Source organism: Triticum urartu, chromosome 6 (genome assembly GCF_003073215.2).
Source record: "Triticum urartu cultivar G1812 chromosome 6, Tu2.1, whole genome shotgun sequence".
NCBI classification, from domain to species: Eukaryota; Viridiplantae; Streptophyta; class Magnoliopsida; order Poales; family Poaceae; genus Triticum; species Triticum urartu.
Window position 1 is genome coordinate 413,752,396 of NC_053027.1, and position 72,089 is coordinate 413,824,484.

Here is a 72,089-nt window from a genome sequence, read left to right on the forward strand (position 1 = left end):
TCAATTCTTTGTTGATCTATCTCATGGGATGCCTTGATGTCCCTGTCACAATCAAGACCCAGGCCATGAAGTACTTGAGACACTGCCTGTGGAGAGGCCCTGATCTGGAGGACCACAGACCTGCCATGGTGGCATGGAGCACTGTGTGTAGACCGAAAAATCAAGGAGGATTGGGTGTCATGGATATCTTCATCCAGAATAAGGCCCTGCTGCTTAAGAATCTGCACAAGTTCTATAACAGACACAATACCCCCTAGGTAAACCTGATTTGGGAATCATATTACAACAATGATACACTGCCTAGTAATAACTGGATTGGATCTTTTTGGTGGAAGGCAAACCTTAAGCTTATTGATAACTATAAGTCTTTGGCCAGATGCAACATAGGTGATGGCAAGAGTGCCTTCCTTTGGACTGATCTGTGGCACTCTACTTGTTTGCAAGACATGTTCCCTCATTTATTCTCTTTTGTGAAGAAGGAGAATGCTACTGTCCACAGCATTCTCCAAGTAGAATATATAGAGGATCTATTCCACCTTCCCCTGACTGTGCAAGCTTTCCAGGAATTTGAGGATATGGAAGATATTTATATTGATCTAAGGGCATCTGATACACTAGATTGCACTGATACTTGGAGCTACATTTGGGGAAATGAACACTTCTCAGTGGCTAAGGCCTATAAAGTCATGATGGGAGTAAAAATTGTGCCACAGCAGTTCAACTGGATCTGGAATTCCTCTTGTCAACCAAAACATAAGGTGTTTTTTTAGAGATTGCTGCATGACAGGCTCAATACCAGAAACCTTTTGAGAAGGAAAACTTTCCATTTTCCCAATTACAATTGTGCTGTCAACAATTGTCCACGGGAAGAAACTCTTCACCATCTTTTCTGGACCTGCCCTTTTGCAGCTCAATGTTGGGACCTGATTTGCCCTTCAAGACAGCCAAATGCTTCAATTCTGGAAGCTTTTCTTGATCTCAAGCAGAAGTTACATGTACCTTTTTTCATGGAGATAATCATCCTTGCTTCCTGGGCTATCTGGATCTCAAGGAACAACTAGATCTTCCAAGCAGTACAACCTAGCATTCAGAGGTGGAAAGCTATTTTCCTGGAAGAGCTAAATCTTCTAAGATTGAGAATTAAGAAGAGGTATGCTGGAGTTTATTGTTCCTGGCTTGACAATCTTGTACTGTAATCCTAGACCATAGCTTTTCTTTTCTTCTTTGCTCTTTGGCTTTTCTGAAGCCTTTTGTATAGTGATACCTTTGTTTTCTCTCTTTTTTAATTAATAAAAATTGCAGTGGGGTTTTGCCCTACCGTGTACAGTCAAAAAAAAGAAGAACATGCAAAGCAAAAAGTCTTGGAAAAACCAAATGAACATTCAACACACTTAACTAGCATGGAAATATCCTAAGTGCAAAACAACATGTGACATAGGGTGCCAAGATGTGATGTGTACTAAAGTGCAAACATGGCATAATAGTAAAACTATCATAGACTGACCATTTCTATGTGGAAAATGTGTGACAATGGTCCAAGTGGTAGGGTTTGCCTATGGTGACATGGTGCAAAAAGAATCACATCAATCGGAGCTACGGTTTAGGAGATATGGCCAGATGAAGTTTGAATTCAAACCTGAATAAATTCAAATTCGAAATTGGCTAAAAGTTTTCAAAGCTGGTTCTCTGGATAAATCTATTTGAGACAAACATTTTGCCGCTAGTTTCGTCGAATTTGGAGTTACGGTTAAAAAGATACGGCTATCCGAAGTTCAGGGACTAATCTGTAAAACTCAAGGACTAAACAGAAAAAGAAATAACTGCAAACAGGCCCCTGGCCACGTGGCGGATCCAGGCTGGCTGGTAGTGTTCACGGCTTTGGCTAAACGGCGAACGGCCACTAAATAACTAAAACAGCTACTGCGGCTAAAAAAACAACTAAAAAACCAAGATCAGTTTAACTAAACCGATCGGTTTACTAAACCGCAGTTAACTGATCTAATACGAGATAAAAAAAGGAACGGGGAAGCGAGTGGTCGTCTTACAGAGGCGACGGCGGCATACAGGGGCGGCGGCGCTGGCGTTGGCTGGTGATGGGGCGGCGACTCTAGCGCTCCTCGGCGACGGGGAAGGAGGCGGCGGGGTCTGGCGCGGCACGGGTGATCCGCTGGTGGGGTCGGCAGGCAGCCGGGTGGTCGGGGTCGTGCTGCGCGGGGCGGGCGTCTCTGTGCTCCGGCAAGGATGCAGGTCGTCAGGACGGCGCCTCCGGCGAGACGTGGGTGGCAAAAACATGTCAAAATGACGCGGGATGGCGAGGCAAGTTGATTGACAGGGAATACGAGGGTTCGGATGTGCTACCGGCAACGAAAATGACGATGAGTAGCTCCGACTCCGGCGAGATCCAACACGACAGTGCGGTGGTTGCGAGGAGCTAGGGACGACGTGGAGTGGTAGAATGGAGAGAGGGGGTCCAGGGCTTCTTATAGGCACGGAGAGAGGGCTCGGGAGCTAGGGATAAGCTCTATCCCTAGAGCTTCGGCCGGCGGGTTCGGCGTGTCCGTGTGCGGGCTCATCCAGCGGAGTCTGCGGAAGGTTAGGGACGACCTGGGGAGTGGGCCCCGCGGGTCAGCGATAGGGGAGAGAGCGAGCGAGGGAGGGAAGAGAGAGGGCGGGCGAACGAGGCGGAGGCCTACGGGCGCTGGGGTCTCGCTCGGGCACGGGATTGGGCTGAATGGCCGGCTGGTTCGCCCCTGGGCCGAACACTGTTTCGGTCCAGGCGGCGCTTTTTTCAGAAAGAAAACTCCAACTGAGTGAAAATAAATAAAAAAATCTACATAGGCACATTATATACCAAAATGTTCAGAAAATAGCAGCAATAAGATGAACTATTTTTCAAGTTCAACTAAATTCCATAAAAATTCATAAAAGTCAAATAGTGCTACTATTGCATTTAAAATCAATAAAAATCATTTTTTAAATAGCAAAATGATTTCAAATTTATTTTCTCCTAATTTTCTATTGAAGGGAATCATTTTACCCTTATTTCCATTTATTTATTTTTAGGAGAAAAATAATTTGAATTAAAACTAAATAATTTCCAAGAGGATTTGAAACTTGGAAATTCAAATAACTTCAAAGTGACTTCAAATTATTCCTTTGAAACATCCAACTCTCTTTCTTAGAATTTGAAGTAGTCATTTTATCTTCCCTCATGAACTCATTAAGTTGCTTAAAGTTTCTAAATTTGAAATTTTTCAAATGGAATTCAAATCATTTTCAACCCCCTTTTTGATATCTTCAAATGGAAGAAATCATATCATCTTCACTCTAGGGTTTTGTGATGAAATAAATTTGAATCCATGGTGATCAAAATGCAAGATGAAAGTTTTGGGAAGTCCTTTTATTCCCTCTCATTCAACTTTCAAAAAGTTTTCAATTTCCAATCATTTTCCACACAATCAATCACACAACAATCATAATAATTTATTTAATATAACATTCCAAAATTTAGAATTTTGGGATGTTACAAACTACCACCCTTAAAATGAATCTCGTCCTCGAGATTCGGAGAGGCTAGAAAGAAGGTTAGGTTTGGGGGGGTCTCCTTGAAAATCCATCAATCAACACATGGTATGGGGTGCTACCACCCATAGAAGCATGGTCATGGTTCCAACAAAACTCATGTACTCCATCATTTGCGTTGATGGTGTCGGTCTTATCATATTCTCCAAGATAACTCCTTCACTTTTGCTCTTCTGGTAAGGGCATGACCTTTTCCTCAAAATCTGGAGTCCTTGCATCAAAATCGAATCCTTCTGAGTCTAGGTCTTCTTTGCTATCAGGCTGTCGCCAATGCTAAACAACTATCAAAAATCTCATGGTGGTCAACAATTCAGGTTCCTCCTGTAGAAAATGGGTCTGGGTTGAATCTCACCGTATAACATACGATTGGCAACAGGTGCCTGTACATGGTTTCCATCATCCTGCCATTCTAAGGTTTTTGGCTTATCGTGTCGACACTCTTCTAGGGTTTTAAGTCTCTCTGATTTTCTATCAACATATGATAGATGATGATAGAAGTCTCCGGTATGGGGGCCAATCCATCCCATACTTGAATCATTACTACACACGCAGATAGTCAATCATGTATTCAAACACTTGGGCATCCTCACAAGCATTGCAGAACTTCTCTTCTCCATGAACTGGGTTCGGATAAATCCATTTGTTTTGCAAGCCAAACAAAATCTCTATCGCTTCTTCACAACTCTCGGGTTTACATAACCTCCTATGGAACATCTGCTGATGAAATCACAGCTTCCTTCAGAATTCTTTTCTTCAACAAGATTGTGCTTGTTCCTTATCAAATCCTGGGTCCTGTGGGTTATGGCCCACTTCAACACTTGTATATCTTTAACTCATCCTTGGAGTTACTATTGTTCCATATTCTAACATTATATCTCCTTTAAATCCAATAGTACTTCATTCCCTCATACTCTTGGGGTAACCCTCATAACTAAAACCAAACTCCAACTCATTTGTCCAAACTCCACGCTATGGAATACATTTCCTTTTCCATTGGTCAAGTGTTCACACAGACAAGTATCGCCAAAAATGCACTGGTTCATCCATAATTCATATTCTCTTCATATCAAATCCTTTATTATATCCTTAATCACTACTCAAAACTCAAATTTCAAAAGTACTCTATTACAAAAGCTGTCATCCACATAGTTTGGTATGGTCAAGCATTACTTCCATCTTTATTCATGTGCCCTACTTGAAGATGCTTCAGTCCCACTAGAATTGTGTGATGTGATCCTTCAAATCATCGATATTTTGCTTCATCGTGGTGTCCATGAGCTTCATCTCCATCATCTCTACATGGACCTCTCTCGGGTATTCCTGAGTGTGACGGAGTCTTGCTTCTAGTATTTCTCCAATTTGACTTATGGCTTCCATAGTAGCTTCACGAACAGAGTCGAAGAATGTTGCTCATGGTACTCGAGAAATGAAAAAGTATTGACCCGTAGTCTTTGGGAAAACTCCCTTCACACGGTGGAGGTACCTCCACATACCAAAGTTCAACTCCCTTCTCCATGAAAGGATAACCCTTGTAAACTACATCTCCTTCAAGATGAATATGCTTCATCATGTCCTTCAGGATTTTTGGGTAATCTTGATCACTAGTCAGGGTCATGATCGTTTCCGGGCCCTTGAGAAAAGACTCGTAAAGGGTTGTCATCTGCAGGTCTAAGATAGAAGGGGTACTCAGGATAATGTATGTATTTCCTTGTGTGAAATGTGGTTATTTTCTGGAAAAGGTTTGGGTCAGCTTTGTCCATGGGTTCAAGGCTTACGTCTGGGTGACATAGTGAGAGAGGCACTCACAATCAACAAACAACTCATAACATTTCATATGAGATTCCAAACACCTCAGCTTTTATTGCTTTACAAACTATTACAATTTCCATTTCATAACTCAACTCAACATCCCCCAAATTAAATGTGTATTCCACATTTATTACATGCTTTATCCCAATATCAAGATCAAGCTTTCCTCGGGTCTGAACATTCTCTGGCAAAATGTCCTACTCCTTTGCAGCATAAACAAATGACTTCAGACAAATCCAGGGGCTTCCTGGTGGTTATCTTGGCTCCTTGGGTTCTTGGCTTCCTTGCTGGGCATTTCCTAGCGTAATGACCTAAATCCTTGCACCTGTAACAAGTGATATGACTCAGGTCCTTTTCTGCAGAAACTGGGTTGTTCTGGGGATACATGCTCTTTCTCTTCCTTGACTTCTTCGTTCCGATCAATTCTTCTATCTCTTGTGGATCAAACTCCACTTCTTCTGTCGGGAAGTCTCCCAGATACTCTTGGTTTTCCTTCATGCAATATTGTGAAAAATGTCCTTCTTCTCCACATGAATAGCAAGCATTAGAGTAAAATCTGTTTAGGCTTTCTCCATCAGGGTCGTCAACATCTTCTTTCATCACTGGTTTTCTTGAACTTTCCCCAAGGACTTCTTTCACGGCTTCCTTCTGCTGCTTGGTAATTTCTTGTACCTTGGGATAAATATGACACTGGGTAGGGTAGTGTGTAGTTCCTTCACACAAGAAACAAGTAACCTTCATGGTTGGGCATTCTTCAGATTGGTGATTTCCTTCGTAATGAGGGCATCCATCCTTGTGTTCTTCATGGGTGTGTCCTATTTCTCTGCATATCTTGCAGGCACAAGGTTTCTTCATCGGGTTATCACCGTGCTTCCGGATAAGACGGGATCCCAACAGAGTCTTCTTCAATTCCTCCCAAGTTTTTGCTCCATTACATCCTTGTATGGCTTGATGCATTTTCCACCAGGTTGCATCACTTTTTGTAAATTACTGAAGAGCATATTGAACCTCATACTTCCTTGCAACCAAATTGCTCCTGAAGTGATTCTCCATGTTTTGAATCCATAGCTCTGCCTCTAACTAAGTGATCGGTCCAGAGAATACAAGTCCATCTTCATTCATCATCTATTGGGTCCATGGGTTTTGGGATGAGATAAGAGGGATAGAGAGAGATACACACAATACACACAATATAGTTTTCAAAATAAGTTTTATTTGTGGCTCTCAGGAAAAACATCAAACAATGACAGCTCACAAACATCGCATCTAACGTGAGTATACAACAAGGGTTTAGTCCTCTAAAGGTCATATAAGTCTTGGAATTCGTTAGTGTCTTCAAATTCTTCAGAGGCTTCGACTGTTGTAGCTTCAATTCTTCTAATGTATGTTGAAGTCCTCTTTTACACTAAAGTGGTCCTCAGTTGTCTGATATCTTGCCTTCTCGGAGGGGTCTCATCAGTTGATCCTTCGTGTGGTCAAAGGGAAAAAGGGTATTGTCTAACTATTTGAGGTAAAATGAAAGATTTGATAAAGCTCGGAAAAGAAGAGAGGTAAAGGATCTTTTTGAAAATAAAGTTTTAGAGAAATACTTTCCTAAGGGCTTTCCAGTTTCTAGGGTTACGTCCGACAATCAACATGTGCTCTGATACCATCTCTGTAGCGACCCGACCTCAAACGGTCAAGCCTCTGTGTATCCGTGCCATCCCTGGATCGGTATACTGGCACACACAATACATCAATGTATATATCAAAGTGCAATCACATGTATAAATATCATAAAACTGATATATACCTCATAAATCTCAGCGGAAACAATTGAACGGGTGTGGAGTCCCATCAACGCCAACGGCAAGTTGAGTGTAGACCGTAACCCTACAACGTAACTCTTACTCGTTGTAGAAAATTCCCGCAACATAAGACGTTGCAGCCCTGTAGGTCAGTACATTCAATGTACTGGCAAGTCACATCATAAGAATAATGATCCTATTTGTACATGCAATTTGGCTGGTGGAAAGCTCTAAGTTTAGTTTTTGCATAAAGCTAGTTTTTCCCTAGAATAAAAGTTATTATTCTACCACTATTGTATAGCATAGGATGAGTTGGTAAACCCAACTCAATCCATTCCCAAAGTTTCATTTACAACCCAACTGTTTAATTAAGAGTGATGAGATCTCCCAGCATTTCCACTACTAGATGCTCAAGTTGTCCGTAACCGGGGACACGGCTAATCGATTAGGTTTTAACACCCTGCAGAGGTTTGCGCACCTTTCCCCATAAGACTCGATCGCCTCCCTTGAAGTTCTCGCACTTCCTGGCGTTTGAGAATAGGATGACTGAGACATAGTCTTTCAAAAATGTTCCCCCTTAACCCACGGATAGGCCGGTACACCTACATCATTCTACATCTCCTAGCCTATCCTGGAAGAGGTCACACTATCTACTCAACTAAGCCAGAGCCCATATTGGCTTGTGGCTACACACGGAAGCTTCTATACATGACAATACGATTGATCTCTTTGAGCCTGGGCGGCCGACCACTAGTGGTGCACCACCATGGATTAACCATGCATGCTCCCACTATACTTCGCCACCATTCAAACCAAATACCACCCAGGTAGTTCATTTACAAGTCTGGGTCCTCGTTACAACTTTGTCACTCATGTCTCACCATGCTCGCTTCCCAAACCACTTCTACATTTAGCGAGGCAAAAAAATAAACTTACACGATGGTGACAAGGATGTATAGATCAGACCTACCTCAGTGAACTACTAGGTAATGGCATAGCCATCTGGCAACAATAAATCCTACCATGAAATCCTACCACAGAAGGACTAAGTGCATAATATAAAACATAGGTCATTGAAGGAATGATCAAATGTGAACTTGCCTGGTAATAGTTGATGAAGATAATATCCCTCTCAGAAATTTACTTGATAGAACTATTCGTCACTCTCCGATGAAAATCTATAAAGTCAAACATTGCACTCACATAAGCAATCATTTCAGAGAACCAAGAAGAACATGCAAAGCAAAAAGTCTTGGAAAAACCAAATGAACATTCAACACACTTAACTAGCATGGAAATATCCTAAGTGCAAAACAACATGTGACATAGGGTGCAAAGATGTGATGTGTACTAAAGTGCATACATGGCATAATAGTAAAACTATCATAGACTGACCATTTTTGTGTGGAAAATGTGTGACAATGGTCCAAGTGGTAGGCTTTGGCTATGGTGACATGGTGCAAAAAGAATCACATCAATCGGATCTACGGTTTAGGACATATGGCCAGTTGAAGTTTGAATTCAAACCTGAAGAAATTAAAATTTGAAATTGGCCAAAAGTTTTCAAAGCTGGTTCTATGGATAAAGTTATTCGAGACGAACATTTTGCCGCTAGTTTCGTCGAATTTGGAGTTACGGTTAAAAAGATACGGCTATCCGAAGTTCAGGGACTAATCTGTAAAACTCAGGGACTAAACAGAAAAAGAAATAACTGCAAACAGGCACCTGGCCACGTGGCGGATCCTGGCTGGCTGGTAGTGTTCGCGGCTTTGGCTAAATGGCGAACGGCCACTAAATAACTAAAACAGCTACTGCGGCTAAAAAACAACTAAAAAAACCAAGATCGGTTTAACTAAACCGATCGGTTTACTAAACTGCAGTTAACCGATCTAATACGAGATAAAAAAAGAACATGGAAGCGAGTGGTCGTCTTACAGAGGCGACGGCGATGTACAGGGGCGGCGGCGCTGGCGTTGGCCGGTGATGGGGCGGCGACTCCGGCGCTCCTCGGCGACGGGGAAGGAGGCGGTGGGGTCCGGCGCGGCATGGGTGATCCGCTGCTGGGGTCGGCAGGCAGCGGGGTGGTCGGGGTCGTGCTGCGTGGGGCGGGCGTCTCTGTGCTCCAGCAAGGACGCAGGTCATCGGGACGGCGCCTCCGGCGAGACCTGGGTGGCAAAAACATGTCAAAATGAAGCAGGATGGCGAGGCAAGTTGATTGACAGGGAATACGAGGGTTCGGATGTGCTACCGGCAATGAAAACGACGACGAGTAGCTCTGACTCCGGTGAGATCCAACACGGCAGTGCGGCGGTTGCGAGGAGCTAGGGACGACTTGGAGTGGCAGAATGGAGAGAGGGGGTCCAGGGATTCTTATAGGCGCGGAGAGAGGGCTCGGGAGCTAGGGATAAGCTCTATCCCTAGAGCTTCGGCCGGCGGGTTCGGTGTGTGAGTGTGCATGCTCATCCAGCGGAGTCTGCGGGAGGTTAGGGACGACCTGGGGAGTGGGTCCCGTGGGTCAATGATAGGGGAGAGAGCGAGCGAGGGAAGAGAGTGGGCGGGTGAACGAGCCGGAGGCCTACGGGCGCCGGGGTCTCGCTCGGGCACGGGATTGGGCCGAATGGCCGGCTGGTTAGCCCCTCGGCCGAACACTGTTTCGGTCCAGGCGGCACTTTTTTCAGAAAGAAAACTCCAACCGAGTGAAAATAAATAAAAAAATCTACATAGGCACATTATATACCAAAATGTTCAGAAAATAGCAGCAATAAGATGAACTATTTTTCAAGTTCAACTAAATTCCATAAAAATTCATAAGAGTCAAATAGTGCTACTGTTGCATTTAAAATCAATAAAAATCATTTTTTCAATAGCAAAATGATTTCAAATTTATTTTCTCCTAATTTTCTATTGAAGGGAATCATTTTACCCTTATTTCCATTTATTTATTTTTAGGAGAAAAATAATTTGAATTAAAACTAAATAATTTCCAAGATGATTTGTAACTTAGAAATTCAAATAACTTCAAAGTGACTTCAAATTATTCCTTTGAAACTTCCAACTCTCTTAGAATTTGAAGAAGTCATTTTATCTTCCCTCATGAACTCATTGAGTTTCTTAAAGTTTCTAAATTTGAAACTTTTCAAATGGAATTCAAATCATTTTCAACCCCCTTTTTTATTTCTTCAAACGGAAGAAATCATATCATCTTCACTCTAGGGTTTTGTGATGAAATAAATTTGAATCCATGGTGATCAAAATGCAAGATGAAAGTTTCGGGAAAGTCCTTTTATTCCCTCTCATTCAACTTTCAAAAAGTTTTCAATTTCCATTCATTTTCACACAATCAATCACACAACAATCAAACAAACAATCATCATAATTTATTTAATATAACATTCCAAAATTTAGAATTTTGGGATGTTACACCCGTTCATTGGAAACTTGGGGACGGCCATAAGGTGTTGTTTTGGAAAGACGGATGGATGAGAGGTACGACAGCCAGGGAGATTGCTCCAAACATCTGGGGCAAGGTTCAAACAAAAACTGTGAGCAAGCGGACAGTGCACGATGGATTGCTCAACCACCACTGGGCCACAGATATCTCAGGTGAGCTCTCCACAAAGGAGCTAGTTCAATTGATCAGGCTCTAGGTGGTTGCTATTACTGCGCAGCTTATTCCCACCTAGCGGGATGAGGCAGTTTGGCCCTGGAACTCCAAGCAGGTGTACACTTCGGCCTCCGCTTACCAAATGCTATTAAAGGGTGCGATCAGTGTGACCTATGTGCGATGGATATGGAAGTGTTGGGCACCTCTGAAAGTGCGTTATATCGACTAGAGGGGGGTGAACAGGCGATTTTTATGAAAGTCTTCAAAACGTGGAAGTGATGAAGACAAACAGTAGAAATAAACCTATTACCCTGCAGCGGAAGGTAGACTACACTAGGCAAGCCATAGTCAAGTATTCAATAGAGTGAAAGAACAATGACAAATAGCTGCAATGTAGTAAGGATCAGGTAGGAAGATATTATGAAGCCAAACAGAACAATCAGTCACTCAGTGAAGATAAAAGATAGTGCAATCATACAATGACTTCACAAGGAGTAACAGTACGTAAAGAGAAGGGAAGGATGAAACCAGTGACTCGTTGAAGACAATGATGTGTTGGACCAGTTCCAGTTGCTGTGACAACTGTACGTCTGGTTAGGGCGGCTAGGTATTTAAACCTGAGGACACACAGTCCCGGACACCCAGTCCTGAACACGCAGCTCAGGACACCCAGTCCTCACCGTATTCCCCTTGAGCTAAGGTCACACAGACCTTGCCCAATCACTCTGGTAAGTCTTCAAGGTAGACTCCCAAACCTTCACAGACTTCGTTCACCGGAGATCCACAATGTCTCTTGGATGCTCAGAACGCGACGCCTAACCGGCTGGAGGATGCACAGTCCTCAAGTGTAATAAGTCTTCAGATCACACAGACAAGAAGACCTAAGTGATGCCTAATTCTCTTTGGCTTTGGGTGGTTAGGGCTTTATCCTCGCAAGGAATTCTCTCTCAAAGGCTTCGAGGTGGGTTGCTCTCAAACGACAAAAGCCGTACTCTGAATCTGAGCAGCCAACCATTTATGGTTGTAGGGGGTGGGCTATTTATAGCCACTAGGCAACCCGACCTGATTTGTCCGAAATGACCCTGGGTCACTAAGGAACTGACACGTGTTCCAATGGTCAGATTTCAAACTCACACGGCAACTTTACTTGGGCTACAAGCAAAGCTGACTTGTCCGACTCTGGACAAGATTCGCTCTCATAGTCTTCACTCGAAGACATAGGTTATGTTTAAGCATCACTTCAGTCATTCTGACTGGTTCTCTTGGACCCCACTTAACAGTACGGTGGTTCCTATGACTCAACACAGAAGAAAAAGAACTACGAAAGATCTAAGTCTTCGAGCTCCATAGGCTTCATGCGGTGTCTTCTCTTGTCATAGTCTTCAATGTGAATATCTTCATATACCACCTTTGACATCAATGTCTTCATACATTTTTAGGGGTCATCTCTAGTAGGAAAACCGAATCAATGAGGGACTTCTACCTGTGTTATCCTGCAATTCTCACAAACACATTACTCCCTCAACTAGGTTTGTCGTCAATACTCCAAAACCAACTAGGGCGGCACTAGATGCACTTACAATCTCCCCCTTTTTGGTGATTGATGACAAACTAGTTGAAGTTTTCAATGGGGAATACAATATGTGAACTTGTAAAGGATAAGGAATTGTCTTCATAAGTTGCAAGGGCTCCCCCTGAAGATGTGCATATAAGTAATTTGCTTTTGGAATGCAAATGCACATGGCAGGTTGTGCTTGTGGAGATCCACTTCAACTTATGATGACAATCCACTATGCATGTGAAGGTATGTGAAGATAATGACATGCATAATGGAAAATGGACATCTGCAAAATGATCTATGTGCGGAATTTATCATCGCATCACAAGGTGGCAAATAAGTAGCAGACAACCATCGAGTTTAAGTGTTACAACTCAAAGAACCAAATGTATCAAAACGAGAGTTGTAAACACAAAGCAAAATATAAAGCACCCGCCCATATGGACCCGCTTGAAGACTATCAAACTCATATGCTTCTCCCCTTTTTGTCAGTAAGGACCAAAAAGGTTCGAAGACATAGAGCATCTACTCATTCCCATGAAGAATAAGAGAAGCCGCAGGGTCGTCAGTGGTGTTCGGCGGTGGAGAAGAACTTGGAGCAGTGTCGACGCGTGATGAAGGAGGTGGCGGTGAAGTAGCATCGTCTTCGTCCTCGATGACTCTGGCATTTCCAGTTGCAGCAGAGGAAGAGAACTCAGAGTCTTCAAGAGATGGAGTTCGTCGCAGCACTGCCCTTCGAGGAGGTGTGGAGTCAAACTTGAAGCGCTCAGAGAAGCCATCCTCTTGAAGATCATCTTCAGAACACATCTGTGTCAGCCCTTTCCATGTTCATCGAGAGGTTTCATGAGCAACAAAGGCATTCTTGGTGGCAAGATTGCGAATGCGATTAACATCCACCAAGAGGCTTTGCATTTGACGCTTCAGCCAGTCATGATGCCTATCCTGTTTCTGATGAAGAGCCACCAGAAGCTCTCGGTCATTGAGAACACGAGTGCGCTTCTTGGATCGTTGGGCAATGGTGCTATCAGTGGCTTCAGTGAGAGCAGGATGCGGTGCACGTGTAGTGCCAGCCAAAGGATACACACGAGTTACTGCTTCAACGCCTTCAACGTTCTGAGAAAAACTTTGATGCTCTGCATTTTGAAGACTTAGAGGTTCCTTGGCAGGCTCAGGATAGATGGCTTCAATAGACATATCCACATTAGGCAGAAAGATCCGATGATTGCAAGCAGATGGCTGATATGAGATAACTGAGTGAAGTTTGATCAGCCTCATTACCCATGGGGCGTAGAACTTCAAGCCAAAAGGATCAGACCCTGATGCAGCAAGTTGGCGAATGAAGAAGTCCTGTGCATTGAAGCATTTTCCATGAAGAATATAGAAGACCAAAGTCTTCATTGCACCTTCCAGCTTGGCATGTGGAGAGTGCCCTTTGATGGGCCAGAGAGTTCGCCTTATGATGTGATAATTAGTCCTTGGCAGATACTCAAGGTCTTCAACGAAGAACTCCTTGGGATATGCAGCATCTTGGGGCAATGGCTTCATCATACTAAGCATCTGACTCATATTAGGTTCAGGCTTCTGAAAGATGCTCTCTACAGCTTCACTGTGAAGTTGACAGCCGATTCGTAGAGATCACCAGGAGTGGGTAGACCAGTAAGCTCAATGATATCAAAGGCTTTGGCTTCGTGATGAACGTTTCCTGTCATCCACTCCAGGACCCAAGTCTTCGGATCTCTGTTATACCCGCGGATGTGAAGTGTGGCATAGAATTGGAGCAGCAACTCTTCATTCCAATGCTCTTGGTCAGTGACGAAAGGCAGCAATCCAACCTATTTGAAGCAATCCAGAGCTTCTTCCAGACAGGGCAGACCAGCTATTGCTTCAATGTCAAGACGCTTGTGTGGGAAGATGCGACCTTGATTGTAAAGAATGCAGGAGTAATAGCTTCGCTGCGGATAGCTCCAGAACCGATCAGATGATATTCTTTCCCTTGAGTAAGGGTTCCTGGAGCTATTGAAGAATGTGTTGTCTGCTCTGAAGCCATTGATATTGAAGGATCCAGGTGCTGATGCAGGACCTGGGAACCTGGGCAATCTTGGGGTTGGCTTCTGTGTCTCAGGCCTGTGCTCAACATGATAGTTGAACTGGGGACCGGCAGCAGACGCAGGAACAGAAGCAGCGGGATCAGTGGCTTCACTGACTTCTGGTGCTTTTGTTGGTAAGGGCTCCACATTTTCTTCAGCCATGACAGCGTCAGTGGCTTCAGTGGTGTTGGTGGTGGCAGCCTCAAGATTTTCAACCTCCACGTGACGAGCTGGAGGGTCGGTCACAATCATGTTCTCCTCGAGAACCGCTTCTTGGTGGGACAGGGGAGTAGCAGCTTGTGGTACTTCTTGTTCATCGGCTGATGCAGCCGGAATGTCTTCAGCAGTTTTAGCTTCAGACATAGAGACTTGAGGCCTTGGACCTTTGCGAAGCCTGCGCAACGCGGGCGACGCCTGTGGAGTTGGTGTTGGCTGGGCCTCAGAGTCTTCTTCCTCTTGTGGGCGATCAGCCCATGAAGCATCCTGTTGGTGCTCGAGCTGAGGAAGAACTGCATCATCTTCAACATGGTCATGGTGACCAATGTCTTCAGTAGCGATGGGATCAGCTGCTGGAATGTCTTCAGCTTCATGAGCCCCTGTGAAAGCAGGCTCATGGACAGTCAGTTGGTGCTCTTGAGGTTCAGCGTCAGGGTGAACCATGGAGATGGGTTCAACAATCAAGGGCTCTGTGGGAGCAGCCCATTCTCTCTTAGTCTTCCTCTTCTTCTTGGAGGGGCAGTAGGAGAGGCTTCAGCATGTTTCCTCTTCCTGGCTTCAGCCTCAGCAGTCCTTGTCTTCTTCAGTTCTGAAGCGGTTGACCTGGCCTTTGGCTTCGGGCCAGTCATGCTAGTTGGGAAGACAATGGGATCTGCTTCCTGCCTTGGTGCGTCGGGTTAAGCCGTAGCGGGCTTCTTTTTCTTCTTTGCAGCCATCCTGGGGTCGATGCCAGAATGCCCAAGAGCCTTGCGCTTCTCAGCCTCATTGTAGGCTTGCACACATCTGTCAGCCAGAACCTTCATGCGCTCACGAGAACCCTGAGCTTCTGCATGTTTCTTGAGAAAGGCTTCCTTGAGCTCGTGCAACATAATCTTGAAGTTCTTCACTTCTTGCACGCTGAGCTTGGCCATATGCTTCTTGAACTGAGATTTTTCAAAGTCAATCTTCTGCTTCAGTTCAACAATGCTTTGGGGGATAGCTAACTCTAAAGCAATGGTGCCATGGAAGGCAACACTGAGGCCAATGGGAAGTTGCAGATCATCGAAGCTGATGTTGGGCGTGTCAAACCACTCATCAATGAAGTTGTGGATGATTGTTACATCAAAGAGAGGCATATTATTGAAGATTTCTGCTTCTTCTTTGCTCTTGATGAGTTGCTCAGGAGCGTCATATGCAAGATCTTCATCACTTGACAGATCAATGGCATCATTGCGCAGAATGGCAGCAGCTGTCAGCTCTTGGTCGGTGTGTGGCAAAGGCATCTTGACCTTCTGGGGCTTGGAGATGCGTGAAAAATCTTCAGACTGCACACTGTCTTCAGGAGGTGCAGTTGCCAGTGGCTTCGCCCGTGTGATTTTTGGTGCAGAGGCCGGCTTTGAAGCTTTTGGTTGCTTCAGCTTCTTTGGCTTCGGCGCTGCAGGCACTTCATCTGATTTAGCATCATCTGCAGGCTCATTCATGGCTGTCCCTTGAACCACGATGTGTGTGATGAGGCCTTCAAGATTGTAGAAGGGCCCAAGAAGATTGGGTTCAGCTTCGCGAGTTCCATCGACAAGGGGAGCAGAGGGACCAGGGTTGAAATCTAAACCCAAAGTCTTCTTGTTCTGCTTCGCTGAGTTCTGGGCAAACTGGAAGTTGCGCTTAAACAGATTGTCGTCACGACACCATAGCAGAGACGACGGGTCAGCATCCGCAGGCTGTGGTCCACGGACCATGCAGGGATAGAAGCCTCGTTCAATGGCTTCATCTCTGGTCCTGGGTTGAAGATTTTTTAGAGGATGTCTCCCCATGGTCGCTTGATGGCATTCTTTTCAGCATATTCCTTGGTCACAAATCTGTACTTGAACCACTGTTCTGCCCAATAACGTCGAATCCATTGGATTCGCGTCTTGCACTGATTGTAATCCTCTTCAGGATCTGTCTTGTACAGCTCTAAGAGGTCATCGGGCAGATCTCTTGATGTTTCTCCACGATGCTTTCTGCCACCCTTCCTTGCTGATTTCTCTGAAGCCATGAACTTTAAACTGAAAGGCTTCAATACGTTCAAAGGCTTCAAAGGCTTTCGCTTGCTGGAAAGACAGGAACTGGCTTCGGGAGAATTTATGTGATACTATAAGAATTCTGCAAATGAATGCAGACTATGAGAACCAAGGGATTCTCCCACGGACATGTACCTGTGACAGCATTAAGGTGCGAGGGAAGGGGAAGAGGTCATATGCATTCTCAGAAGATTTTGAAGATAAATCAGTTTAGAAGACATTGACCTCATCGTGCGAAGACATTCACTCATAGATAAGGAGTTGGTTCCAGATTTGTATGAATCCACGGATCAGTACAAGTGAGGAATCTAACTACTTTGTGAAGCATAAGTGAATATACTAGGCATGTTATGAGATGCAGTATGAAAGAGATCCAACTTGTGTGAATGGAAACTGCTTGTGGTAGAAAGTGATAAAGCTATAGGATCAAAGGGGTCATAAAAAGGAAGTTTTATTTACCACACGAAGAACTGCTAGACGGAGTGGAAGAGGAGGCCGAGTAGTTCAATCTTCCGTGCCCTAAATTGGCGACGGAGGACACCTACGGCGATGGCGGAGAGGACGATGTCCGCGGTCGGCGTGAAGACGGCGTCGGAGAGGTTGCGGCAGCGAAGCGCTTCGTCGCCGGCGTCGTCGAGGGCTAGCGGTGGCGCTAGGGTTCGTGCGAGAGTGGAAGAAGAGATAATGACTGTGGTGAGGCGTGTATTTATAGGTACAGGGGCGGCACTGTGTTCTTACATAGGTGCCCCTGGCGATTCGCATCTAAGGGGTACGTGGCCGTCATGCAGCATATCGGGGGTTGTTCCACGTCCCACGCACGCCTGGATTGTCGGGTGGTCGTTCCCACTTCTTCGGGTTTCAGGTGAAGGAATGAGCATTTAAAATGGATTTAATGTTTGTCTTTGTATCTTCTGCTGATAAGGACGCAGAGAAGACATTCAACAGTTTCAATAGAATGAGTATGATTTGGAGAGATAGAGTTTGAGATAGAAAGCATAGAGAGGTTAGGGTCCGATCACATTCACTTAGTTCAAAAGATTCAACAAGAAGACATAGCTATAAGTGAATGCTGTAGAGGACAGAACACTAGTATATATATATATATATATATAATCAACATAGTGAAGATAATCATGAAGACATGTTGAGAATGAAGCCAATCCAAATGTGAAGACATAGCAAATGTAACGCCATGAGTGAAACACTTCAAACAGAACATTTGGTGGTGGCGTTACCCACCGTATAGGAAGTATTAGACCCAGACACGGCGCACAATTGTCGTGGCGCTCCGAAGTCAAATTCCACATTAATGTATTCACACTTAGAATGTATGTCTTCATTGATTGAAGCTATACTTTACTTCGTGTGTTGCACATCTAAGTCATCAATATGCATAAGTGTTAGGATGTGTGCCTGATCACAGGGCATTTGAGGATTCCAAGATATTTAGCTCACACCGTAACTTGCAAAATCTCTTCTCATCCAAGGGCTTGGTGAAGATATCTGCCAGTTGATCTTCAGTGTTGACGTGTATGATATCAATATCTTCCTTCACAACATGATCTCGGAGAAAGTGATGACGAATTTCAATGTGCTTTGTCTTCGAGTGCTGAACTAGGTTGTTGGCAATCTTGATGGCGCTTTTGTTGTCGCAGTAGAGTGGCACTTTCTTTAGATGAATGCCATAGTCCTTGAGTGTTTGCTTCATCCACAGAAGGTGAGCGCAGCAAGATCCAGCAGCAATGTATTCATATTCAGCAGTGGAGAGATACACGGTTCTGCTTCTTTGAAGACCAACATACAAGTGATCGTCCCAGAAAGTGACATGTGCCTGATGTAGACTTGCGATCCACCTTGTCACCAGCATAATCAGCATCCGAGAATCCAACCAGATCAAACTCTGAGCCCTTTGGATACCATAATCCTAGAGTTGGAGTGTGAGCCAAATATCGAAGAATTCGCTTCACAGCTAAGTGATGCGACTCCTTTGGTGCCGCTTGAAATCGAGCACACATGCAAACACTAAGCATAATATCTGGCCTAGATGCACATAGATAAAGCAAAGGACCAATCATGGAGCGGTATACCTTTTGATCGAACTCTTTACCATTGTCGTCAGGACCCAAATGATGCTTGGCTGGCATTGGCGTCGTGAAGCCTTTGCAGTCTTGCATACCGAACTTCTTCAGGCAATCTTTGAGATACTTCTCTTGAGATATGAAGATGACATTGCATTGCTGTCGTATTTGAAGACCGAGGAAGAACTTCAGCTCTCCCATCATGGACATCTGATATTGCTCTTGCATCATATATCCAAACTCTTCACTGTACTTGTGATTGGTGCAGCCGAAGATAAAGTCATCCACATATATTTGGCACACAAACAGTTCACCATCATATGTCTTCGTGAAGAGAGTGGGGTCTAGGGAACCAGGTATGAAGCCTTTGCTCTTCAGGAAGTATTCGAGTGTGTCATACCAGGCCCGAGGGGCTTGTTTGAGGCCATACAGTGCCTTGTTGAGCTTGTATACCATGTCAGGTTGTTTTGGATCTTCAAAGCCAGGCGGTTGTGCAACATACACTTCTTCTTCAATCTTGCCACTGAGAAAGGCGCTCTTCACATCCAGTTGATATAGAAGTATGTTATGATGATTTGCATAGGCCAGCAGTATGCGTATGGCTTCAAGTCTAGCCACATGAGCAAATGTTTCATCGAAGTCAATGCCTTCCACTTGAGTATATCCTTGAGCAACGAGACGAGCTTTGTTTCTGACAACTTGACCATGCTCATCTTGTTTGTTGCGGTATATCCATTTGGTGCCTATTATGTTGTGCTTTCGAGGATCAGGACGCTTAACCAGTTCCCATACATTATTCAGCTCAAACTGTTGAAGCTCTTCTTGCATAGCTTGAATCCATTCAGGTTCCATGAAGGCTTCTTCAACTTTCTTGGGTTCTGTTATTGAGACGAATGCGAAGTGCCCACAGAAATTTGCCAGCTGAGTTGCCCTTGATCGGGTGAGTGGACCGGGTGCATTGATGTTGTCAATTATTCTCTCAATCTGCACTTCATTGGCAACACGAGGATGTACAGGGCGAAGGTTTTGCTCTTGCTGATCATTGTCATTGTTAGTGGGATTGTCTTTAGGCTGAGCATTGTCTTCAGGTGCGGAGATGATAAGTTCCTCTTCAGCTTGAGCTTCAGTGGGTATGATTTCTCCAGTTCCCATTAGCTTGATTGATTCGCTGGATGGAACATCATCTAGCACATTCGGCAGGTGTTCTCTTTGTGAACCATTAGTCTCATCAAATCGCACATCCACTGTTTCAACCACTTTATAATGAAAGATATTGAAGACTCTGTAGGAGAGAGAATCCTTTCCATATCCAAGCATAAAACCTTCATGTGCTTTTGGTGCAAATTTTGAAGTGTGATGTGGATCCTTGATCCAGCACCTGGCGCCAAATACTCTGAAGTAACTGACATTTGGCTTCTGGCCAGTAAGGAGTTCATATGATGTCTTGTTCAGAAGCTTGTGAAGATAAACACGATTGATTGTATGACATGCAGTATCAATGGCTTCAGGCCAGAATTTTCTTGGAGTCTTGTATTCATCTAGCATCGTTCGGGCCATCTCAATGAGTGTTCTGTTCTTGCGTTCGACAACGCCATTCTGCTGTGGCGTGTATGGAGCTGAGAATTCATGTGTGATGCCCAAGGTATCAAGATATCTATCAAGGCCAGTGTTCTTGAACTCAGTGCCATTGTCACTTCTGATGTGCTTTATCTTGGCGCCATAGTTGTTCATTGCTCGGTTGGCGAAGCGTCTGAAGACATCCTGCACTTCAGTCTTGTAGAGGATTATGTGCACCCAAGTATATCTAAAATAATCATCAACAATGACAAAGCCATAGAGACAAGAAGTAGTAGTGAGAGTTGAGTAATGAGGCGGACCGAAAAGATCCATGTGGAGCAGTTCGAAGGGTCGAGTAGTTGTCATGATTGTCTTCGAGGGATGTTTGGCCCTCGTCATCTTCCCTGCTTCACAGGCACCGCATAAGTGATCTTTCTTGAACTTGACGCCCTCGATGCCTATGACATGCTTCTTCTTTGCAAGGGTGTGGAGGTTCCTCATGCCAGCATGCCCTTGCCTCCGATGCCAGAGCCAGCATTCTGAAGCCTTTGCTAGAAGACATACGGCAAGCTGTGGTCCTGCCGAAAAATCTACCACGTACAAATCATCTTTCTGATACCCTTCAAACACTAGAGACTTGTCAGATTCCATTAGAACAAGGCAACGATATTTTCCAAATATTACGATCATGTTCAAATCGCAAAGCATTGAGCCAGACATTAAGTTGAAGCCAAGGGATTCAACAAGCATGACTTTATCCATGTGTTGATCCTTTGAGATTGCAACTCTACCTAGACCCAATACCTTACTTTTACCAGTGTCAGCAAATGTGATGTGGCTCTTGTCGGATGGACGTAAGGTTGAGTCCATAAGAAGGCTTCTTTTGCCAGTCATGTGGTTGGTACACCCACTATCAATAATCCATTCTGAAGAAATTGGTGTCGTACCCTACAGTGCAGTTAGGGGGATAGGCTTCACGAAGAGAATTGTGAAGCAAAAACATTTGACGAACCAGTGGGTTATGAAAGCTTAGATCCAGATTAGGACTGATAGGGAGAGTAGCAAGCGATTCAGGAATGAAGTACATAGTAAGACCATTAGGGCATTTGATCTTGCGCCCCACAAGATGTTTAAGGTCCCCAGCAATAGCGTCAGAAGATTTTGGTTTTCTGCTGGAGACCTTTCCCTGCAAAAGAGAGTTAAGCCTTCTTAGCCACCCACATCTTCAGGGGTGGCTTCGAAGCAATGAGTCTAAGTGCAGCATCTGAGAATTTTGGCTTTGAAGCCCTAGCAAAAAGTCTTGCAGGTGGACAATAGTACTCATAAGAATAAGCAGAATAGTTCTTGGTCTTATGAACATGGCGGTTCGATGAACCGCGCTCATATTCATAGGCCTGAGTATGGTCTCCCTGCAAAACATTTGTGTTAGTGCGACTCAGGTGAGTCCTCTGTCTGTATGAAGCCTTTGGACCGTATGAAGCATGTAGTCTGAGGTTTGTCTTCTTCACCTGTGGTCTCATGATGACATTCACAGGAAGATTCTCCAGACACTTTTTTGGAACCCAGATCTTCTTCATAGGCGGTCCATTCCTGCAGTTAGTACCAATGTACCTCGCAAACACTTCACCATTCTGATTCTTAAACAGTTTATAGTTTGCATCAAAGGATTCATCAATGACAATGGGGTTTGCACAAGTGAAGCCAGATAGATTGGATAGATCTGCTAAAGATTCCTTTGCAGCAACCCATGTGGTTTTGGGGTACTGCTCAGGTTTCCAGTAAGAGCCATCAGCATTCATTTTCCTTACGAACCCAACACCCTCTTTCCTCGGGTTTCGGTTCAAGATCTGCTTTTTGAGGACATCACATAGTGTCTGATGCCCTTTAAGACTTTTGTACATCCCTGTTTCAAGCAATGTCTTCAACCTAGCATTCTCATCAGCAATAGCAGTGGTATCCTCAGCAGAGGGGTTAGTTACCACATCAACGGTTGAAGATATTGCAACAGTAGCAGCAGTAGAACATTCAGCAACAGAAGTAGCATTATCATGCTCAATGCATTTAAGACATGGTGGTTCAAATCCTTCCTTGCGGAACTGATCTGTTCAGAGCGAAGTGACTCATTTTCCTTTTGAAGATCTTCATGAGCCGCTCTCAATTTATCAAGATCTTGCTTCCTTTGAAGATAATCATAGGAAAGCTTTTCATGAGTTGTTGAGAGCGTTTCATGATGACTTTCAAGTTCCTCATACTTAACGTGAAGATTTTTTATGTCTTCAATTAAGGACACAGATCGAGTCATTTCAGCGCCTAACAGATCATCGCTTTTGTCTAACAGCTTTTGAATATGTTCCATAGCTTTCTTTTGTTTAATGGCAAGGGAAGCAAGTTTTGCATAGCTGGGTCCAAATTCATCACCAGATTCATCATCACTGGATTCAGATAGATAGCATTCAGTTACCTTAGCACCTTTTGCCATAAGGCATGATGCTGAAGATGATGATTCTAGTTCGAATGTCATCTCTTTGAGAGATTCCTTAAAGTCCTCAAACCAAGGATCATGACGAGTTCGATGACCTTCATAGACCTCAGAGAGACGGTCCCAAATAAGCTTTGCATGATCGAGATGCGTGATATTCCTGAACTGATTTTGAGACAGACAGGAGCAGATGACGTCCTTCGCTTTGAGATTGAGAAGAGTGTACTTGCGAATGTCATCAGCTTCCGCCATCTTGCACAGATCGGTCAGACCAATCTCAGTGACGGTCCACAGCTCGCTGTTCATCGCCATGAGGCGCTTCTTCATCATGGCCTTCCACTTGGGATACTCGTGACCGTCAAAGATGGGGCATGACACAGTCTTCATTCCTGTGGTCGACATAACTAGAACTCCAGGCGGTTAAACCAAAATCACACAGAACAAGGGAGCACCTTGCTCTGATACCAATTGAAAGTGCGTTATATCGACTAGAGGGGGGGTGAATAGGCGATTTTTATGAAAGTCTTCAAAACGTGGAAGTGATGAAAACAAACAGTAGAAATAAACCTATTACCCTACAGCGGAAGGTATAGACTACACTAGGCAAGCCATAGTCAAGTATTCAATAGAGTGAAAGCACAATGACAAATAGCTGCAATGTAGTAAGGATCAGGTAGGAAGATATTATGAAGCCAAACAGAACAATCAGTCACTCAGTGAAGATAAAATATAGTGCAATCATACAATGACTTCACAAGGAGTAACAATACGTAAAGAGAAGGGAAGGATGAAACCAGTGACTCGTTGAAGACAATGATGTGTTGGACCAGTTCCAGTTGCTGTGACAACTGTACGTCTGATTAGGGCGGCTAGGTATTTAAACCTGAGGACACACAGTCCCGGACACCCAGTCCTGAACACGCAGCTCAGGACACCCAGTCCTCACCGTATTCCCCTTGAGCTAAGGTCACACAGACCTCGCCCAATCACTCTGGTAAGTCTTCAAGGTAGACTCCCAAACCTTCATAAACTTCGTTCACCGGCGATCCACAATGCCTCTTGGATGCTCAGAACGCGACGCCTAACCGGCTGGAGGATGCACAGTCCTCAAGTGTAATAAGTCTTCAAATCACACAGACAAGAAGACCTAAGTGATGCCTAATTCTCTTTGGCTCTGGGTGGTTAGGGATTTATCCTCGCAAGGAATTCTCTCTCAAAGGCTTCGAGGTGGGTTGCTCTCAAATGACAAAAGCCATACTCTGAATCTGAGCAGCCAACCGTTTATGGTTGTAGGGGGTGGGCTATTTATAGCCACTAGGCAACCCGACCTGATTTGTCCGAAATGACCCTGGGTCACTAAGGAACTGACACATGTTCCAACGGTCAGATTTCAAACTCACACGGCAACTTTACTTAGGCTACAAGCAAAGCTGACTTGTCCGACTCTGGACAAGATTCGCTCTCATAGTCTTCACTCGAAGACATAGGTTATGTTTTAGCATCACTTCAATCATTCTGACTGGTTCTCTTGGACCCCACTTAACAGTACGGTGGTTCCTATGACTAAACACAGAAGAAAAATAACTATGAAAGATCTAAGTCTTCGAGCTCCATAGGCTTCATGCGGTGTCTTCTCTTGTCATAGTCTTCAATGTGAATATCTTCATATACCACCTTTGACATCAATGTCTTCATACATTTTTAGGGGTCATCTCTGGTAGGAAAATCGAATCAATGAGGGACTTCTACCTGTGTTATCCTGCAATACTCACAAACACATTAGTCCCTCAACTAGGTTTGTCGTCAATACTCCAAAACCAACTGGGGCGGCACTAGATGCACTTACAACCTCTCACTTGCAAGATCTTCATGTGGCTCGCTATACAACATAGAATATGGACATCTGATTGGAGGCTGCGGCATGGGCTGCAAGATAGCCCCGCACCATGTTACCTCTGTGGCCAAGAGGAGGATAACGTTGATCATCTACTGATCCAGTGTGTCTACTCGCGTAAAGTATGGCACAACATTCTATGCAGCATGAGGGTTGCCCCGGCCCTAGCACCGGTGGTGAGCGATAGTATGGAATCATGGTGGGGCAATACCCGAAAACGACTGGACAAGGAGATACGCAAAGCTTTTGATAGCTTGGTGATGCTAGTGTGCTGGCACCTATGGAAGCAAAGGAATGAACGGGTTTTCCGCTCGGTGCCCACACCCATGTCGGTGATTGAACTTGTGAATAAGATTCTAGACGAACTTCGCACTTGGGCGATAGCGGGAGGGCGTGCAGTTGAAACCATTTTGTGAGGAGTTAACGTAGTGTGTGGAGTTGGAGTTCTCGCGTGGCCTCGGTCGGCTTGTGACTGTTGGTTGTGCATCACAAACTCTTGTACATTGTTTTCTCTCTTCTATAAAGCTAAGGTATGCAATTTGTGTACTCTCAAAAAAAAGAATTGTGGACGAAAGAGGGGATGCCATCCCGGGGCATCCCCAAGCTTAGACACTTGGGTCTTCCTTGAATATTATCTTGGGGTGCCTTGAGCATCCCCAAGCTTAGGTTCTTGCCACTCCTTATTCCTTGATCCATCGTGATCTCACCCAAAACTCAAAAACTTTAGCACACAAAACTCAACAAAACCTCGTGAGATCCATTAGTATAATTAGTTGACCATAAACTTAGGTGCTATTATAAACTAATTAATAATTCTTCTTGCATAATACCTACTGTATTCTAACTTCTCCATGACTTATACTAACATCAATAAAATAAGCACAATATACAAAGAAAAATAGAATATGTCTAAAATAGAACAGTTTGTATTGATCTGAACTAAAACCATACTTCTGTAAGTCTAAAAATTCTGAAAAATTAGGACAACTAAAATTTTTGTCTCTCAATATTGCGCAAATGTTTTAGAATTTTATCATGTTCCAGTAAAAAATGGAAATTATACCACTGGGCATAAATGTTTCTGTTTTTGCACAGAATCAATTCAACTATCATTCAAATCATCCCAAAGGCTTTACTTGGCACAACCACTAATTGAAATATAAAAACACAATCATTACAGTAGCAATAATCATGTCATCAAACAAAAATATAAAATGGGTGACTATTGGGTTGTCTCCCAACAAGCTCTTTCTTTATAGACATTAAGATAGGCTTTGAGATTTTAACGATGCTCACATAAATGGTAAAAATTGCATTACAAAGAGAGCATCATAAAACCTATAAAAAACACATTTAATTCTAACATACTTCATATGCATAGGAATTTTATAATAAAAAAATTATCAAGACAAGCAATATCTAGCATATGGAAGAAATAAGAATGCATTGACAGTTTCGACATGATGAGAGGTAATTTAGTATCATGAATACTTTTATAACCATATTTGCCTCTCTCAAAATATTTGCATGTAGGATCATAATCAAATCCAACAATATAGCTATCACATGACATACTCTCAACATGATCCACATGCATACAAATTTTATAATCTTCCAAAATAGTGGGATTATCATCAACTAAAGTCATGACCTCTCCAAACCCACTTTTAGTAGTATTGAAAATAACATTACTAATAATAGATTCATCATGAAGCTGAAAGGAATTTTCAAGATCACAAGAATCATCATAATTATCACGCAAATCATGACCATTAGCACAATTGATATTCACAGAATTTATACTAATGCAATTACAACCATGCTTTTCATTCAATAGATGTATCCCAATAGCATTTTCTTTTATCACTTCTTCATTTTTAGCTATTGATTTACAATATGTAGCAAATTTGAAAAGACTAGCAAGCGGATGAGGATCCGTATATCTTTATTTTTATTTTCTATTTTTGTGTGTCAATGATAAGGATAACATAACTAGGAAAATAAAAAGTAGAGCAAGTAAATGGTAATGTGTGTGAAGGGACCTTGAGTTGTTTGATGAAGTCTCCCGGGCAATAGCGCCAGAAATTCTTCTTGCTACTTGTGAAATGCGTTGGGATTTCCCTCAAGAGGAAGGGGGGTAGTAGAGTAGCATAAAGTATTTCGTTCAGTAAAGAACCAAGGTTTATCAAACAATAGGAGATTCACAAAAACAACCTTTAGCACTATCTACACACACAAGAGCAAATACTTGCACCCAACACGGGCAAGAGGGTTGTCAAATCATGTGTACTCGTTAATTGCAAGGAGTAAAACTGATAGTAGGAGATATATAATTCCAAAGCAAAATAAAAGTAAATAAATTGTAGAAAGGTTTTTAGGGTTTTAGTAATATGATTTAAATGGACCGGGGGCCATAGCTTTCACTAGAGGAATGTCTCTCATAAGAATAATGATGCGGTGGGTGAACAAATTACTGTTGGGTAATTGATGGAATAGCGCATAGTTATAATGTTATTCATGGCATGATCATTACATAGGCATTACATCCGCAAGTAGATCGACATCCATCTGCATGTACTACTATTACTCCACTTCGAGAGGGCTTCTATGCTTCCCTCTCTGGGTATTAAGTTCATGATAAATAGAGTAATGCATTAAGTATGATGACATAATGTAGACAAAATAAGATCAACTAATGTGATTGAACCCCATCGTTTTATCCTTAGTAGCAAAAATACAAATACGTGCCTCACTACTCCTCCTGTCACGGAGCGAGGACACCGCAAGATTGAACCTACTACTATGCACCACTTCCACTGAAGATCTAATCATTAACCTGGCCAAATATAGCTCATAAATCGGAAAGCATTACATAGCTATAACAATCACACATAATAAACTTCAGAATATAACTCAAATACTTTTAATGAATAATCTGGTCATAAACCCATAGTTCATCGGATTCCAACAAACACACCACATAAAAGGATTACATCATATAAATCTCCGAAGAGAACATTGTATTGAAGATCATAGAGAGAGAGAGAGTCATAGCTACTGATATGGACCCATATGTCCTGTGGGGAACTAATCACACATCATCAGAGGTGCAGCAAGGTTGATAGAGGCCATTCATGATCGATACCCCCTCCGGCAGAGTACCAATGGAGCCTCCAGATGGGATCACGGAAGAACAGAGGCTTGCGATGGTGGAATAATTGTTTCGGGTCTCGCTCTGGCGGTTTCTGGATTTTATGGAATTTATGGGCCTAGAATTAGTTCAAACGGAGTTTTGAGGGGAACACAAGCTAAGACACACCCCCTTGGGGCGCGCCATGTGATCTCGAGCTCTTCTCGTGCGGTGTCTGGTCTCCCCCCGAAGCTTCTAGGGTCCCTTCTATTCCAAGAAAAAACACCGTAAAATTTCATCGTGTTTGGACTTTGTTTGGTACGGTTTTCATGCAAAACAATAAAATAGGTAATAATAGGAACTGGCACTAGGCACTAGGTTACTTCCCAAAAATTATATAAAATTACATATAAAGCATACAAGATTGATAATATAATAGCATGAAACAATCAAAAATTATAGATACGTCGGAGACGTATTAGTGTAATATATGAAAAGTCTGAGCCCCTTCAAAGCTTCAAGTGTTTATGTAGCCATTCGCATGACACCCTATACCCTTTGTTGAGCTGATACAATGCAGAAACATGGCGACCACAATGGCGTGCAACTTGTGTGGGCGCATGATTCCCGAAGGCATGTGTTATTAAGTTTCCCCATGGCGTGAAGTACTTGGGCCCTTTCATCGGATGTTGTGATCGACCAGCTAAGGACAGTTTAGGAGGAGAGTGTAAAATTTTGGCTTTTCACCATGCAAGAAGCACTGCAACCAGGGGAATTTGTTGCTTGATACATACCCGAATTTGTGTATGTTGCATGCCTATTATCTATCATTTCTGCAATCCTTTTGAAGTTTGTCTAGAACTAACCTATTATTTCTGTTGTTCTTTATTTTAGGGAAACAAAAAACTTGTGTATCTTAGAACAATCTAATATAATTCAGAAGCACTTAGGATGTCTTAGTGAGCATTGCAGCTACAAGCCAGGGCAAAGGGGTGCCCATATGGCCCAAATGCCTTGTTGGGGCTCCCCATGGCCCAAGACACCTAGGGTGGGCATCTGAATTCCCTAGGGAATTGTTGGTGCCCTCCTCTAACATCAATGATTTATATACCACCTAACCTCTGTCGTATTTATTGGCCATTTTTTCTTTGCATTCAGTTCGCATTTCGAGGCAGTCTTCAATTCAACCCTAATCTAGTACTCTTCTGGAGGGGGGAATCCTTGTTTGTCTTCATCAACCGTACCTCTATCATCGCTTCTCCATATTAGTTGTGAGTAGTCCTTCCCCTGGACTACGGGTTCATGGAAGTAGCCAAGATGTAATCTCTCCTCTTTTTAGTTCAATTCAGTGGCCATATCAGATGCCCTGCATAATTATGATCTATCTAAAGTAAACCATAGTGGTGATTTGATTGTGTGATGAATTATTTATTTATGTTTAGTTGTATTGATTCCCAATATTTGATTTATAGATGCATAATTTTCTCCAGTTATTTTCCTCATCTTAATCAATTTAGATGGTTAATACATAGTGGTAGTTGTGTGCATTAGTTGGGTTTAATTTTGTAAGCAAACTACCATCGTGACAATAAATAGAAAAGGCTTGCATTCTATTATTTTCACTAAGGATAAATATTTGTATGAGGTCTCTAATGAATCATGCAACACAACAATATGTCATCTTTATTTAGGCAATTATCCATTTCATCCTTAATACATGGATGATGCGAGGGTATCTTAGTCTAAGAGTAGATTATTACCTATAGATGTAGGGAGGGTCCAGGTCTTTAGAATTATGGGCATACTGCATATATAACATGAACACATTACACACAATCTAGACTGAGCATGAGATATTTCATATGCACTTTTCACATGACTATGTTACTTGCCGGATTTTTATCTTATGGAGAGTTATAGTTGGTGAACCTATTAACCTAGGCTCAGCTTTGATAATAAGAAAACGCTTCCAACAACTTTTACATTGGTATTATTTCTAGTTATTATTATTCCAAAAATACAAAAAATATTACTATCATATTATCTTTTAATACCTTGTACAACTTGCAAAGCAAGCAAGTTTGACACCCTTGTTAGTGTTGTCGGGGGCACACATGAAGTTTTACTTGTGTTACAGAGCTAATCATTAGTGTACGAAGCTTGTACCTCCATAGATTGCATTACTTTATGAGTTAAAAGCACCAGGAGTCCTAGAACTTGCTCTCAATGTGATGCTTTAGTCCTACAACTTGAAATTTGACCCTACCTAGTCCCTCAACTTGCATAAGATGTGCAAATTTGGTCCTGACAAATCAGAGAGCGTCATGTGGACGTGTGGGTGCATACCCGGTCAGCGTGTGCTCTTTTGCAAAGAGGCCCCTAGCATTGCTTTGAATCAACCCGCACAGATGAGCACTTCTCTGAATCAACCCACGAAGACACCAACTTACACAACCAAGTTACACTCTAAGGACACTGACCTCGTTTCCGGGATGCATGGTGCACATAGAGTTCCCCAAGATCGAATTGAGGTATGAGGACCTGACGGTGGACGCGTATGTGCATGTCAGCAGCAGGGCGCTGCCCACCATCCCCAACTTCATATGCAACATGATAGAGGTAGTTGGCCCGTGATCCACAGCTGGAAAAACTAATTTCCACCCTTCCCATTCCTCTGTCTAGGTGAAAGTAATATCGGCCACAGGTTTGTGTTACGATTCAATTACCACCCTTGTTTTACTGTGTATGAAACTGGGATTTGTGCTGTAAGTAGGAGCTCTGCCCGTGAAGTGAATCATTTGCCGAAAGTAGAGCAATTTCCAATGTGCTGTTGAGGTTCTTACTTTATTTTTCTGTGAAATTAAGGCATTTCTGAGTCACTTGAGAATCTACAGAGGGGGAAGAATGAAGTTACCTATATTGGACAACATTAATGGGATTATTCGCCCATCAAGGTACAATTGAAAATTAACTAGTGCTTTTCCGATACATCGACTAAGCTCTGACAGAGATCTTTGTGAAGAGAAGTTACTAATTCGGATATATTTTATGTTCTTTTTTCTTGCTACAGAATGACACTGCTTTTGGGCCCTCCAAGTTCCGGGAAGATCACCTTGCTTTTAGCACTTGTCGGTCGACTTGGTCCTGGACTAAAGGTGTGATATCAAATTAATTAAATTTTTTTATGCTCATTACTCATAGATGATGGGAAAATCTTCGCTATAGGATCACTTTCGACCAAATATGTATGTGTGTAACGCTTGATGATAAGTGGAGAGATAGATTGGCATTATCCTGCTCCTGAAAATGATTATCTGATGGAAACACTCATCCCTATCATATTAGAAGTTCAGAACGCTGTTATTAGCTACCCTTAGCCTTCTCTGGTTTTGTTGTACTATGTAAAATTATGTTATAAAGTTTATAAAAATGTAGTAGGGAGCATTCCCCTCTTGTTTCCTAAAAAACTATCCTGATAGGTATAGTGAGCCTATCAATCAAGGTGCAATATCTGAAACAATATATTATTACTGACCATCATCAATAATTGCAGATGTCTGGGAGCATTACTTACAACAGCCACCATCTAAATGAATTTGTGCCTCAAAGAACATCTGCTTATGTAAGTCAGCAAGACTGGCATGCTTCCGAGATGACCGTCAGAGAAACCCTGGAGTTTGCTGGGTGCTGTCAGGGTGTTGGTATAAAGTATGGTAGGTTATCGCCACCATGTCATTTGGGGTGTTCCTTGATGATTTCCCTTTTGACACCGCCAACTTGCAGATATGCTCATTGAACTTCTGAGGAAAGAAAACAATGTTGGGATCAAGCCTGATGAGGACCTTGATGTATTCATGAAGGTATGATGCACCCAGCAAGCTTTGGATAGATGTACCCACACTATTTCGTCTATTACTATGTCATAATTTCTACTACTATTCAGGCATTGGCTCTCGAAGGTAGACAAACGTGTTGGAAATATGCCCTAGAGGCAATTATAAAATAGTTATTATTATATTTCCTTGTTCATGATAATCGTTTATTATCCATGCTAGAATTGTATTGATAGGAAACTCAGATACATGTGTGGATACATAGACAACACCATGTCCCTAGTAAGCCTCTAGTTGACTAGCTCATTGATCAATAGATGGTTACGGTTTCATCACCATGGACATTGGATGTCGTTGATAACGGGATCACATCATTAGGAGAATGATGTGATGGACAAGACCCAATCCTAAGCCTAGCACAAGATCGTGTAGTTCGTATGCTAAAGCTTTTCTAATGTCAAGTATCATTTCCTTAGACCATGAGATTGTGCAACTCCCGGATGCCGTAGGAATTCTTTGGGTATACCAAACGTCACAACGTAACTGGGTGGCTATAAAGGTGCACTACGGGTATCTCCGAAAGTGTCTGTTGGGTTAGCACGAATCGAGACTGGGATTTGTCACTCCGTGTAACGGAGAGGTATCTCTGGGCCCACTCGGTAGGACATCATCATAATGTGCACAATGTGACCAAGGAGTTGATCATGGGATGATGTGTTACGGAACAAGTAAAGAGACTTGCCGATAACGAGATTGAACAAGGTATCGGGATACCGACGATCGAATCTTGGGCAAGTACTATACCGGTAGACAAAGGGAATTGTATACGAGATTGACTGAATCCTTAACATCGTGGTTCATCCAATGAGATCATCGTGGAACATGTGGGAGCCAACATGGGTATCCAGATCCCGTTGTTGGTTATTAACCAGAGAGATGTCTCGGTCATGTCTGCATGATTCCCGAGCCCGTAGGGTCTACACACTTAAGGTTTGATGACGCTAGGGTTATAGGGAAAGTATGTACGCAGTTACCGAATGTTGTTCGGAGTCCCGGATGAGATCCCGGACGTCACGAGGAGTTTCGGAGGTCAAGATTGATATATAGGAAGTGTGGATTTGGCCACCGGAAGTGTTCCGGGCATCACCAGTAATGTACTGGGACCACCGGAAGGGTTCCGGGGGTCCAACGAGAGGTGCCACCAGCCCCGGAGGCTTTCGTGGGCCAAGAGTGGGAAGGGACCAGCCCCTAGGTGGGTTGGGCGCCTCCCACCAAGGCCCAAGGCGCCCTCAAGAGGAGAGGGGGCAATCCCTAGGGACAGATGGGCCCTAAGGCCCACCCTAGGTGCACCCCCCTCTCTCTCCCCCTTGGCCGCCACCCAGATGGGATCTGGGGGCTGCCGCCACCCCTAGGGAGGGAACCCTAGGTGGGGGCACAGCCCCTCCCCTCCCCCTATATATAGTGGAGGTTTTGGGCTGCCTAACAGATGAGTCACTCTCTCCCAAAGGCGCAGCCCTACCTCTCTCCCTCCTCGTCTCTCGTAGTGCTTGGCGAAGCCCTGCAGGAGTACCGCGCTCCTCCACCACCACCACGCTGTCGTGCTGCTGCTGGACGGAGTCTTCCCCAACATCTCCCTCTCTCCTTGCTGGATCAAGGCATGGGAGACGTCACCGGGCTGCACGTTTGTTGAACGCGAAGGCGCCGTTGTTCGGCGCTTAGATCAGAATCGACTGCGATCTGAATCGCCACGAGTATGACTACCTCATCTGCGTTCTTGCAACGCTTCCGCTTAGCGATCTACAAGGGTATGTAGATGCACTCCCCTTCCCTTCGTTGTTAGATTACTCCATAGATTGATCTTGGTGATGCGTAGAAAATTTTAAATTTCTGCTACGTTACCCAACAGTGGCATCATGAGCTAGGTCTATGCGTAGTTTCTATGCACGAGTAGAACACAAGTTGTTGTGGGCATCGATTTTGTCAATTTACTTGCCGGTACTAGTCTTATCTTGATTCGGCGGCATCGTGGGATGAAGCGGCCCGGACCGACCTTACACGTACTCTTCCGTGAGACAGGTTCCACCGACTGACATGCACTAGTTGCATAAGGTGGCTAGCGGGTGTCTGTCTCTCCCACTTTAGTCAGATCGGATTTGATGAAAAGGGTCCTTATGAAGGGTAAATAGAAATTGTCATATCACATTGTGGTTTTGGCGTAGGTAAGAAACGTTCTTGCTAAGAAACCTATAGCAGCCATGTAAAATTTGCAACAACAATTAGAGGACGTCTAACTTGTTTTTGCAGGGTATGCCGTGTGATGTGATATGGCCAAAAGGATGTGATGAATGATATATGTGATGTATGAGATTGATCGTGTTCTTGTAATAGGAATCACGACTTGCATGTCGATGAGTATGACAACTGGTAGGAGCCATAGGAGTTGTCTTAATTTATTTATGACCTGCGTGTCAGAATAAACGTCATGTAATTACTTTACTTTATTGCTAACCGTTAGCCATAGTAGTGGAAGTAATAGTTGGCGAGACAACTTCACGAAGACACGATGATGGAGATCATGGTGTCATGCCGGTGACGATGATGATCATGGCACCCTAAAGATGGAGATCAAAAGGAGCAAAAATGATATTGGCCATATCATGTCACTATTTGATTGCATGTGATGTTTATCATGTTTTACATCTTATTTGCTTAGAACGACGGTAGCTTAAATAAGATGATCCCTCGCAATAATTTCAAGAAAGTGTTCCCCCTAAATGTGCACTGTTGCGAAGGTTCGTTATTTCGAAGCACCACGTGATGATCGGGTGTGATAGATTCTAATGTTCGAATACAACGAGGGTAAGCCAGATTTACACACGCAATACACTTAGGTTGACTTGACGAGCCTAGCATGTACAGACATGGCCTCGGAACACGGAAGACCGAAAGGTCGAACATGAGTCGTATAGAAGATACGATCAACATGAGGATGTTCACCGATGATGACTAGCCCGTCTCACGTGATGATCGGACACGGCCTAGTTGACTCGGATCATGTATCACTTAGATGACTAGAGGGATGTCTATCTGAGTGGGAGTTCATTATATAATTTGATTAGATGAACTTATTTATCATGAACAATAGTCTAAGTTGTCTTTGCAAAAAGGGTTGTAGATCAATAGCTCGCATTGTAGCTCCCTATTTCAATACGTTCCTAGAGAAGGATTAAGTTGAAAGATATTGTAAGCAATGATGCGGACTAGGTCCGTTGCCTGAGGAGTGTCCTCACTGCTACACAGAAGGCTTATGTCTTTGATGCACCGCTCGGTGTGCCAACCCCTCCAGCGTCGTCTATGGATGTTATGAACATCTGACAGATACGTCCTGATGACTACTTGATAGTTAAGTGCACCATACTTTACGGCTTAGAATCGGGATTCCAATGACGTTTTGAACGCCATAGAACATATGAGATGTTCCAAGAAGCTGAAATTGGGCTTTCAGGCTCATGCCCGTGTTGAGAGGTATGAGACCTCTCACAAGTTCTTTGCCTACAAGATGGAGGAGAATAGCTTAACCAGTGAGCATGCGCTCAGAATGTCTGGGTGCTACAATCACTTGAATCAAGTGGGAGTTAAACTTCCAGATAAGATGGTGATTGATAGAGTTCTCTAGTCACTATCACTGAGCTACTAGATCTTCATGATGAACTATGACATGCAAGGGATGGAGATGATCCTGGAGCTGCTCGCGGTGCTTAAGACCGCAAAAGGTAGAAATCAAGAAGGAGCATCAAGTGTTGATGGTTTAACAAGACCACTGGTTTCAAGAAGGGCAAAGGCTAGAAGGGAAACTTCATGAATGGCAAACCAGTTGCCGCGCCAGTAAAGGAACCCAAGGTTGAACCCAAACCCGACACTAAGTGCTTCTATTGTAAGGGGAACGGTCACTGGTAGCGGTATTACCCCAAATGCATGGTAGATAAGAAGGCTGGCAACTTCAACAAAGTATATACGTGTTATTAATGTGTACCTTACTAGTACTCCTGGTAGCACCTGGGTATTGGATACCGGTTCAGTTGCTATTATTGGTGACTTGAAGCAAAAGCTACGGACTAAACGGAGACTGGCTAAGGGCGAGGTGACGATGTGTGTTGGAAGTGTTTCCAAAGTTGATGAGATCACCGTCACATGCTCCATCTGCCTTCGGGATTAGTATTGAACCTAGATAAATGTTATCAGGTGTCTACGTTGAGCATGAATATGATTAGATCATGTTCATTGCAATACGGTTATTCATCTAAGTTAGAGAATAATGGTTATTCTGTTTACATGATAATACCTTTCATGGTCATGCACCCTATGTGAATGGTTCATTGAATCTCGGTCGTGGTAATACACATGTTCACGCCAAAAGATGAAGAGTTAATAATGATAAGTACCACTTTCTTGTGGCACTGCCGCTTAGGTCATATTGGTGTAAGATGCATGAAGAAACTCCATGTTGATGGATGTTTGGAGTCACTTGATTTTGAATTGCTTGACACATGCGAGCCATGCCTCATGGGCAGGATGACTAAGACCCCGTTTTCAGGTACAATGAAACGGGCAAGTGACTTATTGGAAATCGTACATGCTGATGTGTGTGATCCAATAGGAATAGAGGCGTGCGGGGGACATCGCTATTTTCTCATCTTCACTGACGATTTGAGTAGATATGGGTATATTTACTTAATGAAGCACAAGTCTGAAACGTTTGAAAAGTTCAAGCAATTTCAGAGTGAAGTTAAGAACCATCATAACAAGAAGATCAAATTCCTACGATCTGATCGATGGAGAATTTCTGAGTTATGAGTTTGGCAATCACTTAACACATTGTGAAATTGTTTCACAGTTGACACCACCTGGAACACCACAGCGTAATGGCGTGTCCGGACGTCGTAATCGAACCTTATGAGATATGGTGCGACCTATGATGTCTCTTACCGATCTACCGCTATCATTGTGAGGTTATGCGTTAGAGACAGCTGCATTCACTTTAGATAGGGCACCATCTAAGTCCGTTGAGAAGACGTTGTATGAACATTGGTTTGGCAAGAAACCAAAGTTGTTGTTTCTTAATATTTGGTGCTATGATGCTTAAGGCTTCAGCCGAAAAGCTCGAACCCAAAGCGGACAAATACATCTTCATAGGATACCCAAAGGTAAGAGTTGGGTATACCTTCTATCTCAGATCTGAGGTCAAAGTGTTTGTCGCTAAGAATAGGTCCTTTCTCGAGAAGGAGTTTCTCTCAAAAGAATTGAGTGGGAGGAAGATAGAACTTGATGAGGTTGTTGAACCTCTACTTCAACTAGAAAGTGGTGCAACACAGAAAGATGTTTCTGTGGCACCTACATCGGTTGAAGAGGAAGTTAATGATAGTGATCATGAAGCTTCAGATCAAGTTGCTATCGAACCTCGTAAGTCGACAAGGATATGTACTACTCCTGAGTGGTACGGTAATCCTATCTTAGATATCATGTTGTTAGACAACAATGAACCTACGAGCTATGGAGAAGCAATTGTGGGCCTGTATTCTGACAAATGGTTAGAAGCCATGAAATCCGAGATAGGATCCATGTATCAGAACAAAGCATGGACTTTGGTGGACTTGCCCGATGATCGGCAAGCCATTGAGATAAATGGATCTTTAAGAAGAAGATGGACGTGGATGGTAATGTTACCGTCTATGAAACTCGACTTGTGGCAAAGAGTCTTTTCACAAGTTCAAGGAGTTGACTACGATGAGATTTTCTCACCCGTAGCGATATTTAAGTTCGTCGGAATCATGTTAGCATTAGCTGTATTTTTCGATTATGAAATCTCACAGATGGATGTCAAAACAAGTTTTCTTACCAGATTTCGTAAGAAAAAGTAGTATGTGATACAACAAAAGGTTTTGTCGATCCTAAGGATGCTAAAAGGTATGCTGGCTCCAGCGATCCTTCTATGGACTAGAGCAAGCATCTCGGAGTCAGAATATATGCTTTGATGGAGTGATCAAAGCTTTTAGGTTTATACAATGTTTGCTAGAAACTTGTATTTACAAGAAAGTGAGTGGGAGCACTACAAGATTTCTGATAAGTATATGTGGATGACATATTGTTGATCCAAAATAATGTAGAATTTATGGAAAGCATAAACAGTTGTTTGAAGAGTGATTTTCAAAGGAAGACCTGGATAAAGCTACTTACATATTGGGCATCAAGATCTATAGAGATAGATCAAAACGCCTGATGATACTTTCAAAGAACGCACACCTTGACATGATTTTGAAGGAGTTCAAAATAGATCAGTCAAAGAAGGGATTCTTACCTGAGTTGTAAGGTGTGAAGTTGAGTAAGACTCAAAGCTTGACCACGGCAGAAGAAAGAGGAAGGACGAAAGGCCATCCACTATGCTTTTGTCATAGGCTCTATATGGTATGCCATGCTGAGTACCACACCTGATTTGTGCCTTGCCACATGTCTGGCAAGAGGGTACATAGGTGATCCAGGAGTGGATAACTGGACAGTGGTCAAAAATTATCCTTAGAGGAATAAGGAAATATTTCTCGGTTATGGAGGTGATAAAGAGTTCGACGTTAAGAGTTACGTCGATGCAAGCTTTAGCACCTATCCGGATGACTATGAGTAGAAAAACCAGATATGTATAATGGAGCAACCATTTGGAATAGCTCCAAGTGGAACGTGGTAGAGGCATCTATGATATGACATAAAGTTTTGCGAGGTACATGCGGATCTGATTGTTGCAGACCCTGTTGGGGATATTACTACTGGGTGTAAACCAGCCAGGACAAGCCGGGTTAACTTCATCAGTAGTTGAGTGTGATAAAAGCCCATGAGGGAAGATGAGGGCTAAAGGCCCATAATCGGTTTAACGCCTATAACTATAAACCAGCGTCGGTATGTAACTTGTGTTATAGGTTAGGAATAGTGGAGACCGAACCGGACGCGTCTATGAGCCGGTATCAGGACTCTTTGAACCGACGGGCGTCCGCATGTATATAAGGGGACAACTCGGCGGCGGTTGAAGGAGAGACAACAACTCGAGACATAGGCGAAGCTTATTTGCTCCCTAGTCATCGAAACACCCATGAATTCCATCACAACTAGACGTAGGCTTTTACCTTCATTGAAGGGGCCGAACTAGTATAAACTCTCTTGCGTCCTTGTGTCCGCTTTAACCCCTTCAAGCTAACCCGTAGCGATGGCTCCACGACTAAGTCCTTTCTCTAGGACAACTGCCGTGACAAAACCATGACAGTTGGCGCCCACCGTGGGGCTATCGCACGATGGTTTCCGGTTCTTAGAGGGCCGCTTTGAAGGACTCGAGGGCTACGCTGTAGGCCGGATGACTAAGAGTCATCGCGGCAAACTCTACATCGACGACGCAGGCTGGGGCCCTGAGGCCGGCTCAATTGAGTACGGGTACCGGGTCCCCTTTGGTAGCATTCATGTTTCAATTGGCAAGATCGGTGAACCGGGCCCTGAGCCGGACATCTGCACCGACCTCGTCGAGATGGCTCAGCGTACGCGATCAGCCCGGATTAAACCGGCCATGAAGTATGCCTTCGTGGGAATGATCCATGGAGGGAGTTATGAGGATGGATCGGAGCTTTGCGGGGCGACTGCCGTTCGTTCCGGTGAGGAATCTTTGACCGGAGAAACCGAATCTCTTTATCAGCTACAAGATGGCCAGATTGAGAGCTGTTCCGATGGCGACAGTATTCCGGACCCCTCTGATCTGCATAACCGGGTTGGGATATTCATGACCGGAACACAAGCAGCGCTTCACTCTTCGACAGCCGCGGCAACGATCTCCGGTTCAGTAGCGGCAACGGTTGCCGGGGCGGGAGGCCCTGTGCGCCCACCGGCTCAGGTTCTATCAGAACTATTTGATCCGTTGGCTGTGCTTATGGCAGAAGTTAATCCGCCAGATCAGGACGCTCACAACACGGAGATTGCAAAGGTAAAGGAACAAATCACCCAGGCCAAAACGGATCTGGCAGTTGAGGACACCAGGATGGCCGCAGAGCGGGCCGCTTTAGACGCACAGGCCTACAGGCTTATGTTGGATCAGAGCGCGTCGCATGAAGTCATGAGGAAGCACCGGTCCCGCTTACCTCCGGTTTTCTAGGCCAGAGACCTTTTCAACACTCCAGGACCAAGAGCCAGTAATCCGCTAGAGGGGAACCGGGCAGAAGCCCCTGGGACCGGTGCACCAGTTCAGCCCCGTTAGATGGACCCGCCTCATCAAAACACCGTTACACCTCGGGATGCTTTAACACATCCGGGTCACTACTCCAACCCAATGGACAATCTTGTTGCCGCTGCTGCACAACTGGATGCCATTCCAGTTGAAGGTGACTCGCCGCAAGCAGTAGAGACGCGACGGGTCAAGGAACTTCTGACGACAGCTTTGGCCCAACAGGAGGCGTACTCGTACAGCCGCGACCGAATCCACTCGACCCCCCATCCAAGCCGGAGCTATAGCAGACATATGGATGAACCAGCAGTGTCGAGTAATGAACAACGTGGAGCACCCCGTGGTAACAACCCGACGGGTGGTGCTGATGACGCTCAGGAAGTGGTGAACCGGGCCCGAGCGCGTAGGGAGGCCGAGTTAGCCGCACAGCATCAGGCTCGGCAGCTCACGTCGGTTCGTCCAACCATTTTGATCGAACATGGTGTTACTTCTAGTTCTTTGGGGGTGCCTTGCCTCGTCCCCGCTTTACGCAACGTGCGTTTTCCCAAGGATTTCAAAGGCCCACGCAAGGTACCAAATTATACGGCGGATCAACCACCAGAGACATGGGTAGAGAGCTATGAGATGGCCATGGAGATGCTTGATGTGGATGACACGGCGTGTGCGAAATACTTCACCATGATGCTTGAAGGAACAGCCCGTACTTGGTTAAAAAGCTTGCCCGCTAATTCTATCAGTTCATGGGCCCAATTACGAGCACGGTTTATCAACAATTTCAAGGATACCTGTAAACAGCCTATGTCGATAGTGGACTTAGCTGCATGCGTCCAGGAGGAAGGAGAGTCGGCGACTCATTGGGTACGTCGGGTTTCACAAGTGTTGCACTCCTTAGACCGCATCAACGCTGACACCGCAGTATTAACCCTAGAAGGCAACTGCCGGTTTGGGCCCCTGAAGTTGAAATTGGGACGGATGAAGCGTCATTGCACCGACATGGGGACCCTCATGGCCGCTTTGGTAAAATATGCTGATTCTGATAGTACCAAGGATCCCGAATCTGATGATGACCAGACAGGGAAGGGGAAGAAGAACAGCAGCTCCAAAGGTCATCAGCATCACTGGATAGGCAATGGCGGAGGAGGCAAGCGTAAAGCGGGTGGCAACATGGATTTTGTGGCTAATACCAACGTACAGGACAACTGCCGTGACAATGGCCAACGGCGCAAGGGTAGGCCAAAAAATCGTAGTGGAGCGCCCAACCCCAACCCAAACCGCCTGAACTATCTGCTAAGCCAGCCCTGTCCAAGACATGGGACGAAGGAGGAGCCAGCAAACCACCTTTGGAAGGATTGCTTTATTATGCAGGAGTTCAAGAATTCTAATAATTTCCGGTATGATCACGGATCTGGCGGTGGCTCAGGGTCCGGGCCGGGTTACGGTGCAGGAAGTTCCGGTTCAGGATTTAATGGTAATCCGGGCGGACATAATGGTCAAAATAGTCAGAACAACCAGGGTGGTTACAACCAACAGCAGCAACAGTCAGGTTACCAAAGCAACCCAAAGCAGTTGAGTAATGGGCAGTACCATGTCTTTACCACTAGCTTGGACAAGCGAGACCGGAAGGTTCAGAGGCGGGCAGTCAACTCTGTTGAACCGGCCACACCCCGTTATCTACGTTGGTCTGAACAGCCAATCATATGGAGCAGAGAGGATCACCCACTTCAGGTCGATAATCCGGGTCAGTTGGCTCTGGTGGTGGCGCCTCAGGTGGGAGGTTATAAGTTCACCAAGGTGCTCATGGATGGAGGGAGCAGCATTAACATCCTATACTATGAGACCTTCCGTCGTATGGGACATACATATAAGAATCTCAAACCGTCCAATACAGTATTCCACGGTGTAGTGCCTGGCAGATCAGCATATCCCGTTGGTAAGATAACTCTTGAAGTGGCCTTTGGGGATGATCATGATTCCAGATCAGAGACATTAACGTTTGAAGTGGTGAAAATCCAAAGTCCATATCATGCACTGCTTGGGCGTCCGGCATACGCCAAGTTTATGGCTCGGCCCTGTTATGTGTATTTACAGCTCAAGATGCCGGGTCACAAGGGGACAATAACGGTTCACGGAAGCTGCAAAATCGCTTTGGAATGCGAGGAAGGAGATGCGGCTTATGCAGAGTCGGTTTGTGCCACCGAGGAGTTGAAGTACTATAAAGACAATGTTGATCCGGCGGACATGACTTCGTTGAAGAAGCCAACTACGGAGCATGATCCGGCCCTGAAGTTCAAATCGGCAGCAGAAACTAAGCTTGTTGACTTCGTGCCTGGCGATTCGTCTAAGCAGTTCAGCATTAGTGCCAACTTGGATCCGAAATAGGAAAGCGCGCTCATCGAGTTCATCCGTGAGAATCGGGACATTTTTGCATGGAAGCCCTCTGACATGCCAGGTGTACCGAGGCAACTCCCTGAGCACACACTTAATGTGGATCCTAAATACAAACCGGTGAAACAGTTCCTCCGCCGGTTTAACAAAGAAAGATGCAAGGCGATTGGGGATGAGGTAGCCAGGCTCTTAGCAGCTGGTTTTGTTGTTGAAGTTTTTCACCCTGAGTGGCTTGACAATCCGGTGCTAGTCCTTAAGAAAAATGGCACCTGGCGTATGTGTGTGGATTACACAGATCTTAATAAAGCTTGTCCAGCAGATCCTTTTGCCCTCCCCCGTATTGATCAAATCATTGATGCTACGGCGGGTTGTGAGCGTTTAAGTTTTTTGGATGCATATTCTGGCTATCATCAGATCAAAATGGCTGTTAAGGACCAGGAGAAGATGGCATTCATAACTCCCTTTGGAGCCTTCTGCTATGTGTCTATGCCCTTTGGGCTCAAAAGTGCCCAGGCAACTTATCAACGGTGTGTACAAAATTGTCTTCACAAGCAGATTGGCCGTAATGTACATGCTTACGTGGATGATATCGTGGTTAAATCCAGGGAGAAGGAGACTCTGGTTGATGATTTGAAGGAAACCTTTGATAACCTAAGGACGTACAAGATGATGCTTAATCCGGACAAGTGTGTCTTTGGTGTACCGGCAGGCAAGTTATTGGGTTTTCTGGTGTCCAACAGGGGAATTGAGGCTAATCCGGAGAAGCTCACAGCCATCACCTCCCTGGCTAAACCGAAGTGTGTCAATGATGTTCAATGCCTGGCAGGCCGGATTGCCGCGTTAAGCCGATTTATCAGCCGCCTGGGTGAGAAGGCGATCCCTTTGTATCAGATGTTGAAGAAGACGGATCAGTTCGTCTGGAGTTCTGCTGCTGATGAAGCATTTGAGGACTTAAAGCGGCAATTGGCCAATCCGCCTGTGCTCGCCGCTCCCATTGACAAGGAGCCGTTACTGCTATATGTTGTTGCTAATGCTTGTGCGGTCAGCGTGGCTATTGTGGTGGAACGAAAGGAGGCAGGTAAGGAGCATCTGGTTCAACGTCCGGTCTATTATATCAGCGAGGTACTCATTGAGTCCAAGCAAAGGTATCCGCATTGGCAGAAGCTGGTGTACGGAGTTTTTATGGCAAGCCGAAGCTTAAGCAATACTTCCAAGGGCACCCAATTACGGTGGTCAGTTCTGCTCCTTTGGGAGATATCATCCAGAACCGGGAAGCAACTGGCCGGATTGCAAAGTGGGCTATAGAGCTGGGGCCGTACGGTTTGAAATATGTGCCTCGGACAGCGATTAAGTCTCAAGCACTTGTTGATTTCATCAATGATTGGACGGAAATGCAAGCACCTGGAGAAAAGCCAGATCATACGTATTGGAACATCCATTTTGACGGATCCAGGCAGTTGGAAGGCTCGGGGGCTGGAGTCGTATTAACTTCCCCACGAGGTGATAAGTTTTGTTATGTTCTCCGTTTAATGTTCCCTTGTACTAACAATGCAGCTGAGTATGAAGCCTTGCTCCATGGTCTTCGGATGGCTAAGGAGATGAATCTAAGTCGAGTTAAGTGCTTCAGTGATTCGGACCTTGTGGCTCAGCAAGTGTCTGGCACTTGGGACTCCAAGGACCCACTCATGGCAGCATATCTTCATGAGGTGGATATTGTTGCAGGTTATTTCAGAGGCTATCAGGTGGACCACGTGGACCGGCGGAAAAATGAAGCGGCGGACGCTTTAAGCCGGCTGGGCTCTCAGCGCAAACCGGTCCCACCCAATGTTTTTCTGGATGTGCTGCACAACCCGTCGGTGAAGATCCCTGGTGAAGAGGATTTGGCCATTCCTGATCCGGAGGCTCAATTGGTGGCAGTTCTTGATATTATTCCGGATTGGACGCTTCCTTATCTGGCGTACAAGAACCGGGGCGAGTTGCCAGAAGATGAGATTCTGTCCCGGCAGATAATCCGGCGATCCAAGTCCATGGCTATCATCAACGGTGAGTTACATCATTGCAGTGTATCAGGAGCTTTTCAACGTTGCGTGTCTCCTGAAGAAGGCCGTGAAATTTTGCGGGAGATCCACGAAGGAGATTGTGGTCACTACGCCGGTTCAAAGTCTCTGGTGGCTAAAGCGTTTCGCCATGGTTTCTATTGGTTAACTGCTCATGCTGATGCGAAGGATCTGGTCAGACGATGTGATGGTTGCCAAAGGTTTTCAAGACGTGCTCATGTACCGGCTCAAGAATTGAGGATGATTCCAATTACTTGGCCGTTTGTGACTTGGGGGCTGAATATGGTTGGGCCTTTCAAAAGGTCCAAAGATAAGAAGACCCACCTCCTGGTGGCGGTGGACAAGTTTACAAAGTGTGATGCGGCCATGGCGGTTCAGTTCATCAAAAGGGTGATTTTCCGGTTTGGATTTCCGCACAGTATTATCACAGATAATGGTACCAATTTATCCAAAGGTGCTATGAAGGAGTTCTGCGAACGGGAGCACATCCAGCTCGACGTTTCATCAGTGGCACATCCACAGTCCAATGGTCAAGCAGAAAGAGCTAATCAAGAGATCTTGAGAGGCATCAAGCCCCGGCTCATGGTTCCTTTGCAGAGAACGCTGGGTTGTTGGGTAGAAGAATTACCATCTGTGTTATGGAGCATCAATACAACACCCAACAGATCAATAGGATACACACCGTTCTTCATGGTTTATGGAGCGGAGGCGGTTCTCCCCAACGATATCCGTCATGACTCACCTCGTGTCACGGCTTATGTTGAAGCGGACAACGAGACAGCACGGCAAGATGCTTTGGACCGGTTGGATGAAGAGCGTGACATCGCAGCCGCCCGGTCGGCGATTTACCAGCAGGATCTTTGTCGTTATCACAGTCGCCGAGTCAGAACCAGAGCCTTCCAGGAAGGTGATTTGGTGCTTCAGCTCATCGAAGATCAGACTGATATGCATAAGCTATCCCCACCTTGGGAGGGGCCTTTCATGGTCAGCAAGAATCTGCACAACAGGTCGTACTATCTGATCGATATTCGAGAGCATAAGGACTCACGTACAACAGAGGAAGAGACTAACAGGCCGTGGAATATAGCTCATCTTCGGCCTTACTATACCTGAGCCATTGGCTATACTTATGTACATACAATGTATATATTATTATTAAGTATAATAAACCGGAACCTCAGCTAAAGCGGGGTATCTGTTCTTTTACATCATGTGAGGTTACACGGAGTTGCTCTAAAATGGCCTCCGGTTTACCCCTTGAGTTCGCTTTGCTAAAAGCATCGTGTTATATCACTTGGAGGATTGGTCGTGTCCGAACCAATACCATGCCTCTTGATAGGAGAAAGCCACCAGATCACTTGGGGACTTGGTCATGTCTGAACTAGTCATGCCTCTTGATCGGCCTAAGGCCACAGAATCACTTGGGGGCTTGGTCGAACCCGAACCATCACCACGCCATTTGGTTGGCATAAATGCCACAAGATTCACTTGGGGACCTGGCTAACTAGAACCATAGTTACACCTAACGGGAGCTTGGTCGTGTTTGGCCATGGTTATGCCATTTGATCAGCTTAAATAAATCTTTTTTGGCAAACGTTTTTGTCGTTGCTTTTGCTTCATACTTTTCTTTGAAGGGGGGTTTTTGCTTTTTATTGTGTTCTTTAAACCAACAAAGTTTTTTAACCAATCAATTGATGGAACACAGTTCACGTCAATCCGGAGACTATTTGTCCGGTTTGATCCTTGTTGTTAACATCCTCTTATGGAGTAACACGGTGTTCATTATAACCCGGCACGGTTTACATGGTAACCAGTGTCATATACATATACAGGAGTTGTTATTTCCTCCAACAGTGTGGGTTTGCAAAAGCTCCGCTTCAAGGTTGGCCAAGCCAACTTCACACTCAATGGTGGAAGGTATTATGTATCTCAAAAATTTTTGATCATATACTTAAAATTTTGTTTTAGATGTTTTGTCTTTATATATACAAACATCATATTCCGCCTGATGGTACAACCGCGGTGGCACTTAACGAATTTCTTATTTCAGAAAGCATTTTGGAAAGTTCATTACCATAGGAAGAACAAGTTATGCGCGAAGGCATATCAACATCAAAGGTATCAGCTAGCCTATTACAAGGCAGCATGGTGCCCATAATAACATAATTGTTTTTCACAAAGGAGAGACAGTTTTAAAACCGGCTTCCGGTTTAAGCTTGGCCACCAGCCTGGCCTAATGGTTGTGGGTCATCCTGCGCAGCTTCAGCTTCCGTTTCTCTACCCAGTGGCTGGAAATCCACAGTTGTCCAGTCAATTCCCATCAATGCTTGAAAAACAGCTTCGTCATGGATTAGCGAAGACGGGTCAATATTGGGAGCGTAAGTATGCTTACGGATTGGAGGGATCAGGTTTTCCGATTCATGGATTGGTGCAGCTATTCGCTTGTTCTGGCTGTCATATTGGGCTTGATAATGAGACAAATCTGCTTCCTCGGCCAGTTGACAAGCTAGCGGACGTACCTCCCGGTTTATGGCTCACAGATCCGCTTCACCAAATTCTGACCCGTCTTCCTTCAAATTGGGATAACCCTGAGCCGCTTCAATAGGATCAAAATCCGGCACCCAGGCTTTTGCCCGGATTAAAGCATTGATTGCACCAGTTCGAGCAGCAGATTTCTTCAGCTCTTCAACCCGGGCAGGAAGCACTGACAGTTTCATCAAAGTATCTTGAATCAAAGTGGGCGCCGGTATGTTATGAGACGCGGTACAGATGATCCGCTGGGCACTAGTATACAATTGTTCAACCAAGGTATAGGCGGCTTTCAATTTCTTCCGCACATCTGACCCCAAGTGACCAATGCGTGTCCCTGAAATACCATAAAAGGTTAATAAACCGGCGACTCTGTAAGAAGGCAGAACCAATTCAGAAGGCAAGCTGGCTTACCAAAGATAGCAGTGGTCATGGCATGAACGTGCCGCTTTATGCTGGTCAGTTCATCCGTCACTGGTTTCAGTGCAGCCTCGGCATCCTCTGCTCGTTTGATCAAAGCGGACTTTTCAGTGGCCCAATCCGCCCGTTTCTTCTTGAAGTTCTCCTTAAGTTGTTCCATGGCGCTTAAGGCACTGGCCAATTCCTCTGATGCCTTGGAGGTTTCAGCCTGTTGGGTTTTCAGGTTTTCTCGCAGATCGATGACTTGGCTTTCTTTCGCCTTTAGCTCCGCCTGCAGGCATACAGATATATGTTTCAACAAATCGGTAGAAGGATTCAAGTACCAACCACATAACAAGTTATGCGCTTAGCACTTGGTGGCTAATGCATATTCGATCTTCATCTTTCAATTGTTTACAAAGTCCCAAGCTCAATACAAGTATTCAACTTGGCACTTGGGGGCTAATGCATATTCGATCTTCATCTTTTAATTGTTTACAAAGTCCCAAGCTCAATACAAGTATTCGACTTGGCACTTTCGGGCTAATGGCTATTTGATCATATGTATTCTGATGCGGCAGTTTCAATTACTTAAAGTACCGGTTTAACTACGCTAAGTTGAACCGGCCCTTGGGGACTACATCAGCAAATTTCAAAGCATCAAGATTCATATTATTAAGTCCCGGTTTGAAAGAATATTTCAAATCGGCCCTTAGGGGCTAGGAGAGTCAGCAAGAATGAAAGCATGCAAACAGGAAGGAGCATATGGAAGTTACCTCATATTTATCCTTCATCATGTTAACCAAACCGGCTTCATAGTCACGGCTGGTATATAGCCGGTTCAGATAGCCGGAATGGATATCTTGGGCGTTCAGAGCAGCGTAAGCCGTCAGATCAGCATTCCACTTGCCTTTGCCAAAAGCAGCTAATTCTTCCTTGGCAGAATGTTTGGATAAAGCGACAGGATTGCTTGGCTCAGTATGGCCAGTGCCAGTAATGACAATTTCATCATCATCGGTACCGCCGGTTTGCACTGGAGCTGTGGGCTTGTCAGTAGGTTTTGCGGGACCGGTGGAGCTTTCAACCCAGAGGGAACCTGTGGGCTGATGGATAGGACCTGAGGTATCAGTAGGTATTTCCTCAGCAGTAAGATCATCATCTGCCTGCGGTGGATCATTGGGAATATCCTCAGGAATAGCCGCTTCAAGATTGGGTGTGGTGCCTAGTTCAAGAATGACATCTTCTTCGGCCGCTTTATCCAGGCGGGCCTTCTTGCCCGGCCTGGGTTTGGCCCCAAGAAGAATAACAAAATTAAATACAGCATATGTTCTAAGGCAATATACTACAAACATCACAATAAATATGGCTTACCCAAGCACCGTTTTGAGCGGTGGGAGCTGAGTAGCCGACGACTCGCCAGAAGATGAGTGGGAAATAACCTGATAATCGGAGTCAGACGGATTAAGAGGTTGACGAAAGCAGCCCGCTTTAGGACAAGCATTGACAAGCGAATTAGAGACCTCGGAATGACGTTTCCGAACCGGACTTTTCGGTAAACCGGCGGAGGTAACTACCTGGCCACTGTGCCAGGTGGTGCGGCGAGCTTTGTGTTGTTGAGTCTTCATAAGAAGTATAGGATCCAAATAAGCAAGAGGATGAGAAAATTTAACTTTCCAGTTTGCCTGACGGATTTTTTGTGAAGGCAAAGTTTCTGAATCGGAAGAGAGAATAATTACCTCTGCAACATCCACATGGCTGGCTTCGACATCATCCTGACAAATATCATCATCAATAAGATGCATGAAAAATAAACCAAGTGAGTCAAGCTCTACCTCAAAGTCTGGATTATCCACCTCATCATCAAGGGCCGGATTAGAAGATGTAGTGGTTCTTTCTCGGTGGGAAGTCTTCTTCATAGCTTTAGTTTTTTGCTGGGTTGCTCTTTCCGGTTTATCTGTTTTCTCTGGTTTCTCTTGCGGCAGCTTTTTGCTCCAAAACGGATCATCGCCCTGGTTATGCAGACACTGATATTAAAAACAATGACCAAACATATCAATAACAGATTCAGCAAAGAGAAAAATCAAAGTCTTACAGCTGGCGGTTTGTTGGTGGCACAGAAGGGAAGCAGGCCGGTTCTAGCGCAGATGTGCTCCGGTTCATTCAGTATCTTACGCACAGCCTCTGTGATTTATTCACCGGAAAGCTGGAGTCTTGAATGTCGCAGTGGGTCATCCACACTATTAGTATATTCGCACATCAAACCGGAGCGCTGACTAAGGGGCAGTATGCTCCATGATATCCAACAGCGAGCAAGGTCAACCCCTGTTAAACCGTTGGCCATAAAGGCCCTGAGCTTTGACAGCTGAGGAGCATATTTGCTTCTCTCCTGGGCAGTCAATCGTTGAGGAAAAGGATGGGTATTGCTGAGCCGCTCCGGACGAAAGCCAGGCAAGGGATTCTCACCAGCAGGGGAGGTGTCTTTGCAGTAGAACTATGTCTGATTCCACTCCTTGTGTGCAGCTTGGCGTGAGGGTAGGTGACCTCTTTCCTTTTTTGAATAGCCATGCCACCCAACTCCGTATTAGAGCCATCAGTAAACTCAGTACGGCGGTTTAGATGGAAAAGATCTCTGAATAATTCCACTGTGGGCTCCTCTTGAAAGAACACCTCACAGAGCACTTGGAAGTGGCACATATTTGTAACAGAGTTGGGGCCAGTGTCTTGCGGATGGAGTTGGAAATCAGCTAGAACATCCCGGTAGAATTTAGAACCAGGCGATTTAAAACCCCAGGCTAACTGGTCTACGAAAACAACAACCTCTCCTTCTCGAGGTGTGGGGGGGCATTCTTTGCCAGGAGCCCTCCAATGGACGGTGTCTTTGCTGCCTAAGGCGCCAATCAGGACTAAATCGTCCAGTTGATCCTCTGTGACACGAGAAGGGACCCAATAGCACTCATAGACTTGCTTGGCCATGATGAAATCTACAAAGTACATTGATATGTGCAATGTTAAACCGGAAGCGGATCTATCTAAACCGGAGTTTATGAAGCAACAGCATCCCGGCGGTTCAACAAGGGGACTAATGATATATGATAGATTGCTTTTTCAAAGGTGAACCGCCTATGTGGTAAAGAGGATACAGATCTAAGGCAAGAATGACTAAGGAAGGTAAAAACAGATTTCATAAGGTCGCAGTGAAATTTTGGATCTACCGTAAGACAGGAAAATAAAAGGATTTAGACCTAAAAGGTTGATCTCAAAGCAATTCACAAGGGACCAGATCAGTGTTTTATGCGCATAAAGGTTTGCTTTGGTAATAGAAGATAAGCCATTACGGAGAATACATCAGGTTTGAAGTTTTATTCATGGGCTAAAGAAGAAACAAAGGAAGAACAGCGCCAGAGTCTCGATGAACTTCGACGAACGAGGAAACCCTAGAACAGATCTGCGGGGGAAACGAAAGAAGATTTACCGGAGCTGAGGCAGAAGCGGAAGGTCGCCGTGATGCTCTGGTGTGCTCAGGTTGATGCAGCGGCCAAGGTTGATGCAGAGGTCGACGGTGGCGGCGGAGCTCCGAAGCTGGGCGATGCAAGGAAGATGAAGCAGAAGGGGTCAGAGGGAAAGAGAAAGGAAATGACCCTTCGGTCCCATTTATAAAGAAAGGGATATGTCAGGCGCGAGAATCAAGGAGCCGCGAGGTTGGAAACAAAGTTGCGGCCTTAATTGTCGCAGGCTTGTTAACAGGATAAGGTTCTTTGTAACCAGTGACGTCACACCGGTCTACCGCGAGCAGAGAAGATGACATCACGGCGGTTCAACAGAATACAAGAAGATGTTGAAGATGAAGATTTTTGCTAAGGATTGACATGAACCTATTCAAATCAATTTGGGGCCTAATGTTGGGGATATTACTACTGGGCGTAAAGCGGCCAGGAGAAGCCGGGTTAACTTCATCAGTAGTTGAGTGTGATAAAAGCCCATGAGGGCAGATGAGGGCTAAAGGCCCATAATTGGTTTAAGGCCTATAACTATAAACCGGCGTCGGTATGTAACTTGTGTTATAGGTTAGGAATAGTGGAGACAGAACCGGACGCATCTATGAGCCGGTATCGGGACTCTGTGAACCGACGGGCGTCCCCATGTATATAAGGGGACAACCCGGCGGCGGTTGAAGGAGAGACAACAACTCGAGACATAGGCGAAGCTTATTTGCTCCCTAGTCATCGAAACACCCATCAATTCCATCACAACTAGACGTAGGCTTTTACCTTCATTGAAGGGGCCGAACTAGTATAAACTCTCTTGCGTCCTTGTGTCCGCTTTAACCCCTTCAAGCTAACCCGTAGCGATGGCTCCACGCCTAAGTCCTTTCTCTAGGACAACTGCCGTGACAAAACCACGACAGACCCGTTGACTATAACATCTCTCACAAGCATAACATGATCAAACCGAGAACTCATTGAGTGTTAATCACATGGTAGTGTGGACTAGATTATTGACTCTAGTAAACTCTTTGGGTGTTAGTCACATGGCGATGTGACCTTGAGTGTTAATCACATAGCGATGTGAACTGGATTATTGACTCTAGTGCAAGTGGAAGACTGTTGGAAATATGCCCTAGAGGTAATAATAAAATAGTTATTATTATATTTCCTTGTTCATGATAATCATTTATTATCCATGCTAGAATTGTATTGATAGGAAACTCAGATACATGTGTGGATACATAGACAACACCGTGTCCCTAGTAAGCCTCTAGTTGACTAGCTCGTTGATCAATAGATGGTTACGGTTTCCTGACCATGGACATTGGATGTCGTTGATAACAGGATTACATCATTAGGAGAATGATGTGATGGACAAGACCCAATCCTAAGCCTAGCACAATATCGTGTAGTTCGTATGCTAAAGCTTTTCTAATGTCAAGTATCATTTCCTTAGACCATGAGATTGTGCAACTCCCGGATGCCGTAGGAATTCTTTGGGTGTACCAAATGTCACAACGTAACTGGGTGGCTATAAAGGTGCACTACGAGTATCTCTGAAAGTGTCTGTTGGGTTAGCACGAATCGAGACTGGGATTTGTCACTCCGTGTAACGGAGAGGTATCTCTGGGCCCACTCGGTAGGACATCATCATAATGTGCACAATGTGACCAAGGAGTTGATCACGGGATGATGTGTTCCGGAACGAGTAAAGAGACTTGCCGATAACGAGATTGAACAAGGTATCGCGATACCGACGATCGAATCTCGGGCAAGTACTATACCGGTAGACAAAGGGAATTGTATACGGGTTTAGGGTTTAGGGATACATGAGATCCCGGACGTCACGAGGAGTTCCGGAATGGTCCGGAGATAAATATTGATATATAGGAAGTGTGTATTTGGCCACCGGAAGTGTTCCGGGCATCACCGGTAATGTACTGGGACCACCGGAAGGGTTCCGGGGGTCCACCGGGAGGTGCCACCAGCCCCGGAGGCTTTCATGGGCCAAGAGTGGGAAGGGACCAGTGTAACACCTGTCGTGGTTCTAACTCTGACAGTGATGTAGGGGGGTATGTATGGAGAGGCTAGATCTCAGCTATTGGGAAGTTGTAAACACGCCAAGATGTACGAGTTCAGGCCCTTCGCGGAGGAAGTAACATCCCTACGTCTCGGTGCCCGGAGGCGGTCGACTGGATTACTGGCGTGTGAATAACAGGGGTGCGAACCCTTCATACTGAGGAGGGGGGTGGCTTATATAGAGTTCGTCGGCCCCCTCCTGCCCTCAGTAATGCAGGGTTTAAGGTACATTTAAGGTGAGGCGTTACTGGTAACGCCCCTAATAAAGTGCTATAATGACCATAAAGACTACTTAACAGCTGACCGTTTGCCTGCGGAATGACTACAGGTCTCCTGGCGGTCGAGTGGTTGGCTTCATGGTCGAGTAATAGCTTTCTGGTCGAGTGTCTTGAATCCGTCGAGTGGGATACCTTCAAGTCGATTGAAAGGTGACTTCTCCTAGGGATGTCCTAGGGTAGGGCTCCTTGGACAGGTCCGTGCCCCTACCCTAGGTACATGGCTTCATCATTAGCCCCCGAATGGATCGAGGTTAGAGTGGCGAAAGAGTTAGAGATCTTTCCGACTGATTCTTTGGGCTACGTGAGTGCCTCGTTTGGGTCAGTCGTCACGGATGACGTTGCCAACCTTTTTCAGTCGCCTTGATCCATTCCAGGCCTTTCGTCGAGTGAATTTCTTTATTTGCGACATACCAAGCGTCGGTGCAGGCGGGGTCTTCCGTTTTGACAAGTTGTTCTGCAGCCCGCGGATGTCGTGGGATTTCAGATTTCCGGAAGTGCGCGAGACGGGAGCGGCCGCAGTAATCGGAAGCGATAAAGCGGAAGTTCCTCGATCCCCGCGTCGCCTTTGTCGCCACGTACTGCGCGCGCGTCTGCTGCGGGATTTGACTGGATAGCTTGGGCCTACCAGTCAGCCACTCGGGAGCGGCCCCTTATAAATTGCCTGCTCGGGGTTTCCAAGCAGTGCGCTCTCTTCTCCTCCTTTCTTCTTCCTCTCTCCCTTCGCAAGTCCTTCCGCCACCTCCGTTCTTGCCCCAGCGCAGCAGGCCCATGCGAGACTTCGCCAGCGACGATGACGAAGGGCAAGACCTCCTCTCTGGAGCGCGTGAAGAAGGCGGCGGCGCAGGGGAAGGGGAAAAGATCTACTCGGGGCGGATCCTCCTCAAGGTCCGCTCTGCCCAAGGGCTGGATCCAGGGCGATTGGATGCCGTCAGTGATCCGGCAAGAGGATCTCGACGACATGGTCGAGGGGGGAGTCATTCCCCACGAGGCTGCGCGTCTTCCGGGGAGAGAGATCGAACCTCAACCCCGCGATGGTGAGTGCGTGCTCCTAGCCACCCACATCGACCGAGGTTTTTCTCTGCCGCCCCATCCTTTTTTCTGGAGCTTCTTGAACTTCTTCGGAGCGCAGCTCCACCACTTTACTCCCAACTCCATTGTATACCTTGCCGCTTTCATTTCCATGTGTGAGGCTTTCTTGGGTTGCCGCCCCCATTGGGGACTTTTCAAGCACATCTTTACCTACCGTTCCCAATCGGTCAAGAAGGCCAAGTCGAGTGACGAGAGGACGCAGGTGATCCAGTTGTGCGGGGGCTTGGCGATCCAGACGAGGGGGAAGAGCTGTTTTCCATCCATTACTTTCCCGGAGTCGGTCCATGGCTGGCAGGCGACCTGGTTCTACTGTCAGGACCAGGCGACCCCAGGACAGTCGACTGGTCTCCCTCCTTTCTCACTCGACCGAGCTGAAAAACCCGCTTCTCTGAAAGTGGCGCCGGAGGAAAGGGCCCAAGTCAAAGTGCTGGCCGGTCGAGTGGTTGAGCTTGTCCGTGAGGGCATGACGGGCATGGATTTGCTGGAGGTCTTCCTCCGGAGGCGCATCCAACTGCTCCAGGCTCGTGACCGCCCGATGTGGCTGTACTCGGGTCTTGACGACACCACTCGGATCCACCCGGAGGAGGTCAGTGATGAGATGCTGGAGGGGTGGCTGTCAAGCATCACAGGAAACAAGGACAACCCCCGAGGAGCCAGGAGGGTAATTCCACTCGACAACTCGTACGACGTGGACCAGGTATGTCTCTATGCTCCTGATTGAGATCTTGTTTTTCTTCATTGGTCTTCTTTGAGTTGGTCGATTGACCTTTGTCTCGCCTGTTGTTCTTCAGGCGACTACTGAGATGTACTCGGTGCCCAATGCGGCACAGGGGCCAACTGAGGAAGGGGAGGCGAGCGGAGGTGAGAGCGGGGACGATCAAGGCGAGTGGGAGTCCGACGGTGAAGGAGAGGGAGGCGACGACGTCGACTCCAGCGAAGAGGAGGAGGAGGAGGTTGAACCCCCCCCCCCCCCCCCCCCCGGGGGGGGGGGGGTGCCCCCCCCCCCCCCCCCCCGCCCAGAGGGGCGATCCAAGCTCACACACGATCCGGTGCGGAGCGTGGTAGTGCGACTGCTTCTGTTGGGCAGTCGTCGAAACGCCCTCGGACCTCTTCTCCTACGCTGACTGGAAAGGCTCCCAAGCATCCGCGCGCAGCGCCATCCAAGCCGCCCAAGGCTCTGCCCAAGATGAAGATGGCCGTCCCCACTATTTTGGGGTAATAATAAAACTTGTTTTCCTTTGTCGACCGTGGACGGATCCTTGGTCGATCCATTGAGCCAACCGACTGACTTTCGAGGCTTGGAGTGCTGCTACTTCTGAGATCTCCGCCAAGGACGACGACCAAGAGATGGAGGATGCTGTTACCTCCAACCCTGGTACGATTACTGACGTTTCCGCTTTGAGTCGACTAAACATTTATTGCAACCCTGGTCGATTGAACTTTTCCTTTGTAGCCCCTCTTCATGTTATCGACCTCCCGGATGACGACGACAACGGTCCGTTGAGAGTGAGGAGGCACAAGAGGGCGTCGGCTGACAAGACCCCCCAATCCGCTCCGGCGTCCGAGGCCGTGGCTCGGGATGGTGGTGACACCACTCGGGCTTCTGTGACCTTCGCCGTTCCTCTGGAGAGTGCACGGCCCTCGTCGTCGACTGCGGATCTGTCTTCGCTTTTTGCAGCATACCCCGTCCCTGAGGACCAAGCGGCTGCTGCAAAAGAGGCTATACGCCAGGCGGGGATCATGATGGAGCAAGTGAAGATGGCTCGGGAGGCCAGCCAAGCAGCCTATGACGCGAGTTCGGCTCTTCAGAGCAACGTCCAGGTCAGTCGACTCAACACTTGGTCTGTTATGATATGCTGTTTGAAGAGTCTCTTTTCCGAAGATCTTTTTGTATCTGTATCTCTACACCCACTGGGTGTGTCTGTCAATCCTTGGACGAGTGGGGGCACGCTAAGTGCACCCACTGTGTGTAGTCCCCGAGACTACGGTGGACTGCTGGCAGTCGACTGTAGTCTTTACATTGTGTTGCTGTAGCTGTATTTCTTCACTCGGTTTGGTCGGGCCAGGTCGAGTGGAACTGTATCCGGTCGACTGCGGGCAGTCGACTTTTTCTCTCTTTCTCTTTGTTTTTTTTGGTCAAACCAGTGGGGGCACGCTGAGTGCACCCACTGGGTGTAGTCCCCGAGACTACTGTCGAATGTTTTTGATTCGGCTGTGGTCTTAGAAACGTCATCATTGTCTCTTAGTTACTCGGAAGCAACTTATCTTGGACGTCTATCGACTGATTTTTCTTTTTACAGAAATCTTGCGAACTTGTAGCTCGCTATACTGAGTTGGAGAATCAGCAGATCCAGCTCAACCTTAACTTGAAGCTTGCTCAGGAGAATTTGAAGAAGGCGCAAGAAGAAGCAAAAGGTATGGCTGGTGAGGTTCTCCATTCTTAACGGGTGGCTTTTCTTTCTTGTCCACTCTTGATGTTGGTTCCACTTGACGCACCGCAGATAAAATGGAAGAAGCTCTGAAGAAGAAGGATCAAGACCTTGCAGAGGCACAGAAGGAGGCCTCGAGCGAAACAAAGCTCGCAGAAGAGAAATTGGCTTCGGTCGGAGCTCTTGAACAGGAGAACTCCAGACTGAAAACTGCCCTTGAGACAGCTAATCGAGATGCCAGTCGACTGAAGAAGGAGAAGATGGCTCTGCACGACAAGGCGGGCGAGCTGGCGGGGAAGGCAAAAGATCTGGAGGCTTATCTCGGAGGACTCGCCAAGAAGCTGTTCGTCATGCTCGAAGGTAATTATTCCAACCCGGCTGTCTTGTAGTTGCCGAGCCCGCGTACGGCCACTGTCTTATTCTTGAATCGTGTTCGCAGAATTCTGCCAAAGCTTCGAAGAGGAAACCAGTCGAGTGGAGCCAGGCTTGGATCCCGCCAATTCTCTCATGAAGGACGAGGCTGCTATGAACGTGCTCCGACTGGAGTCTCGTGTTACCAGCGTCGTTGATTATCTTGCTCGGCTGAAGGCTGCGATGTCGCGGATCGACACATCACTCTGGCCCGGAACGACACTTCAGAACGACCTCGAGTCCCTGATGGTCCGACTGAATGAAGTCCCAGGTCAAGTGGCGGAATGGAAGAAATCTTCTGCTAGATGTGGTGCTGATGTCGCTCTGTCTCTGGTCCGCGTCCACTGCAAGGAGGCGCAAGAAGAAAAGCTGGCCGCCATCCAAGTTGCCAATACCAGGAAGCACAACTTTCAGGACTTCATGGAGACTTTTATTGCTGCTGCCACTCGTATTGCAGATGGGATCGACTTGGACGAGTTCGTCGCCCCTTCCAGTCCTCCTCCTGAGGAATGAAAAACTTCTATGCTTCACTTTAAATTTGCCTCGGAATGCCGAGTGGATTTGTAACCGTTAAACTCCGCTGAGCCGAGGGCTTGAGTACTTTGATCTGAGGTCTGGGACCTTTTAGGCTTTATCTGATCTTGATTTGTCGTTGAATATCTTCATGGTTTGAGTCGTGGAGTGGATCTTGATCTTCACTTGGAATAACCTTGTATTTGCAGCGCAGCTCCGAAGGGGAAGGTAGCAGTCGACTCGCGGATTGGGTTGTGTCTTGTACTTAGGCGAGCACTGGGCTGTAGCTAAGCCTCCGAGTGAGAGGTTTGCTCTCCACTCGGTAGGATTTTTAAACACTTAGGCGAGCACTGGGCTGCAGCTAAGCCTCCGAGTGGGAGGTTTGCTCTCCACTCGGTTGGATTTTTAAACGCTTAGGCGAGCGCTGGGCTGCAGCTAAGCCCCCGAGTGGGAGGTTTGCTCTCCACTCGGTAGGATTTTTTCAAACTTAGGCGAGTGTCTGACTGCAACTAAGTCTCTAAGTGAGAGAACTTAGGCGAGTACTGGACTGCAGCTAAGCCCCCGAGTGGGAGGTTTGCTCTTCACTCGGTAGGATTTTTAAACACTTAGGCGAGCACTGGGCTGCAGCTAAGCCTCCGAGTGGGAGGATTGCTCTCCAATCGGTAGGATTTTTTTCAAACTTAGGTGAGTGTCTGACTGCAGCTAAGCCTCTAAGTGAGAGAACTTAGGAGAGTACTGGACTGCAGCTAAGCCCCCGAGTGGGAGGATTGCTCTCCACTCGGTAGGATTTTTTCGAACTTAGGCGAGCGCTTGACTGCAGCTAAGCCTCTAAGTGAGAGAACATAGGCGAGTATTGGACTGCAGATAAGCCCCCGAGTGGGAGGATCGCTCTCCACTCGGTAGGATTTTTTCAAACTTAGGCGAGTGCCGGACTGCAGCTAAGTCTCTAAGTGAGAGAACTTAGGCGAGTGCTGGACTGCAGCTAATCCCCCGAGTGGGAGGATCGCTCTCCACTCGGTAGGATTTTTTCAAACTTAGGCGAGTGCCGGACTGCAGCTAAGTCTCTATGTGAGAGAACTTAGGCGAGTGCTGGACTGCAGCTAAGCCCCCGAGTGGGAGGTTTGCTCTCCACTCGGTAGGATTTTAAACACTTAGGCAAGCACTGGGCTGCAGCTAAGCCCCCGAGTGGGAGTCTGGCTCTCCACTCGGTAGGATTTTTCAAACTTAGGCGAAACGGATTCGCAGCTAAGCCACCCACTGAGGGATTTCGCACGCAAACAAAAGTGAAAGCAATTATTGGAACACTCTTGTCTTTGATAAAAATGAACTGCGGGAATTTTTTTTCTTATTACATCCCGTCCAAGGGAGAACTCAAGTGTAAAATGGGCGGAGTAGTTCCGCATTCCAAGCTCGTGGCTCGTCGATCTGGTGATCAACATTGTAGAGGTGATATGCTCCATTGTGGAGGACTCTGGTGACGATGAAGGGGCCTTCCCAAGTAGGAGCAAGTTTGTGCGTTTTCTTCTGATCCACTCAGAGGAACAAATCTCCTTCCTGGAAGGCTCGGCTCTTCACATTCCGGGCGTGGAATCGACGCAAGTCTTGCTGATAAATGGTCGATCTGATCATGGCCATCTCCCTCTCTTCTTCTAGGAGGTCGACTGCGTCTTGCCGGGCCTGTTCTGCTTCATCCTCGGTGTAAAGCTCGACTCGGGGCGCGTTGTGAAGAAGATCACTTGGCAGAACTGCTTCGGCTCCATAAACCAGAAAGAATGGAGTTCTTCCAGTCGACCGGTTAGGGGTGGTCCTCAATCCCCACAGAACTGACGACAGCTCGTCGACCCAAGCACCTGCCGTGTGCTTGAGATCACGCATCAGTCGAGGCTTTAGTCCTTTGAGAATCAGACCATTTGCTCTTTCAGCTTGTCCATTCGACTGGGGATGGGCGACCGATGCGTAGTCGACTCGAGTGCCTTGAGAGGCGCAAAAAGCTCTGAACTTGTCCGAATCGAAGTTTGACCCATTGTCAGTGATGATGCTATGCGGACTCCATATCTGAATGTTGGCCCTCTGACGAAACTGATAGCAGTGCAAGCATCAAGATTCTTGATAGGCTTAGCTTCAATCCATTTGGTAAACTTGTCGATTGCCACAAGCACATGAGTGAAACCACTTCTGCCTGTTCTCAGTGGACCAACCATGTCTAGTCCCCAGAAAGCAAAGGGCCAGACGAGTGGAATGGTCTTCAGGGCTGATGCAGGCTTGTGCGACATGTTGGAGTAGAACTGGCACCCTCCACACTTGTCGACTATCTCTTTTGCCATCTCATTTGCTCTAGGCCAGTAAAACCCCGCTCGGTATGCTTTAGCCACAATGGTCCGAGAGGACGCATGGTGACCACAGGTCCCCGAGTGGATATCATCAAGGATTATCCGACCCTCTTCTGGTGTTATGCACTTCTGACCAATTCCCGTCGCGCTTTCTCTATACAACTGCCCCTTTATGACTGTGAAGGCCTTGGATCGGCGGACGATCTGTCGAGCCTCTTCCTCGTCCTCTGGGAGTTCTTTCCTTAGGATATACGCGATGTACGGTATCGTCCAGTCGGGAGTGATTGCCAAGATTTCCATGATTAGGTTGACCACAGCAGGAACTTCGACTTCAGTCGGATCTGTGGCACTTTTCGGCTGCGGGGCTTCTTCTGTGAAAGGATCCTCTTGGACTGACGGCGAGCGGATGTGCTCCAGAAACACATTGCTAGGAACGGCTTCTCTCTTGGAGCCTATCTTTGCCAGATCATCAGCTGCTTGATTTTTCAGTCGGGGGATGTGATGAAGCTCTAACCCTTCGAATTTCTTTTCTAGCTTCCTCACTGCGTTGCAATAGCCAGTCATAGCCGGACTTCTGACGTCCCACTCCTTCATCACCTGATTAACTACCAAATCTGAGTCACCATAGACCATGAGGCGACGGACGCCGAGTGAAATGGCCATGCGCAACCCGTATAAAAGTGCTTCATATTCTGCTTCATTATTGGAGGAATCGAAGTGAATCTGGAGAACATATCTGAGCTTATCTCCTCGAGGGGAGACTAGAACTACCCCAGCACCGGAACCATTCAGCATCTTAGATCCATCGAAGAACATGGTCCAGTGCTCCGAGTGAACTTGAGTCGGAAGTTGCTGTTCAATCCACTCGGCGATGAAACCTGCGATTGCTTGGGACTTGATAGCCTTCTTTGCTTCAAACTTGATATCTAGGGGGAGGAGTTCAATCGCCCACTTAGCCACTCGACCAGTTGCATCTCTGTTGTGCAAGAACTCTGACAGTGGAGCGTCGCTGACGACTGTAATGGAATGGTCAGAGAAGTAGTGTGCAACCTTCTTCGTGGTCATGTAGATCCCATATACAAGCTTCTGGTAGTGAGGGTATCTTTGTTTTGAAGGGGTCAAAACTTCAGACAGATAATAGACTTGGCGCTGAACTCTGAGGGCCTTTCCTTCTTCTTCCCGCTCGACCGTAAGTACTGTACTGACAACTTGTCATGTGGCTGCAATCTAAAGCAGCAGAGGCTCTTTGCTGATTGGGGCAGCAAGCACCGGCTGGGTGGAGAGCAGAGCTTTGAGCTCTGCAAATGCTGTGTTAGCTTCTGGAGTCCACTCGAACTTGTCAGACTTCTTCATCAGTCGGTAAAGAGGCAATGCCTTTTCACCGAGATGAGAAATGAATCGACTTAGAGCGGCCAAGCAGCCTGTAAGCTTTTGGACATCGTGCACGCGTACAGGACGCTTCATCCAGAGTATGGTGCCAACTCTTTCAGGATTGGCATCGATCCCCCGTTTGGAAACGAGAAAACCGAGTAACTTTCCACCTGGAACTCCGAACGTGCACTTTGACGGATTGAGCTTGATATCATACCTCCTGAGGTTGGCAAAGGTTTCAGCAAGGTCAGCCCGCAGGTCGGAACCTTTTCGTGACTTGACCACAATATCATTCGTGTATGCCTCCACATTCCGACTGATTTGAGTGAGTAGACACTTCTGAATCATTCTCATGAACGTGGCTCCGGCGTTCTTGAGGCCGAACGGCATGGTGACGTAACAGAAGCATCCGAATGGAGTGATGAAAGCTGTTTTGATCTCGTCGGGTCCATACAGACGGATCTGATGGTAGCCGGAATAGGCATCTAGAAAAGACAATCTCTCGCACCCCGTAGTCGAGTCAACTATTTGGTCGATGCGAGGGAGAGGAAAATGATCTTTCGGGCAGGCCCGATTGATATGTTTGAAATCAATGCACATGCGAAGTGACTTGTCCTTCTTGGGGACCATGACAACATTGGCGAGCCACTCGGAGTGGTAGATCTCTCGGATGAACTCTGCTGCTAAGAGCCGAGCCACCTCCTCGCCAATAGCTTTCCTCTTCTGGACGGCGGACCGCCGAAGATGTTCTTTCACGGGCTTGAACTTCGGGTCGACTCGTAGACGGTGCCCAGCCAGCCCCCTGGGAACTCCAGGCATGTCAGAAGGCTTCCATGCGAAGACGTCCCAGTTCTCACGGAGGAACTGGATGAGCGCTTCTTCCTATTTGGAGTCGAGCGTCATCGAGATGTGAGTTGGAGCAGCGTCGGGGTTGGTCGGGTGAATCTGAGCTGTCTTAGTTTCACTGGACGACTGAAAAGTAGATTCTGAAGCAGGCTTCTTGGCTCATAGCAGTTCACTCGGATCAGCAGTCTTCTGGTACCCTTGTAGCTCAACAACTGCCATCTGAGCGTCAGCAATCTTCGATCCTTTCTGAAAACACTCTTCTGCTTTCTTCCGATTGCCAGTAACGGTGATCACACCTCTGGGACCAGGCATCTTCAACTTGAGATATACGTAGCATGGTCGCTCCATGAAGCGTGCATAAGCTGGCCGGCCCAGAATAGCATGATAAGCACTTTGGAAGTCCACAACCTCAAATGTCAACTTTTCCCTGCGGTAATTCTTTGAATCACCGAAAACCACGTCGAGAGCAATCTGGCCGAGTGACTCGGCTTTCTTTCCAGGAATGACTCCATGGAAGCTCATGTTGCTGGCACTGAGCCTGGACATCGGAATGCCCATCCCTTTCAATGTTTCAGCATACAATATGTTCAGGCCACTGCCACCATCCATCAGGACTTTGGTCAGTCGAGTGCCTTCGACAACTGGGTCGACCACCAAAGCTTGCCTCCCAAGGGTGGCAATGTGCGTAGGGTGATCGGACTGGTCGAATGTGATGGCAGTCTGAGACCACTTCAGATAACTGGGTGTCACCGGAGCAACCATATTCACTTCACGGTTAATGACTTTCAGTCGACTTTTTCTTTCGACATCAGCAAAAATCATCAGGGTGGAATTGATTTGGGGGTATCCATCGTCACTGTCTTCCTTGTCCTCGACCCTGTCCGACTCGTTTTCCTTATCCTTGGACTGTTTGCCCTGAAACTGCTGGATCAGGAGCCGGCACTGTCGAGTGGTATGCTTTGGGTAAATGAAATTACCCTCTTCATCTTTCTTGGTGTGGATGTGACATGGCAGATCCAAAACATCGTTTCCATCCTGATCCTTGACTTTCTTGGGCTTCAGGTTCCCTTGGGTTTTCCCTTGAAGCTTCCCTGGGCTACGGCCAGGGCCTCCCCAGGAGCGGCTGGCTCGGCCTTCCGCTTCTGTTTCCGACTGGAGTTTCCTCCGGTTTCTTGGGCGACTGCCTTGTGCTTGCCACTCCGGAGTCGGTCCTCGTCTTCACCATTAGCGTACTTGGTGGCAATCTCCATCATCCGATTCAGAGACATCTCTCCAGTTCGACCGAACTTCAAATTCAACTCTCTGTATTTAACGCCTTCCTTGAAGGCACAAACTGCTTGATGGTCTGGCACATTCTCAATCGAGTGATGTAGTGTGATCCACCTCTGGATGTATTCCCTCAGAGTTTCATTCGGCTTCTGCACGCAAGACCGCAACTCTATAAGGCCTGCAGGTCGCTTGCATGTTCCTTCAAAGGTTGTGATAAACACTCGGGAGAGGTCCTCCCAAGTGTAAATGCTGCTGGGTGCCAACTGATTTAACCACGCTCTGGCTGAGCCCTCTAACATGAGAGGCAAATGCTTCATGGCCACCTCATCATTGCCACCGCCAATCTGTACAGCCACTCGGTAATCTTCGAGCCAAGTGTCAGGCTTAGATTCACCGGTGAACTTGCTGATTCCAGTCGCCAGCCTGAAATTGGGAGGAATCACTGCGGCTCTGATGGCTCGACTGAAACACTCTGTCCCTGAAACACGTATTCTGCTGCTGGAGGGCACATCTCTGTTCTGGCCTTCCCGATGAGCCATGTTCCTGTCAACCAAGCCTTGAACGAGGACAGATCTCGCGTCAAAGCCTGGGTCCCTGGGGTCGACGGGAATCCTCTGCCCAATGCTATGAGGGCGCCTGTCATCTCGATGTCGAGGCACATATGACCCACTCCTCAGGGGAGGGGTTGGCACTCGACGTCGATCATCACGATCGGATCGGTGATCATACTGCTCATTCCTTCTGTACTGATCATGCCGGTTGCCACGTCCCTCACGCCTCGGGGGCGACCGCGGGCTGTGAGCCGACTGGACTGTATCTGTTGCAACGGATCGACTGTGGATCCTATTCCGCGACTGGGAAACAGCGGAATTCTGGTTTCCCGCCGCCTGGAGCAACGCTCTGATCTGTAACAAGCCCCTGCCAGCCTCCGACTGGGAGGGCTGAATCGATTCTGCTATACGGGCCGCAGCGGCCAAATTCTGAACTGGGGTTCGGTATACCTGCGTCGGCAGGAAGAGCTGACATCGACTAGACTCGGGAGCCCGCTGACGCGCTTGCTCGTCGAGTGCTCGTTGGAGATTCTCCAGTCGAGTGCGCTCGGCTAAATTAGCCAAGCGCGCGTCCTCCAAGGCCCGGGCCTCGGGGGACTCTCCGACGATAGGGGTGCGGAGGGCGTCCGTGTTCCGGCGGCGAAGCTCCTCTCGTTGTGATGACGTGAGAGGTTCGGGGAGATACTCATCGTGGGGATGCGACGGGTCGCCCCCACCCGCGCCTCCATCAGCGCGAGGGAAACCGGGAGGACCGTGCCTTCCATCGACCGCCGGGATCTCAGCCGCGGGGTCGCCGCTGTCGCACTCGGATGCGGTCTCCGCGGAGCCAGTCGAACAGGCCGCAGAGGGATTCGTCGGGCTCGATTGTCGCGACTTGCGGGGCGGCTGACTGGCGAGCCACGGCGTGCCTCACCTACCTCTGAAGTCTCGACCGACCGGAGCGCTTGCGCCGGTGGGAGACAGAGCGGGGAGACGATACGGGGGCCGACCGATACTGGGTCGACGGCTGCCGCAGGAGGACACCACGAACGCATGCGCAGAAATGCGTCGCACCGCGGACGGGGAGCGCGTCGACGTCGAGTGGCGCCTCCTGAAGCCAGGCGGAGTCGTCGGCGATGAATGTGGGCGCGCCGAGGTGGATCTCGCGGCCCTCCACCAAAACTCCACACGAAACCATGATCAAAGTGATCGGAAAAAATGCAACTTCTCCAATCAGGCGCTAAGATTCCCGCCCCACAGTGGGCGCCAACTGTCGTGGTTCTAACTCTGACAGTGATGTAGGGGGGTATGTATGGAGAGGCTAGATCTCAGCTATTGGGAAGTTGTAAACACACCAAGATGTACGAGTTCAGGCCCTTCACGGAGGAAGTAACAGCCCTACGTCTCGGTGCCCGGAGGCGGTCGACTAGATTACTGGCGTGTGAATAACAGGGGTGCGAACCCTTCATACTGAGGAGGGGGTGGCTTATATAGAGTTCGCCGGCCCCCTCCTGCCCTCAGTAATGCAGGGTTTAAGGTACATTTAAGGTGAGGCGTTACTGGTAACGCCCCTAATAAAGTGCTATAATGACCATAAAGACTACTTAACAGCTAACCGTTTGCCTGCGGAGTGACTACAGGTCTCCTGGCGGTCGAGTGGTTGGCTTCATGGTCGAGTGATAGCTTTCTGGTCGAGTGTCTTGAATCCGTCGAGTGGGATACCTTCAAGTCGATTGAAAGGTGACTTCTCCTAGGGATGTCCTAGGGTAGGGCTCCTTGGACAGGTCCGTGCCCCTACCCTAGGTACATGGCTTCATCAACACCCTTGATGCGACTATATCTCCCACGTGTCGAGGCACGACTTAGAGGCATAATCGCATTGAAGGCATATGTCGCAAGTTAGGCAATCTTCACAACATCCCATGTAATATAGATAATAAAAGGGGGAGATAACATAGCTGGCTTACACTCGCCACGTCAATCAAGTACATAAATAACATTACATCATCCAAACACTCATGGCCCGACTACGGCACCAAAATAAAAGATAACCCAACATGCGACACGGTCCCGATCACCCCCAACTGGGCACCACTACTGATCATCAGGAAAGGAAACATAGTAACGTTGAGAGTCTTCGTTGAACTCCCACTTGAGCTCAAGCGCATCTCCTGGAGCGGAATCATCAGGCCCTGCATCTGGTGTAATAGTAATCTATGAGCCACAAGGACTCAGCAATCTCGCACCCTCGCGATCAAGACTATTTAAGCTTATAGGTAAGGCAAGGTAAAATGTGTGGAGCTGAAGCAAGCGACTAGCAAATATGGTGGCTATCCTATTTGCAAAAGAGAGCGAGAAGAGGAGGCAAAGCGCGGGCGAGAAACTAGAGAACAACCTGCGCAAGCATTACTCCAACACCGTGTCCACTTCCCGACTCCGCCGAGAAGAGGCTATCACGGTAACACACTCAGTTGATTCATTTTAATTAAGTTAAGGTTCAAGTTATCTACAACCAGACATTAACAAATTCCCATCTGCCGATAACCGCGGGCACGGCTTTCGAAAGTTCAAATCCCTGCAGGGGAGTCCCAACTTAGCCCATGACAAGCTCTCACGGTCAACGAAGGAATAGACCTCCTCCCAAGACGTTCCGATCAGACTCGGTATCTCGGTTCTTCAAGACACTTCGACAGGTTAAAACAAGACCAGCAACACCGCCCGAATGTGCCGACAAATCCCGATAGGAGCTGCACATATCTCGTTCTCAAGGCACACTCAGATGAGCCAGACGTCGGGTAGGCCAGCCCAGAGATGCCCCTGGTAGCCCCGGACATCGCTCGGTGGGACCAACGCTTAGAGGAGCACTGGCCCGGGGGGGCTAAAATAAGATGACCCTCGGGCTCCGGAAACCCAAGGGAGAAAGAGGCTAGGTGGCAAATGGTAAAACCAAGGTTGGGCATTGTTGGAAAAGATTTAATCAAGGCGAACTATCAAGGGGTTCCCATTATAACCCAACCGCGTAAGGAACGCAAAATCCGGGAACATAACACCGATATGACGGAAACTAGGGCGGCAAGAGTGGAACAAAACACTAGGCGAGAGGCCGAGCCTTCCACCCTTTACCAAGTATATAATTGCATTAAGATAAAAAGATAATATAATGATATCCCAACAAGTAAATAAAGGTTCCAACAAGGAACGGCCTCCGATCTTCACCTGCAACTAGCAATGCTATAAGAGGGGCTGAGCAAAGCGGTAACATAGCCAATCAACGGTTTGCTAGGACATGGTGGGTTAGAGGTTTGACATGGCAATTTGGGAGGATTGAAAGCAAGTGGTAGGCATCGTAGCATTGGCATAGAAAAAGAGCGAGCAAACTAGCATAGCAAAGATAGTAGTGATTTCGAGGGTATGATCATCTTGCCTGCAAAGCTGTCAGAGTTGACTGCATCCTCGAAAGCAAACTCAATGGGCTCCTCGTTAGCGAACTCGTCTCCCGGCTCTACCCAAACAAGACAAACAAGCAACAAGGACACAATCAACCACGTGCAAGGATCAAACAATATGATGCAATGATGGTATGCTATGCGGGATGCGATGCGGGATGCATATGCAAGATTTGACAAGGGATGCATGAACCTGGCCTCATCTTGGAAATCCAAGTGTGCCACTGGAAAGATGAGATGAAATCGCTTGAAAATGATATAAAAACGCCGGAATCGGAGTTACGGTTTGTAAATGGCAAGCGATTTAACAATGACACCGGTCTGCGATTTACAGCAAGTAGCCATCTAAATGCAATGAGATGAACATGCTACAGCACCCAAACATGACAACAAAATAAATGGCAGGGATGCATTCAAGATTCTTACCAAAAGTCTAGCACTGAGCTACGGCCAATTTGAAGGAAATATGCCCTAGAGGCAATAATAAAGTTATTATTTATTTCCTTATATCATGATAAATGTTTATTATTCATGCTAGAATTGTATTAACTGGAAACATAATACATGTGTGAATACATAGACAAACAGAGTGTCACTAGTATGCCTCTACTTGACTAGCTCGTTAATCAAAGATGGTTATGTTTCCTAACCATGAACAAAGAGTTGTTACTTGATTAACGAGGTCACATCATTAGTTGAATGATCTGATTGACATGACCCATTCCATTAGCTTAACACCCGATCGTTTAGTATGTTGCTATTGCTTTCTTCATGACTTATACATGTTCCTATAACTATGAGATTATGCAACTCCCGTTTGCCGGAGGAACACTTTGGGTCCTACCAAATGTCACAATGTAACTGGGTGATTATAAAGGAGCATTACAGGTGTCTCCAAAGGTAGATGTTGGGTTGGCGTATTTCGAGATTAGGATTTGTCACTCCGATTGTCGGAGAGGTATCTCTGGGCCCTCTCGGTAATGCACATCACTTAAGCCTTGCAAGCATTGCAACTGAATGAGTTAGTTGCGGGATGATGTATTACAGAACGAGTAAAGATACTTGCCGGTAACGAGATTGAACTAGGTATTTGGAATACCGACGATCGAATCTCGGGCAAGTAACATACCGATGACAAAGGGAACGACGTATGTTGTTATGCGGTCTGACCGATAAAGATCTTCGTAGAATATGTAGGAGCCAATATGGGCATCTAGGTCCCGCTATTGGTTATTGACCGAAGACGTGTCTCGGTCATGTCTACATTGTTCTCGAACCCGTAGGGTCCGCACGCTTAAGGTTACGATGACAGTTATATTATGAGTTTATGCATTTTGATGTACCGAAGGTTGTTCGGAGTCCCGGATGTGATCACGGACATGATGAGGAGTCTCGAAATGGTCGAGACATAAAGATTGATATATTGGAAGCCTATGTTTGGATATCGGAAGTGTTCCGGGTGAAATCGGGATTTTACCGGAGTACCGGGAAGGTTACCGGAACCCCCCGGGAGCTTAATGGGCCATGATGGGCCTTAGTGGAAAAGAGAAGAGGCAGCCCTACATGGGCTGCGCGCCTCCTCCTTCCCCTAGTCCTATTAGGACTAGGAGAGGTGGCCGGCCCCCTCTCTCTCTTTTCCCCCTCCGCGAATCCTATTCCAACTAGGATTGGGGGGGAATCCTACTCCCAGAGGGAGTAGGACTCTCCTGGCGCGCCTCCTATGGCCGGCCAGCCTCCCCCCTCTAGTCCTTTATATACTGAGGCAGAGGCACCCCAGAAACACACAAGTTGATCCACGTGATCTATTCCTTAGCCGTGTGCGGTGCCCCCAGCCACCATAGTCCTCAATAATACTGTAGCGGAGTTTAGGCGAAGCCCTGCTGCTATAGTACATCAAGATCGTCACCACGCTGTCGTGCTGACGGAACTCTTCCCCGACACTTTGCTGGATCGGAGTCCGGGGATCGTCATCGAGCTGAACGTGTGCTCGAACTCGGAGGTGCCGTAGTTTTGGTGCTTGATCGGTTGGATCGCGAAGACGTACAACTACTTCCTCTACGTTGTGTCATCACTTCCGCAGTCGGTCTGCGTTGGGTCGTAGACAACACTCTCCCCTCTCGTTGCTATGCATCACATGATCTTGCATGTGCGTAGGAAATTTTTTTGAAATTACTACGAAACCCAACAGTGGTATCAGAGCTAGGTTATTTATGTTGATGTTATATGCACGAGTAGAACACAAATGAGTTGTGGGCGATATAAGTCATACTGCCTACCAGCATGTCATACTTTGGTTCGGCGGCATTGTTGGACGAGACGACCCGGACCAACCTTACGCGTACGCTTACGCGAGACCGGTTCCCCCGACGTGCTTTGCACATAGGTGGCTTGCGGGCGACTGTCTCTCCAAGTTTAGTTGAACCGAGTATGGCTACGCCCGGTCCTTGCGAAGGTTAAAACAGAGTCTATTTGACAAACTATCGTTGTGGTTTTGATGCGTAGGTGAGATTGGTTCTTGCTTAAGCCCGTAGCAGCCACGTAAAACTTGCAACAACAAAGTAGAGGACGTCTAACTTGTTTTTGCAGGGCATGTTGTGATGTGATATGGTCAAGGCATGATGCTGAATTTTATTGTATGAGATGATCATGTTTTGTAACTGAGTTATCGGCAATTGGCAGGAGCCATATGGTTGTCGCTTTATTGTATGCAATGCAATCGCGATGTAATGCTTTACTTTATTACTAAACGGTAGTGATAGTCGTGGAAGCATAAGATTGGTGAGACGACAACGATGCTACGATGGAGATCAAGGTGTCGCGCCGGTGACAATGGTGATCATAACGGTGCTTCGGAGATGGAGATCACAAGCACAAGATGATGATCGCCATATCATATCACTTATATTGATTGCATGACATGTTTATCCTTTTATGCATCTTATCTTTCTTTGATTGACGGTAGCATTATAAGATGATCTCTCACTAAATTATCAAGAGGTGTTCTCCCTGAGTATGCACCGTTGCCAAAGTTCATCGCGCCCAGACACCACGTGATGATCGGGTGTGATAAGCTCTACGTCCATCTACAACGGGTGCAAGCCAGTTTTGCACACGCAGAATACTCAGGTTAAACTTGACGAGCCTAGCATATGCAGATATGGCCTCGGAACACGGAGACCGAAAGGTCGAGCGTGAATCATATAGTAGATATGATCAACATAACGATGTTCACCATTGAAAACTACTCCATCTCACGTGATGATCGGTTATGGTTTAGTTGATTTGGATCACGTAATCACTTAGAAGACTAGAGGGATGTCTATCTAAGTGGGAGTTCTTAAGTAATTTGATTAATTGAACTTAAACTTATCATGAACTTAGTACCTGATAGTATCTTGCTTGTTTATGTTGATTGTAGATAGATGGCTCGTGTTGTTGTTCCGTTGAATTTTAATGCGTTCCTTGAGAAAGCAAAGTTGAAAGATGATGGTAGCAATTATACGGACTGGGTCCGTAACTTGAGGATTATCCTCATTGCTGCTCAGAAGAATTACGTCCTGGAAGCACCGCTGGGTGCCAGGCCTGCTGCTGGAGCAACACCAGATGTTATGAACGTCTGGCAGAGCAAAGCTGATGACTACTCGATAGTTCAATGTGCCATGCTTTACGGCTTAGAATCGGGACTTCAACGACGTTTTGAATGTCATGGAGCATATGAGATGTTCCAGGAGTTGAAGTTAATATTTCAAGCAAATGCCCGGATTGAGAGATATGAAGTCTCCAATAAGTTCTATAGCTGCAAGATGGAGGAGAACAGTTCTGTCAGTGAGCATATACTCAAAATGTCTGGGTATAATAATCACTTGATTCAATTGGGAGTTAATCTTCCGGATGATTGCGTCATTGACAGAATTCTCCAATCACTGCCACCAAGCTACAAAAGCTTCGTGATGAACTATAATATGCAAGGGATGAACAAGACTATTCCCGAACTCTTCGCAATGCTGAAAGCTGCGGAGGTAGAAATCAAGAAGGAGCATCAAGTGTTGATGGTTAACAAGACCACTAGTTTCAAGAAAAAGGGCAAAGGGAAGAAGAAGGGGAACTTCAAGAAGAACAGCAAGCAAGTTGCTGCTCAAGAGAAGAAACCCAAGTCTGGACCTAAGCCTGAAACTGAGTGCTTCTACTGCAAGCAGACTGGTCACTGGAAGCGGAACTACCCCAAGTATTTGGCGGATAAGAAGGATGGCAAGGTGAACAAAGGTATATGTGATATACATGTTATTGATGTGTACCTTACTAGAGCTCGCAGTAGCACCTGGGTATTTGATACTGGTTCTGTTGCTAATATTTGCAACTCGAAACAGGGACTACAGAATAAGCGGGTACTGGCAAAGGACGAGGTGACGATGCGCGTGGGAAACGGTTCCAAAGTCGATGTGATCGCGGTCGGCACGCTACCTCTACATCTACCTTCGGGATTAATATTAGACCTAAATAATTGTTATTTGGTGCCAGCGTTGAGCATGAGCATTATATCTGGATCTTGTTTAATGCGAGACGGTTATTCATTTAAATCAGAGAATAATGGTTGTTCTATTTATATGAGTAATATCTTTTATGGTCATGCACCTTTGAAGAGTGGTCTATTTTTGATGAATCTCGATAGTAGTGATACACATATTCATAATGTTGAAGCCAAAAGATGCAGAGTTGATAATGAAAGTGCAACTTATTTGTGG